This window comes from Carcharhinus amblyrhynchos, chromosome 31 (genome assembly GCF_965287045.1).
Source record: "Carcharhinus amblyrhynchos chromosome 31, sCarAmb.v2.hapA, whole genome shotgun sequence".
Lineage (NCBI taxonomy): Eukaryota > Metazoa > Chordata > Chondrichthyes > Carcharhiniformes > Carcharhinidae > Carcharhinus > Carcharhinus amblyrhynchos.
In genome coordinates this window covers 18,904,909-18,962,834 of record NC_137354.1, presented here as the reverse complement: position 1 = coordinate 18,962,834, position 57,926 = coordinate 18,904,909, and the positions used below count along the sequence as shown (strand labels likewise).

The following is a 57,926-nucleotide window of genomic DNA, read 5'->3' as shown; positions in this document are numbered from 1 at the left end:
CCTTAAGACAGGCCATAACTCCTTGTGAACCTGCTCCTGGGCCAGGCAAAACGCAACATAGTAAGAAGTCTCACAACACCAGGTTAAAGTCCAACCAGTTTATTTGATAGTAAACCCACAAGCTTTCGGAAACGCTGTTCCTTCGTCAGGTGTGTGGAAGGTTCTGATCAGAGAAGGACGTATAGAGGCACACACAGTTTACAGAATACTGATTAGAATGTGAGTCTTTACAGCTAATCTGCTATTCAAGTCTTAAAGATGCAGACAATGTGAGTGGAGATAGCATTAGCATAGGTTAAAGAGATGTGTATTGTCTCCAGACAGGACAGTAAGCAAGGTGTTGCAAGCCCAGGCAAGTCATGGGGGTTACAGATAGTGCGACATGAACCCAAGATCCTGGTTGATTCTGTCCTCATGTGTGCGGAACTTGGCTATCAGTCTCTGCTCAGCGACTCTGCGCTGTCGTGTTGTGAAGGCCGCCTTGGAGAACGCTTACCCAAAGATCAGAGACTGAATGCCCATGACCACTGAAGTGTTCGTCAACAGGGAGGGAACAGTCTTGCCTGGTGTTTGTCGAGCGATGTTCATTCATCCGTTGTCGTAGCGTCTGCATGGTCTCCCCAATGTACCGTGCTTCGGGACATCCTTTCCTGCAGCGTATTAGGTAGACAATGCAACATTAACAGGTCTAGGTGGCGGACAACCGAGGGGGTTGTCCGGTCCAACTGTCTGCCCTTCTACCTCGGCTATATTCATTGGGTGTACCTGGAGAGGGAACACAGGGTGTCCGAGGGCACTGTGGGGGCCTTCCGTGCTGGTTGGTCACCGAAGATGCTGGGGTTTTATTATTGACCCCTTTAACCATGTTTTGGTTTGAGATTTTAAGTTTCCTTTCTGATTTGTTTTTAGTTTTGGGTGGTAACCTTCTTTTCGGGGGCTGCCCCTTTCTAATTTGTCCCTCAATTAACTTGATTTAATTTATTTTTGTCTAGTCAAAAAGATTGGCAGAAGGGTTAAGAAGGAAGTTGAGGCGAAATCTTATTGCCCAGTTTGTAGGGACCTGGAGCTCACCACCTGAAAGAGAGATAGAAGCTGAAACTCTCGTCGCAGTTAGAAAAATCTTGCAATTGATAGAATCCCTTCAGTGCAGAAGGAGGCCATTCAGCCCATCGAGTCTGCATTGGCTGTCTGACAGAGCACTGGCTCACCCCCTTAACCCTGTGTATTTACCCACTAATTCTCCTAACCTATATATCTTGTGACACTAAGAGGCAATTTACGATGGCCAGTCTGCTTAACCTGCACATCTGAAGTGGCCACAATGTTATGGACCAAGAGCCAGTACATAATGGGCTAAATGGCCTTCATCAGGGCTCAAATGTCTATGTTTCTATGCGATTCCAGTATCGCTGGGTTAGATTTTCCAGTCACACTTTCCCCGAGACTGGAAATTCCCATCAGAGGTCGATGGACCTTTAAATGATCCACCAAATTTTCCGTCCTGCCCGCATGGATTCCTGCTGGAAATTTCCCTCCTGAGAGAAAACAATTCCTAATTCCTACCCAATAACCCCAGTGGAAGGAGCATCAGCTACCAAGGAGAGTGTGCATTGCTATGGTGATCTCTATGGTTAGATACCCATTTGGAACTCCCCCTCCTAACAGCACTGTGGATGTACCTACACCTCAGGGTCTGCGGCGGTTCAGGAAGGCAGCTCATCACTGCCTTCTCAAGGGGGCAATTAGGGATGAGCAACAAAACTAGCATAGACACATCCCATGACTGAATAAAGAACAAGAAGACTGGGCTGTTTACTTGGTTGAAGTGATGAAGGAGCTGTGGCACTGGATCAGTGCTTTCAGGAAAGAAAGGGAGATGAGGGAGAGAAGAAACAGAAGTGAGGAAGGTCTGGTAAATTAAAAGATTAAATCTGAGTGAGTGAAGTGAGCAGAAGAATCGGCAATCTTTGTTTATTTGGGGCACACGAAACGTCTCGGATTGAGTGCAAAGAATGAAGAAAAGTACAGCACAGGAACAAGCCTTCAGCCCGTGCCTGTGCCCTAACTAACCTAAAGGAAAAAAACCTTAGTCCGTATCCCTCTATTCCCTCCCTATTCCTGTATCCATCCAAATGCTACTTTAGTGTTGCTAATGTACCTGCTTCCACTTCTGGCAGCGCTCTCCAGGCACCCACCAGTCCTCAGCATCCCTCCAACATCTTCCTCAAACCTGCCCCCTCTCACCTTGACCCTTCCACCCTGACACTCCACCCTGTCCCCTCATCATTCTGAGAATGTGTGAGAAGTGTAAATAAATATTCAAAGCAGGTTCTTCCGGTTAAAGAGGGAGCAGGTACACCAAGGGGCATTTTAAACAGAGCAGGTGGCTGAGACGTTTGACCTTGGGGAGGTGGTTAAGCACACACTGGAAGGATAGTTGGAAAAATGCTCCCGCTGGATATTAAACATGGAGAATAAGTGCCAACTGTAGTACCTCAGCAATTCATGGAATCTAGCCTGAGGCTTCACTCCAGCATAGCTGGGATGCTCGACAAGCAATTATTGTTAGCAATACTATAGAAATTAATGAGATGGGAAACTTTATTGATGCAAATTAAATACATTGAGCAAAAATGTGATCACTTCACCTTTGTACATATTTGATTTGATTTATTATTGTCAGATGTATACAGTGAAAAGTATGGTTTATTGCACGCTATACAGACAAGGCATACCATTCATAGAGAGGGAACAGCAAGAGTTCTCACAGCATCAGGTTAAAGTCCAACAGTCTTATTCGGAATCATGAGCTTTTGGAGCGGTCAGGTGAGTGAAGGAGCAGCACTCCGAAAGTTCGTGATTCTAAATAAACCTGTTGGACTTTAACCTGGTGTTGTGAGACTTCTTACAGTGCCCACCCCAGTCCGACGCTGGCATCTCCACATCATAGAGAAGGAAAGGAGAGAGTGCAGAATGTAATGTTACAGTCATAGCTAGGGTGTAGAAAAAGAGCAATTTAATATTTGATTTGATTTTTTTATTGTCACATGTATTGGGACACGGTGAAAAATATTCTTTCTTGCTTGCTGTACATACAAAGCATACCGTTCCTAGAGTACATGGGGAGAAAGAAAGGAGAAGGTACAGAATATACTATTCCAGTCATAGCTAGGATGTAGAGAAAGATCAGATTAATATGAAGTAGGTCTATTAAGAAGTCTGATGGCAACAGGGAAGAAGATGTTCTTGGATCGGTTGGTATGTGATCTCAGACCATTGTATCTTTTCCCCAATGGAAAAAGTTGGAAGAAAGATTGTGTGGGGTCCTGGATTATGCTGGCTGCTTTACCAAGGCAGTGGGAAGTATAGATTGAGTCACTGGATGGGAGGCTGGTGTGATGGACTGGCTACGTTCACGAGCAGGAGCCATACCAAACCACATATCATGTCTCTGACACGGGCTGGAATTTTACCATTCAGCCTGCACGTGAATCGGAGCAGGCGAGGAGTAAAATCCTGCCCACTGTGTCCCAAAATTTCAGCACTGGACTCTTTATCTCCCTGTATATTTGTTAAATATTTTGGATCCACCTTTTTAACTTCTGATCATTATAGGTAGACATTTAAATAATTTACTGCAAGCTGTATTGACCAAATAAAGTAAAACTACTAAAGGACAGACTGATAACGTGAGTTTAATGTGTTAGAGAATGGTGAACTGAGTAAAGGTAATTGCCTCTGATTGGTACAAATCTATACTCTCTTGTTTCCTTCTCTATGAATGGTATGCTTTGTCTGTATAGCGCGCAAGAAACAATACATTTCACTATGTTAATACATGTGACAATAATAAATCAAATCTTTCTCTAGACCCTAGCTATGACTGTAACGCTACATTCTGCACTCTCTCCTATAAACGGTATGCTTTTGTCTGTTTAGCGCGCAAGAAACGATACTTTTCACTGTATACTAATACATGTGACAATAATAAATCAAATAGGTGCAGTGTTAGTCAGGAGATCTGAGGGCAGTGCACAAATCCCGGTGCAGCTGGAGAGAAAGTGCAGTCCATGCTTTGCTTCTCGCTGAAGACTGATGTAATGTTTGAACCTGTGCCACAATGCAGAAACTATCTGCTTCTTTTACTCAGAGTGCTACACAGCGCCTTTCAAACCTCGGCTAAAGATCGGGGAAAAATAAAGTTACGGCAGTGAGAGCCCCAAGAAAACTCACCCAGAACTGAATGAAATGGTGGCGGGATTATCCACCGTATTAAAATGAGTATCACTGTATAAAAGCACAGACAACTTGTGTTTATATAATCCTTCAGAATGGTTAAAAGTCTCAAGGAGAATTATCAGATAAAAGTTGACACTGAGGCGCATACAGGGATTTGTAAAGATTGAGTCAAGGGGTGTGGGCGTCACTGGCTAGGCCAGCGTTTCTTGTCCAACCCTAATTACCCGTAAAGGTGGTGATGAGCTGCCTTAGAATCATAGAATGCCCCCAATGCAGAAGGAGGCCATTCGGCCCATTGCATATGCACTGACTCAAAAAAGGAGCATCTTATCCAGACTCCATGTATTTATCCCTCTAATCCCCCCCAACCCACACATTTTGAGACACTAAAGGACAAGTTAGCATGGCCAATTCAACCTTGGGAGGAAACCCACGCAGACACAGGGAGAACGTGCAAACTCCACACAGTCATCCAAGTCAGGGATCGAACCCAGGTCCCTGGCACTGTGAGGCAGCAGTGCTAACCACTGTGCCACCATGCTGCCTTCTTGAACCACTGCAATCCATGTAGTGTAGGTACACCCACCGTGCTGTTAGGAGGGAGCTCCAGGATTTTGACCCAGTGAAGAAATGCCGATATTGTTCCACATCAGGATGTGCATTTGGCAGAGAGATTGAATGTTTACGGTGATGGATGGGGTACCAATCAAATGGATTACTTGGCCCTGGATAGTGTCGAGCCCCTTGAGTGTTTCTGGGAGCTGCACTCATCCAGGCAAGTGGAGGGTTTTCCATCACACTCCTGACTTGTGCAACAGGCTTTGGAGATGAAATAATCCGTGCAGACTTCCCATCCTGCTGTTGTAATCATCCTGTTAAACTTTTGGTTAATGGTAACCCCCAGAGGGTGGAGAGTTCAGCAATGATAACACTACTGAATACCGGGGGGGTTATATTCTCTCTCGTCGGAATGTGGAAATTCTTTGTATAAATGTTACCAGCCCAAGTCTGAATGTGTTCCAGATCCTGTGTAGACTGACACAAATAGCTTCCCTATCGGAGTAGTTGTGAATGGAACAGAATGTGTGTGAACATCCCTAATCCTGACCTTGTGGTGGAAGGAAAGTTATTGATGAAACAGCAGAAGATGGCATCAACCACATTAGCCATCACCTCGATGAGGATCAAGAGTAGGCCAATGGGGCAGTAACTGGCTGGGTTGGAGTTGTCCTGTTTTTGAGGACGGAACATATCCAGGTGATTTTTCACGTTGTTAGGTGTTGTTACTTCAGTGCACTTTCACGTATACTTTCACGCTCACTGAAGCATGTTATTCAATGCTGGGTCCACCTTGTGGGTCTGGTGTTAACATTGAGTACTCCTCTAAACAAATATTTTACTCTTTCCATGCTTAGCTAATGAACTGAGCAGTAAATCAACATGCAGATAAATGACATGAATGTAATTATTTTTAACAGTGCTAGCTTGTAAGCTTTGCCAACTCCCTGCATTGGAGAATAGATTAAGTTATTCACAACTAATTGTAGAGTAGAATTATAGAATCCCTACAGTACAGAAGGAGGCCATTCGACCCATTGAATCTGTACCAACCACAATCCCACCAGGCCCTATTCCCGTAATCCCGCACATTTACCCTGTTAATCCCCCTGACACTAGGGTCAATTTAGCATGGCCAGTCAACCTAACCCGTACCTCTTTGAACTATGAGAGGACACTGGAGCAGAGGAAACCCACACAGACACAGGGAGAAGGTGTAAACACCACACAGACAGTGACCTGAGGCTGGAATCGAACCCAGGTCCTTGGCACTGTGAGGCAGCAGTGCTAGCCACTGTGCCACCTTGCTATCCTGTAGTTGTGATTAGTTTCACATTTCTTATCAGTCAAAGAAGCTATTTAACTTAACTGATTCTATTTGCATGGTTCTGGATAGACTGTGTCAATAAAGGATGCAGACTAAGGGACAATAAGTGCCACAGTGGTTAGCACTGCTGCCTCACAGTGCCAGGGATACGGGTTTAATTCCTGGCCTTGGGTCACTGTCTGCGTGGAGTCTGCACGTTCTCCTCATGTCTGCATGGGTTTCCCCTGGGTACTCCGGTTTCCTCCCACAGTCCAAAAGAGGCGTTGGTTAGGTGCATTGGCCGTGCTAAATTCTCCCTCTGTGTACCCAAACAGGTGCTGGATTGTAGTGACTAGGAAATTTTCACAGTAACTTCATTGCAGTGTTAATGTAAGCTTACTTGATTTATTATTGTCACATGTAGTAGCATACAGTGAAAAGTGTTATTTCTTGCACGCTATACAGACAAAGCATACCATTCATAGAGAACTGTTCACACTAATAAACTTTAAAAATTTTTGAAAAACTCATTCCTTTGAGCCTTCCGCAGTATAAAAAAATCTCAAAATATTTGCTGGGACTTCATTGAATTTTAAAAAAGACCAGAAACTCCTTGTGGTTTCATCGTTCAGTTCAAAATCCTATTTGAGCATATCGCCTGGAAAATTTAGGTTGATTTTTGTGGTGTGGCTCTAAATTGTATGAAGATCCTCATGGTTTGAGATGTCTTCACTCCTGTGAGTGAAGCTGGATTTCTACATCAGTACGACACAAATAAAAGTCAATGCCAACTTAAAATATTTACAGAAATATTCATGGAAAAAATCTCAGTTACCTTCTAGCTATCTCTTCAATAATGGCATTGGCCTTCAGAAGACCTTGCCCTCTTCGTCAAGGTATGAAGCAAAGTAGGATTAGATCTAAAAATGTTGAGAAAAACTAAGAAAGTGATGAGGAGAAATTTTGGTTGGAATTCTCCAGTCAGGCGGCATGGTGGCACAATGCTACCTCATAGTGCCAGGGATCTGGGTTCAATCCCTGGCTTGGGTCACTATCTGTGTGGAGTCTGCACATTCTCCCTGTGCCTGCGTGGGTTTTCTCCGGATGCTCCAATTTCCTCCCACAGTCGGAAAGACGTGCTGGTTAGGTGCATTGGCTATGCTAAATTCACCCTCAACGTACCCGAACAAGTGCCAGAACGTGGCAACTAGGGGATTTCACTTCAACACTTCATTGTAGTGTTAATGTAAGCCTACTTGTCACTAATAAATTAACTTTAATCGTTCAAGCCCTGTCACAAGGAAGGAGAACTTAGCGCTCAGCCAAATCTCCATTCACTGCAGCCGTGCCAGAGAATCCTGCTGCTGTGAATGGACGGAAAATTCTGGCCTTTACTTCTCAGAGAGTGGTAAGTATCTGGAAATCTCTTCCTCAAAAGGCAGTGGAAGCAGAGTCTTTGAATGTTTTCAAGGCAGAGCTGGATAGATTTTTGATTAACAAGGAGGTGAAAGGTTTTTGGGGGGTCAGCAGGAATGTGGGGTTGAGTCAAATTAGCCATGATCAGCAGATTCATGGAACTAAGAAGCCAACTCCTGCTCCTAATTCGTATGTATGTAAAATTAAATGGGGTTGCGGGACAAAGGACTTTGGTTACAAACTGACCTTTTACATAAAGAAATTTCCTTTCTCCAAGGGCTGTCTGTCACAGGTCAGGGCTTCCCCCCAGAAGGCTAATGGCAGCTTCTAACACAGATTATGATGCCCTAATAATTAAAACCTATTTATTTGGGTTTCAATTATTAGGCACGGTGGCACAGTGGTTAGCACTGCTGCCTCACAGCGGCAGGGACCCGGGTTCAATTCCAGCCTTGGGTGACTGTCTGTGTGGAGTTTGCACGTTCTCCCCATGTCTGCGTGGGTTTCCTCCAGGTGCTCCGGTTTCCTCCCACAGTCCAAAAATGTAAGCATTAGGTGGTTGACCATGCTAAATTGCCCCAGGATATGTGGGTTAGAGGGTTTAGTGGGGTAAATATGTGAGGTTACAGGGATAGGGCCTGGGTAGGTTGCTCTGTTGAAGGGTCAATACATACTTTATGGGCTAAATGGCCTCCTTCTGCACTGTCGGGATTCTATGACGATCTGTACATGCCTTTCGGAAAAGGAGGAAGAGAACATGTTATTAGGTGAATGCAAATGGACTAAATCTACCTGGTCAGGGTCCTTCAGAACTAAGTTTAAAAGTTAATCCTACAATGGGCTGTTTGGTTATCTTACAGTAAGAGTAAGCTTCCAACTGCATTGCTGAGGTTGTTCTTCATTGAGAGAAGAATAATAGTACAGTCCTGAGGGGAATATTTTTCATTTAAACATTACCCCTTTACACAAGTGAAACCCCCCCCAAAAATATCCTGTTGTATCAACCCTACTTAGAGAAAGTGGAGAAAGGTCAACCTAATGATGTTCAGTATTCCAAGGAAATTCAGTGACAATGGACAATACAGACTCACACCTCTAGATATGAAGACAACTCCCCTGGGAGTGCAAGGAAAATGGCTTGATTGATTGGTAAGGCTTCAGACCAGCAGGCTATACCCTGAAGCTATCCATGATTCATGATCTCCTCTTTGCTCCCCCTACCCCAAATCCCATGTTGTTCACAGACCCACTGCAATTTTCTCTCACCTCCCCCCCCCCACCCCGAGTCAATGATATCCTTCCCTCCGACTCTTCCACCTGCCCCGCTCCCCCCAACCCCAGCCTTCCTAGGCACTTCTTGGATCCAGCCTGGAGACAAATTTAAAGATCAGACCCCCACCGTTTAAGTTCATCATAGAAAAATTCTGAAGTGTTTCTCGTCCACAGAACAATTCAAGTTTCAACAGAGCTAAGGTGGGATTTGAAGTGCGGGGGGTTGGGGGGGGGGGGGGGGGGGGGGCGTGGTATAGTGGTAATATCACTACACTAATAATCTAGTAATCCCGAAATCCAGGCTAATGCTGCGAGGATATGGGTTCAAATCCCCCCATGACACTGGTGGAATTTGAATTCAAAATTAAAAACTAATCAGTGACCTTACCCACATATTTTAAAAAAGCAAATTCTAGCCCCTGTGCCTTTAATGAAAAGATGGAGTGAAAATGTTGGCTCAGCGGGTTGACATACCAATGTGCTAATTGGCTTAAGATGGCGTAAAATCCACAGTGCCCAGAAGGTTCTTTTGCACAGCTTTATTATTCTGGATGACCAGTCAGTCGAAGATGGCCTCATCGCTATCGGGGAAAATGGGGATGAGCGGGCAAGATAAAATTAATCTCCAACTAGGTGAAGAAGCCCAGAGCCTATAAGTGGCTTAAAATACACACCGCAGGAAAGAGAAGAAATTGAGAAGGAAAATGACCCATAATGGTATTCAAGAAAGTCAAAGGGGACGCGGTGAAAACTGCTGGAAGTTATCAGGAATTTTATTTTTAAAATATAGGCCAAGATTTTCAACTCACAGTCTTGTGGTACCTATAATATTAAACACTACATTAGAATGTAAAACCCTTAACCAAACATTTAATACCAACATGCTGTGCACAGAAGAGGATTGCTACTCCAAACAAACATGAAACACTAACTCAGAAATGAGAGAGAGTTCCATTTATTACAGTTTTCAATGCTCGGCATACTAAATATAATTTAGCTGCTGCCAAATCGGTTTAGGACACTAATCTCTTGTATAAAGTAGATTCTTGTTTAGACAGAGTTGGAAATGTACTGTTTATCTGGAGTTTACGGAAACACTGATTCAGACACAACATTCGCTGGCAAACAACCTATCGATTTCAGGATCAAACCTCTAATATACAGAATACAAGTGAACGGTGGTGAACAAGACTGTGGAGATATGCATTTCACATCTGAAGTCACAAATTCATGGCCTTTTTAGTAAATGCGCTTCATTCTTCTTCGTCATCCATTCCGCAGAGTCGAAGCAAGGATTTGCGATAATCTCCTCCTACATCATCCTGTTTAACAAAAAGGGCCATATTAATATCAGTCATTCCAGCCGGGCTTTTCCTTGCGCTTGTCCCATTGTCAGCTGCAGTATGTTGGACACCCAAGCTGTTAGAACGCCCCCCCCCCCACCACACCAAACCTCCCTTGGGCCTCTACTGTAGGACCATGTGGGAGGCCATTCGGCCCATTAAGAATGCACTGACTCGACTCTCTGAAACAGCATCCACCACAGTAGCCACTGCACCATCAATGATTTAAAAAAAAAACTGAAGGGAAATGGAGAGGGGGATTGGCAGAATGGAGAACAGAGACACCCATCTCCCAAATGCCATGTGAGAAATCAAATACCTGAGCTACCCGAAACAAGCTACTAGACAAATAGCAGGCTGGAACAATTGGCTGTAGAATCCTCAAATGTGCTGACATGCACCGGTATGATTGATGAATACAGTAAGGGTACTGTAACCTATTATACCCCAGGGCTTACTAGGCCCCAACTTTGATGTAAGTGAGGCAGTCACCCTGTAATGAGAACATTGCACCAGCAGAGATCTGCCAGGTCAGTATAAACCCCAACGCAGTCTGCCTTATGGAACTACATTTAAAATAATACAGGTAACCCTAAACCCCACCCGCTACTCTCTTTCTCTTCCCGTTTCCCCCCCCCCACCACCAGTTTGTCTTTTTCCACCATGCCAGACAATTATTCAGCGCACAGTTGGCATCCAATAGCCCTTTGCGAACTCTTGCAGAGCAACACACAATACTTGTGGGACTCCTGCAGAATGCCAGAGTGGAAACAAGTTGTTTTGATGCAGTGAGGCGTCACGATTCCTGAGCTCGGCATCCTGACCCCGTACTCCTTGTCCAGGTGAAGGTTAAAACTACTTGAACAGGTACACAAAAAAGGATTTCTTGTGGAGCCACATGTCATGTTTAGAATAAATTAAATCGTCATACAAGAAGTAAATTACACAAAATATTCTCAGCCTTAACCACAAACTTGTTTTCCCTTTCATATCTGCTAAAAAAAAATGTTTATTTGTTTTCTTGCCCCATCTGACCCAAGGGAACTGTGCCATCACTTCAGTCTCTCCTGCCTTCCACCCTATCACACACCTTCTATTCATCCTTGTCCTGCCCAAGCCTTCCCGAAGCATCTTTAACATTTCCTGATTCTGATGAAAGATCACAGAGCTGAAACATTAATGCTGTTTCTCTCTCTCACTCTACACAGGTGCTGTCGAACCTGCTGAGTTTTTATTGTCCAGCATTTTGTGTTTCTATTTCTGGTCCAGTTATGTCTGTTTCATCGCAGCGTTAAGGTGGATTCCCAGAAGCACCGTCTCACCTCCATTCCCTGGGATTGTAAAGTTAGTAAGTACACCGAGCGGGGCGCCGTTTATTGTAAAAATGTGCAAAGGCAATCTTTCATTTTTGATGAGTCCTGTTGGGTGTGGCACCTTGTTAACTTTCACATTTTGGCAACTTTATTTGTTCCCGGCATTTGCAGGGCACAACTTTCCGTGAGGAAAATGCATTTCAATCAACACAACTCTGAGCTTTAACGTTCCCTTCCCCATTCTCCCTACCCACCCTCCTCCCCACCCTCACCCGCTCCCTCTCACCCTCCTCCCCCCTCACCCGCTCCCTCTCACCCTCCTCCCCCCTCACCCGCTCCCTCTCACCCTCCTCCCCCCTCACCCGCTCCCTCTCACCCTCCTCCCCCTCACCCGCTCCCTCTCACCCTCCTCCCCCTCACCCGCTCCCTCTCACCCTCCTCCCCCCTCACCCGCTCCCTCTCACCCTCCTCCCCCCTCACCCGCTCCCTCTCACCCTCCTCCCCCCTCACCCGCTCCCTCTCACCCTCCTCCCCCTCACCCGCTCCCTCTCACCCTCCTCCCTCTCACCCTCCTCCCCCTCACCCGCTCCCTCTCACCCTCCTCCCCCCGCCCACTCCCTCTCACCCTCCTCCTCTCCCTTTGCCCACTCCCCCTCACCCCCACTCACCCACTCCCCCACACCCTCCTCCCCCTCACCCGCTCCCTCTCACCCTCCTCCCCCTCACCCGCTCCCTCTCACCCTCCTCCCCCCTCACCCGCTCCCTCTCACCCTCCTCCCCCCTCACCCGCTCCCTCTCACCCTCCTCCCCCCTCACCCGCTCCCTCTCACCCTCCTCCCCCCTCACCCGCTCCCTCTCACCCTCCTCCCCCCTCACCTGCTCCCTCTCACCCTCCTCCCCCCCTCACCCTCTCACCCTCCTCCCCCTCACCCGCTCCCTCTCACCCTCCTCCCCCTCACCCGCTCCCTCTCACCCTCCTCCCCCTCACCCGCTCCCTCTCACCCTCCTCCCCCTCACCCGCTCCCTCTCACCCTCCTCCCCCCTCACCCGCTCCCTCTCACCCTCCTCCTCTCCCTTTGCCCACTCCCCCTCACCCCCACTCGCCCACTCCCCCTCACCCTCCCACTCCCCCTCACCCTCCTCCCCCTTCACTCACTCCCCCTCACCCTCCTCCCCCTTCACCCACTCCCTCTCACCCTCCTCCCCCTTTCTCCATCCCCCTCCCCCTCACCCTCCTTCCCCCCTCCCCCACTTTGCCCACTCCATTCCTTCTGCTGTTTGCCAAGCCATGGGGTTGATCCGTGCCGTGTACCTGCTCCTGGGAGGCCACTGTGTCTCCGAGGTGAAGGTTTCTGGAGGGAGAGCAGCCCAGGGGAAAGGGTTAGACTCCAGTTTCCTTCAGCCACCTCGCTGTGTTTTTATTATTCTCCTCCAGCTGCCTCTCTCTCTCTGTCTCTCCCTAATTCTATTTCTCCTGCCCTAGGGTTTCTCTCGTCGGGGAAACCGTTGACAACAGTTTGTTCCAACAACACTGAAACGGGAAAGGGTTTTAAATCAGCAAGTGCCGAGTTTCAGCAGGACCACCAGGGAACAGCTGCAGAGTTTGATCCGAGAGTGAATTTGTGCTGGGTTTCTCAGTAGACCAATGTCATTCATTATGTGTCAACACGAAATGTGCACGAGATGTTTCACCCGCCTCTTTATCCCTTCCTCAGCAATCCTGGAACATCACCTGCCCGGTTTGTCATCCAGAGTTGCTGAGACAAAACACTGAAAAAAAAACAGGGCCATAGCAAATCTGACCAGAAAAGGTTCTAACTAAACCTCAGGCTAACAGTGCCCATGCCCAGCTGTCTGCCACCCAAACACCCCAACCCCTGGCTGGGCCATACGCCACCCGCACCCCAACCCAGCCCGATCCAGCACTGCCTAAAACCCCAACCCGACCCCATCAACCACTACCCGAACCCACCCCCACTCCCTAGCCCAACTGACCACCACTCAAACCCCCCCCCACCCCCATCGACCACCACCCAAAACTTCCACCCACCCCCCACCCAACTGACCACCTCTCAAACCCCCCCCACCCCCATGGACCACCACCCAAAACTTCCACCCACCCCCCACCCGACCACCACTCAAACCCCCCCCCACCCCCATCGACCACCACCCAAAACTTCCACCCACCCCCCACCCGACTGACCACCACTCGAACCCCCCCCACCCCCCAGCTGATCGACCACCACTAGACCTCCCCCAGCCCGATTTGACCACCACTCAACCCCCCCCATCCCGATCAACCACCGCCCAAACCCCCACCCCCCTTAGCCCGATCAACTACCACTAGACTCCCCCCCCACCCCCCAGCCCAAACGACCACTACCCAAAACCCCCCCCCCACTCCCCCAGCCAAAATCGACCACCAACCTCCCCCACCCCAATCGAACGCCATATGACCCCCCCCACCCCCCAGCCCGATCGACCACCACCCAAGACCCCCACCCTGCCCAGCCGATCAACCACCACTAGACCCCCCACCCCCCAGCCCGATTGACCAGCACTCGAACCCCCACCCCCCCCCAGCCCAATTGACCACCACTCGAACCGCACCCTCCCCCACTGGCCCCACCAACTGCTGCCTGACCATTCCACACCCCCCCCCAAGCCCGATGGACTGTCACCCGAACCCACACCCCTTGGCCAGGCCGATCGCCAGCCGAACCACCTCATTCTGCAGCCCAGCCAATCCCAGCTGCAAAAAATGCGCACCTTCCCCATCCCCTCCCTTGAGCCCCGCCCCCATCCTGCTAGCAGCCCCTCCCCTTCGGCCCTGCCCCCCCCTTAGGCCCCACCCACTCGGCACTGCCTCCTGACTCCCGACTCCCAAAGCCTGTCCACAATCAACAAAGCACAAGCCAGAGGTGTGTGTTGGAATACTCTCCACTTGCCTGGATGAATGCAGCTCCAATAACAAGACACTCAACACCATACTAAACAACCCATTTGCTTAGCACCCCATCCATCATCCTCAACTTTCACTCCGACACCATGTAGACTGCAGCCGTTCAAGAGGGCAGCTCACCACTGCTTTCAGGGGCATTAAGGATGGGCAATAAATGCTGGCCTAGCCAGCGACGTCAACATTCATCACGGACAAACAAAACTTGCAAGTTTGTCACGTGTACAGCGACATACCTGAATGAACGAATACAACGACTTTCCGTAGAGTCGTAGAAACTCAGCTTTGATGTCAATCATATCCACTTCACACCGGCTCACTATGATTCGAATGAGGCTTCTGTCATCGGTACCAGCACCCTGACAGGAACAGAACAGTTAAATCCCGCGATTTTGATGGCTCGTGAACGACACAAACTCAGCTGAACAGGTATTTTTCTGGCCCTCCTGATATTTTGGTGTGAAATAGCTTACTATTCACAGGGTGGTGTTTAAATTACCAGTGGGTTGGGGTTGGGTCAAAGGCTACAATTTCTCAAAGCTGACCCGCATCCTTGCGTAATGGGGTGGGCAGCCAGTTTGCTCACAGGAGGACTAATGAATTCATGAATAAGCCTCTTACTTAACCCATTCCTGCTGTTTGCCTGCAGCCTATCAAGTTTTCCAAATCACAAGAATCTCAGCAGCTGAGGGACACGATGACAGCTTTCACTCCTTGTGGGCCAAAACGAATGTTTCATCCGGCCCCTACGCCTCTCACATTCCCCCGCTGTCTCAAATCACCATCCCCCAGAAATATAAAGGCCTTGAGATTAGGGCTGTGTAGTAGTGAGTTTGAACCACCCCACCCCCACCCCCACTCCCAGAAGTTAGGGATCAGGGAGGCTTGCTACGAAGACACCTTGTTTAATTAGAAGCTAAGCTCACCACTCAGGCCGGCTTCCAGGATCCCCATCCAAAACTCCGCAACCCCTGCAATGGTAACCTTCCCTTCTTAGTAGCCGGGCCATCAGTTATGACACAGATACACAGCAAATCTCACCTATTCTGCCCCAAAGCATATGCCTAAGCCTCAGTCTCAGAACAGCAGGCAGTGACGCACATCTGTCACTTTCGCTTTTCCAGGTCAACTCTCCTTTGACCATTTTACCCAAATGCATGACCAACACGGTCCAAACTCATTGCATGCATTACCAGGATAAATCTCCAGCCCATCCGTCTGGGCTGAATTTAAAGCCTTACCTGGTTTCATCCCTGTCGATCCTGGAAAAATCAATTGCCTTACAACTCTGAGAACTCTGTTCTTCTAATTCTGGCCTCTTATGCATTCCAAATTCCTTTATCCCATCTTGAGCTGTCTGGACCCTCAGCTCTGCTACTCCCTCCCTAAAGCTCTCTACCAGCCCACATCCCTCTCCTCCTCTAACAGAATCATTGAAGTACAGAGGAAGGCCAGTTGGCCCATCATATTTTGCACAGCTCTCTGAATGAGCAGTTCTTCTACTGCCATTCTGCCACCTTCTCCCTATAACCCTCCACATTTGTCCTTTTCAGGCAATAGCCTAATGCCCTCTTAAACGCTTCAGTTAAACCAGCCTTCACCACACTCTAATGCAGAACCTAACCCTCGCTGTGTAAAACGTTTCTCCTCACACCACTTTTACTTCTTTCACTAATTACATATTAAGAGATGACTCAAAATCTACTCTTGAATTGGAGAGTCACTACTAATTGTATAGATCAGTGCCAGATTGTTTCTGATTATGCTCCTCTGAAGCTGCTTAGGGTAATTCTGTAAAAACCTGGAATTAAAAGTCTGATCTTTGGAAGCTTTTGTTGTTAAAAACCGATCTGGTTCACGAATGTCCAATAGGGAAGGGAGTCTGTGGTCCTGACCCAGTAACTCATGCGACAATGTGGTTGACACTGAAACTCCCTCTGAAATGGTCTAACAAGCCATTCAGTTCAGAGACAATCAGGGATGGGCGATAAATGATTACCCACCCAACAAATAAACATGCTGAATTAAATAAGTTTTATTTTGTTTGTAATGCGGACAGGCAAATAACAGACCAATGTTACTCATCTAATTTAACCAGTGTTTAACTACGTTGTAAAATCTTGGTGGGTTTGGTTACAAAGTACACCACAGATCCAGACCAAAGAAAAGTCTTCATTGTTCTCCAAGTAGGTGGTGTAACTGATTAAACTGGTAATGGTTACTTTACTGCTTTAATATCCTGCGTTCTGTTTGAAACTCGAGTCTTGTATTAGCTCAAAATATAGGCTGGATACAGCAAGCATTTCCATAAAAACCGACATCTGGATTATACGAATTAGCATGGCACTAATAATGGAATACGTCTTATTTGAACTGGGGAATGGACTGCTTCGTATTTGAAAATTTCCAATCTAGTCACATTTGGCTAGAAGTCACAGGGAATAAAGCAGATAAGAACAGAGTGCCTCTGAAGTTCTGAAAAAATGTGAATAGGAGTGGACTCTATAGCGAAAAGCTTACATTACTAAATGGTAATCGAATTCCATTCAACACCAAGATTGAAAGAGAACAGACGATGAAAACATACGCTCAAGATTTGATCACTAACGTTTTGTTAATGGGCAGCACGGTGGCACAATGGTCAGCACTGCTGCCTCACAGACCCAGGTTGGGTCACTGTCTGTGTGGAGTTTGCACATTCTCCCCCTGTCTGCGAGGGTTTCCTCCCACAGTGCAAAGATGTGCAGGTTAGGCGAATTGGCTGTGGTAAATTGCCCCTTAGTGTCAGGGGGACGAGCAGGGTTAATGCATGGGGTTTACAGAAATAGGGCTTGGGTGGGATTGTTGTCAGTCAGACTCGATGGGCCGAATGTCCTTCTTCTGCACTGTAGAATTGTTTAATAGTTGGCATATATGTTTATGCTTCATCTTTTCCATTTCATGGACAGAAGCTTGTTAACATGGCAGGGATTTTGGCCTGTTGGCTGTAGAACTGACCCAACCCAGGCAATGCAGAGGAATTGGAGAGGGATAGTATGATGAAATGTGTCATAGTCTGCAGAAAGGTCAAGAAATGATGTTTATTTTTGTCATCGTCACGTAGAACATTAATTGTGACTTTGGTAAGAACTGTTCCTGAGGCAGAGTTGGAAACTTGAGAAGAGATTAAAACATAAGAGTTCCAGGAGAGGATCAGGGAGGTGACAACACATTCAAGGGCTGGAGAAGGAAGGGGAGGTGGGAGACCAGACAGTAGCTTGAAAGGATAGGGGTTTGTTTTTTGAGGAGAGAGTTAATAATGGCAGATGTAAAAGAAAGAAACAAACCTTCAGAGAGAGAGAGAAAAAAACACAACCTGTTATCCTGGGGACAGTAACTCTGAAACTGCTGAGACAAAACCCTAATGTTGTTACAACTGTGCATAATCAAGACACATTAATCAGAACAAAGACCTTCTCTGATACTTACCGACATCGCTTCATAAAGCTTTGTTGCAAAAAAGCTAGCTGGGTTCTTTGCATATTGCACTACAGTGAACAAAAGACAAAAAAGTGTAAACACATGTCTATTGAAAAAGACAAATTAATGGACAGAATGAGCCTTTCATGCAAAAGCTTATTGAATAGGTCAAAAAGTCTGTACAAATATAACTTATGTATATTTACAAGGCAGTGGGTGCCAGTGGCACAGCGGTTAGCACTACCGCCTCACAGCGCCAGGGACCCAGGTTTGATTCCTGGTTTGAGTCACTGCCTGTGCAGAGTCTGTAAGTTCTCCTCATGTCTGTGTGGGTTTCCTCCGGGTACTCCGGATTCCTCCCACAGTCTGAAAGACGTGCTGGTTAGATGCATTGGCCATGCTAAATTCTCCCTTAGTGTACCCGAATAGGCGTTGTCAGACTGTGGCTATTAGGGGATTTTCACAGTAACTTCACTACAGTGTTGACGTAAGCCAACTTGAAATAAATACCTTGATGAATAAACTTAAAATTTGAAAGGGAAAGATCAGTAGCTTCATTTAAAACCATTAAAATATGAGGTTGTTTTGCAGCATTGGGAAAGATTTTATAAAACTGCCATGAATCTGATGAAATAAAGCAGTGTAATATTTTCAGTAAAGGATTCCCCATTTATATAAATAGTGGAAAATATTAAACATTCTTTTACTTGTAGAGGTCAGGTTGTCAACCTCTCCAGGTATTGCATCACACAAATGGATTTGGACAAATGTAGATTATGAAATAATAATATTTATTTATACAGAGCCTGATCACACAGCCACATCTTATACTGCGGATTGTTTTTAAAGTTTAGGAACAGTTGGGAGCCACTCCATAGACAAAGTCAGGGGAACAATTTTGGACCATCCAAAAGTTGATCCCAAGGTCACTTGACCATGAAGGATTTTCCTACAAAACACCAGCTGTTGCATTTGTAGGCGCTCTTGAACATCCTGAGAATGAGAAAAGCACTTATTTGTTTGGAACAGGAAGTTAAGAAACTATTTTTTTTTGGATTGTCTTCATATAACAATCACCCCTCAAAATATACATTTTTAGAATGTCATTCTGGAAACTTGCACTGGTCCTCACTGCTGCACCACCACTTACAATCTGAAAGTATCTGAGGAGAGAGAATAGAGCCAACGTTTCCAGTCTGGATGACCCTTCGTCAAAATTAAATTTGGCACAGCTTAATTAAAGAGCAGAGATAGATGATGAGCTGAGGTGGAAATTTCCAGAGCTTAGTGAAGGGGGTGTGGAAGACACAGACAGACTTGTTAACAAGGAACTGAGTTGTAAAATTAATATGTTGCTCAACCAAGGGCTGTACTGGGTCGGATCTCAAACAATGATGAGACAGAGTACAGGAATGAGATAGAGAATCTAGTGAACTGGTGCAGCGACAATAATTTCTCTCTCAATGTCAACAAAACGAAGGAGATTGTCATCAACTTCAGGAAGCATAGAGAACATACCCCTGTCTACATCAATGAGGATGAAGTAGAAAGGGTCGAGAGCTTCAAGATTTTAGGAGTCCAGATCACCAACATGTCTTGATCTACCATAGTTAAGAGAGCCCACCAACGCCTCTACTTTCTCAGAAGACTAAGGAAATTTGGCATGTCAGATACAACTCTCACCAACTTTTACAGATGCATCATAGAAAGCATTCGTTCTGGTTGTATCTTAGCTTGGTATGGCTCCTGCTCTGCCCAAGACCACAAGGAACTACAAAAGGTGGTGAATGTAGCCCAATCCATCACGCAAACCAACAGCCCATCTATTTATTCTGTCTATATTTCCCGTTGCCTCGGAAAAGCAGCCGGCATAATTAAGGATCCCATGCAACCCAGACATTCTCTCTTCCACATTCTTCCTTTAGGAAAAAGAAACAAAAAGTCTGAGGTCACGTATCAACTGATTTTAGAACAGCTTCTTCCCTGCTGCTGTCAGACTTTTTAATGGACTTACCTTGCATTAAGTTGATCTTTCTCTGCACCCTACTTATGGCTGTAACACTACATTCTGCACTCTCTCATTTCCTTCTCTATGAACAGTATGCTTTGTCTGTAGAGCGCGCAAGAAACAATTACTTTTCACTGTATGTTAATACACGTGACAATAATAAATCTAATCAATGTAGGAAGTGAGCTCATGGTTAATGGGGGCAATAAGCACATGGGCAGACTTTTGCATAAACTCAAGTTTATGGTTTATTTATTAGTGTCACAAGTAGGCTTACATTAACACTGCAATGAAGTTACTGTGAAAATCCCCTAGTTGCCACACTCCGGTGCCTGTTCAGTAAACTAAGGGAGAATTCGGCGTAGCCAATGCGTCTAACTGTCACGTCTTTCAGACTGTTGGAGGAACCCTGGGCGCCTGGAGGAAACCCACACAGACATGGGGAGAACATGCAGACTCCTGACAGACAGTGACCCAAGCCAGGAATCGAACTCAGATCCTTGCCGTGAGGCAGCATTATACCTGGCAGCTGCATTGGAGTTCCCTTCAAAACCACCAGGAAGACAGATGGATGATGTCGGGATCCCAACCAGAAAAATGTTTGGAGACTTAATGCTCCCCGCACCCCCAAACCTACCTCCCCAATAGGCTCAGTCTTCCCAATATTCCATGTTGGAAAACATTTGGACATCCAGTTCTGGATGCCAGGGACCTACCTTCCTTCAAAGGCAAAAGGCTTGCAATGCACAATTTTATTTGGGAGTTATCCATTCTACAATTATAGGCCTGGTGTGAAAACAGAAAAATATTCTTACCCAGGGCCAGCATTCCCATTTGGAATGTGCCAGACATTTCATCTTTAATGGTGTCTTCAATATCCTTGTTAGTTATTTGATAATATTCTTCAAACACTACAAAAGAGAGAGAGATAGGAGTCTATATTTAGAGAATTGAAGATAATATCAGTAATCCTTTCACATTATCAAACAATTTTAAACTGATGAGCCAAGAGTTGATTAGACAGAAAGATTTTCTCTGTGATTGAAAATAAAAATTGAAGTTACAAAAAAATTCACTGATAGAGGGCTGGTATTACAAATCGACACTTCCACTAAGTGCCTTGCCTGACGAGGGCATATTGAAGAATCAGGCCAAAGGTAGGTGTGCCTGATTCACAGCACACCCAATTTCCCAAGTCATGAATCAATCATCACAAATCTCAATTCGACACAACTCCATGCCAGGAATGTAATCTCCAAGTATAACCTCATGTTGCTCTCATTCATCTCAACTCACTGACAGACAGTCCAAATTTAGGTCTTTTGCGTTCAGCTTTTCTCTTAGGAATAAGTCACAGTTATTTTCTCATGTAAGCACACAATGCTTTGCGAGGCCATTTGAAAGCGTTGCCTTCAAATCAGCGGGTTACTTGAAGGGGAATTTGAATTCTCAAGGGTAGAGGATTCTTCTGGCTGACATTCCAGCCAGATTTGGTGAGCAGCTTTGATGAATGCAGCAATCTGCAGGAGTGGAGGGAAGGTTATGAGCAAGCAAGGGCAAGATACTGGCCAAAAGAATTAACCTGCTATAGAGCACATCACGCATTCAAAAACGGGGAAAGCTTTCTACAGCGTGTGAAAGCGAATGAAGAAGTGAAAGAGAGCAGCTACGGAGGAGGAGACCTGGGCTGAGCTGAAACGATGTGGAGATGCCAGCATTGGACTGGGGTAAACACAGCAAGAAGTCTCACAACACCAGGTTAAAGTCCAACAGGTTTATTGGTAGTAAACATGTCCTGTCTGGAGATAATACACATCTCTTCAACCTATGCTTAATGCTATCTCCACTCACACTGTCTGCACCTTTAAGACTTAGCCGCAAAGACTCGCGTTCCAATCAGTATTCTGTAAACTGTGTGTGCCTTTATGTGCCCTGTTTGTGATCAGAACTCCCACTCACCTGACAAAGGGGCAAATCCCGAAAACTAGTGGTGTTTACTACCAAATAAACCTGTTGGACTTTAACCTGGTGTTGTGAGACTGCTTACTGAGTTGAAACACCAGCCTGCTGAGCCCATAAAGGCACACTTCATACAAACCTAGATAGACAAGTTACAAGAACCAATTCCATACAAGTTCAAGGCGTAATTCTGATGTCAAATCAAATAAATTAACTGTGTCAGTAAATGAGCACACAGTGAAGTATGAAGCGGCCAAAGTGTTGGAGTACTTCCCTGCATTTAAATCTACCATTATCTGGAAGGAAAGACAGAGTTATATCAAAACACTTGTGCATACTGAAGTGATATTTTAGTGCCTTTAACAGAAGTCAATAGCGAGAGAACAGAGTTTAAGATAGGGATTGAAAACAATGGACTCAGTCTTCCCAAAATTGGTGAGGCAAATCACCCATTTGTTTTTTCAAACCTGAGAATGGTATATGGCGTGATCAGACCTGCCAAGTGGAATGGCAAGAAAATATTAATACAGTGGAGACTGCATATTATGGTCAGCCATGGGAACAAGTTACTATAATTGGTTGACGATTGCAAGCAGTAGCAGGAAAAACAGGTATTTTCCAAGATCAAGGTAGGTGGCGCAGTGGTTAGCACTGCTGCCTCACAGCGTCAGGGACCTAGGTTCGATTCTGCCCTCGGGTCACTGTCTGTGTGTGGACTTCGCACACTCTCCCTGTGTCTGAGTGGATTTCCTCCAGGTACTCCAGTTTCCTCCAAAGATGTGTAGGTTAGATTGATCAACCATGCTAAAATTGACACTAGTGTCAGCGGGGGGGATTAGCAGGATATATATGTGGGTTACCTGGGTGGGATTGTGGTCGAAGCAGACTCACTGGGTCAAATGGCTTTCTTCTGCACCGCAGGGATTCTAGGATTCTCAAATTCCATGAAGCTTGCAATTTAGATGATTTCATAGGATCCCTAGTGTGCAGGAGGCCATTTGGCACATCAAGTCTGCACTGGCTCACTAACAGAACTCCTACCCAGGCCCACCTCTCTGTCCTATCCCCATAACCCCACACATCTATCCCACTAGGCTACACATCTCTGGTTACCAAGGAGCAACTTAGCATGGCCAATCCCGCTAACCTACATATCTTTCGGATTGTGGAAAGAAACTGGAGCAAAACCACACAGACATAGGGTGAACATGCAGACTCCAGATAGACAGTCACCCAAGGGCAGAATTGAATCCGGGTCCCTGGCGCTGCGAGGGAGCAGTGCTGGTCACTGTGCCAACTCTTCTGTAACACTGCATTTTAACAAAGCGAAAGACAGCCAAGCTCGATTCTTCAGAGACTCCTACAAGCCTAAGACAGAGATATCAAACCATGCAGGGAGTTCCACAACTTCCAGCCTGGGCCACTTGAAAATGAAGAAGATCAAGTGATGCTCAAGAGGTCAGGATCATAGGAGTGCAGATCCTGGGAGAATTAAATTCATTTAAAGATTATTTATTAGTCACAAACAGGCTTACATTAACACTGCAATGAAGTTACTGTGAAATTCCCCTAGTCACCACACTCTGGCGCCAGTTCAGGTACACAGAAGGAGAATTTAGCACGGCCAATGCACCTATCCAGCAAGTCTTTCGGACTGTGAGAGGAAACCAGAGCACCCAGGGGAAACCCACGCAGACACGGGGAGAATGTGCAGATGCTGCACAGACAGTGACCCAAGCCGGGAATTGAATCCGAGTCCCTGGCTCTGAGAGGCAGCCCATTAATAGGGCCAGGGTAGGTTAGAGAAACAGGGAGGGCATAGCAGCCATTGAGGGATTTGAAAAACAATGATGATTTTTAAACCCAGATGCCGTTAGACGGGGAACCATCACAGGTCAATGATCAGATGGGTAAACAAACAAGTTGGGATATCAGAGGCAGAATTTCGGATGAGCTCAAGTTTCTAGTCTATTTACAAGTCAGCAAGGTCGACACATGGTCCTGGAAATGTGGATTAGATACCTCTGCTCTGGGAGATAACTCACTAGTTTACATTCATTCCCTGTTGGCTAGGAAGTGCTGACCAATGCACTTTCCAAATATCCAAAAACTATACAATACCAGAGTGAAAAACACTAAAAAAATGTATATATTGGCCAGGTTCCCCACACCCCCCGTGGCAGCTTTTCCAGCCTTTGGCTGCAGGTGGGATCTGATCTTACTGAAGTCAACAGCCATTTGCACTGCTAGCACTGCCATCATGGGAGTTGCCTTTGGTGGGACTGGAAGATCCTGCTGGTGGGAAGGGCTGGAAAATCCCAGCCATTGTCGCAGTCACTTTAGAGAAGTGCATCTTGGTACAGTATTTATGTTCCTGGTGAAGTTTGGAAGGTTGCCATCAGGAAACACAACGCGCTCAGAAATCAGGTGCGGTTTGCTAAATTCAATTTTAAATACAAATTCAGACTGCGTAAAGTTTTGCCAGCACTTCACGGATGGCAATGAAACCACCTTTCATTGCTCTAGAAGTGGACCAACTCCCCATGATATTAAAAAGATTATAAGCCAGGACCTGCAATATCAGAATTGTATGGGAAGCACATTTATTGGCTTTAGTCTACCTGAATATAAAGAGTAAAATATATATCATTTTGTATCAGTCTTTGCATTTTCTGAATAAGTGATCTTGATTTTCCCTTTTGTGAATTTAGAATAAAATGCAGCACAATAGCAGGGTGGCACAGACTCCAGCGCTTTTCAAAGGATGAGTAAACACAAATTAGATTTTACAGGGAGTGTCATCTTACTGGTTAGCAGAGCTCTACACTGCAATTATTACTCTCAGCTAAATTCATTTTAGCAGCTCTGCCCAACACTTAGCCACACTACACTTATACAGCCATTTTAATGAATCCACAATGATAGTGTTTCACAATAGAACACATGCCATGTGTAAAATAGATTTACTCATTCCATTAACTGTTGGATTGCCAGCAGACGCACAAACTCCTGGGACCAGATCAATCTACGCTGAAGAATACTCAAGAAAACTACTCGTCAAAGGAAGGAATTAATAAAGCAGCCAATCAGGCAAGTAAAACTGCTTTTGCAACGCATGAAGGATTAATGCATTATTCCAGGTGCCACACTCACAGTAAGCATCGTGTATCAGAATGTTTAAAACATGTACATTTACAACTGATTAAAAAAGGATCATGGAACTCTGGTTTCCAATATAAAGGACTCTATGGAAACACATTTAATTTGTTTTTTGCAAAAGTTTTCAGAACATCATTGGGAAGTTCATTTTACGACAACTGAACTCGCAACAGTGTTAAATATCATCTACAGCACAAAGCTGCTCCACGTCAGTGTTCATAGATCTCTTTGGCCTTTCTTACTTAAATGAATTAAGGGCAGGTGATGGCCTGGTGGTACTATCGCTAGACTATTAATCCAGAAACTCAGCTAGTGCTCTGAGGACCCGGGTTCGAATCCCGCCACAGCAGATGGTGGAATTTGAATTCAGAAAATCTGGAATTAAGAATCTACAGATGACCATGAAACCATTCCGAATTATCGGAAACTGCATCTGGTTCACTAATGTCCTTTAGGGAAGGAAATCTGCCGTCCTTACCTGGTCTGGCCTACATGTCACTCCACAGCAATGTGATTGATTCTCAAATGCCCTCAGGCAACTAGGGATGGGCAATAAATGCTGGCCCGCCAGTGACACCCACGTCCCACAAATGAATATTAAAAAAAGCTCATCCCATTCTGCCACTGCATTCCTCCTCTCCACCCTTCCTCATTTAAAGGGTGGCTTAACAGACCAATGTTAACTGCTCCAGCCAGTCTATATGGCAGCTTCCATTCTCACCATCCAATGGCCCTTGCGTGGAGGTGAAATATGTTGCAATGAGTCAGCACCATAATTGAATTTTATTTTCAATTGTATATCATTAAGAGTCTTTTCTTGCCCAGCCTCAATTTCTATACTCGTGGGTGCCAGAAACCTTGCGTGGTGTTTGGGTCTCTTAGGAAAATCTATTTCTGCTGCAAAGAAAATGCGTGGCTGAAATAATTTGCATGGTGGAAGATGCCAAGTCCAAGGCCTAATTTCTAGGTAGGAAACACATCCCCTCTGACTCAGAGGCTCGCTGCCATTTTACGCTCTAATGAATGTAAAATGGATTGGCAGCAAGTTGTTCTTCCGTCCTCACAATCAGATTGGCCGACAGCTCTCCAGTCCCTCCAGGCACAGTGCTGCAGTGGCTAGAATAGGTCCTGTAGCAACCTGCCCGGGCCTAAGGGTTGGGATATGGAGGCTAGGCAGATGGCGAGGGGAGTGATTGAGACATTGGTGGAAAGGCCAGGGATAAATAGGATACAGAGATGTCCCCAGTCACAAGGGGGCCCCCTTCAAGTTCCTGCCCTCAATTGAAGATTTTTCAATTCCACTGCCTCTCACCTTGATCTATCGGACACCCACAAACATAGAAATTGAGGCTGGGCAGGAAAAGACTCTTAAATGACCATTATGCAGGCCACTTAAGAGCCTGAACTGAGACAAAGGCTGGCTTCCCCTGAGGTCTTTCCCTCCCCAACATAAAGTTGCTTCCAGGTCAGGGTGGGCAGGATCCCAGAGGGAATCCCACCCATGTAAGTTCACATGCCTCCTCCTCCCCACCAGAGGAGTGTAAAATACAGGGCCAAGGGATATTTTGGAATGTTGCCCAATTTAAATTGGGATGGAACACTGATAGACCCTTTTCTAGGCTGATGAGTTAGGTAGAAGCATTGATAGATTGGATTTTACATAATCCATGGAAGAATGGACTCATGAGCTGAATATATTTCTCATGCTCCATTGGTGTTAGGAGAGACAATAGGGGGATGCTGAAGGCATAACGCTGGTGAATTAAATGCTAATCGCTGTCCCTGCTGGCTTTCCTTCCAAGAAAGTACTTCCAAGAAAGTAGTTCCGATGGCAGGGACCCATGCAAAGATAGTGGCCAGAATTTTCCAACTGTTCACACCAGCGGGATTTTCCCATCCTGCATCCTCTCTCCATCTTTGTGCAGCAGGGAGCGTGGCGTGAATGGGCAGTGAGATCACCCCCAACATTTTCCTGTTCTAGGAAAAGGAGTATCACTCATCACACTTGTGATATGTCCTCTTTTATAAAGGTCTTCTCTAGATGCGACGATAATTAGCAGAATTGCTTTTCAGCCAGTTATTCTGCAAGTAATTCAGTACTTTTCTCTGAAACCAAATGTTGACATTTCTTTTCCACACACTGCTGCCAGTGAGAATGAGGAGGTCAGGATATCCTCCACTGAGCTCTCAGATATTTTATTGCCCAGTCCTTATACTTTTTTGTGTGTTGATTTGCAATTCCAGGTTTGCTATTTAAATATACAGTGATTATAGGCCCTTGTATATCAAATGTGCAGAAATAGTAAACAAGCAAAGGAGCCAGCAATTAATAAATGACCAATTTGCTTTTGTACGTGTGTATGATGTTGATTGAGGAAATGTTAGCGAGGACATCAGGAGAACCTCCTGCTTTTTGCCAAACAACAACACACACACACACACACACACACACACACACACACACACAATCTATAATATTAGAATGAGTTTGAGGATTTAACGACTGCTCTAAATAAACCAATGTTTGAATTAAACATTGGGTAGGATTTTACAGCCTCGCTTGTCCCAAAAATCCCACCCAAGTTCAACAGACCTTCCCACACTCTGAACCCTTACCCGCTCCGATTCCTGTGCTGGGCAAGCTGGTAGAATTCCAGCCATTATCTCTTGAACCAAGTTTCAAATCTGAATCTTAAGGCTAAATCGAGGTTAATAAATTTGTCACCCGAACAAAATATTTTGCCAGAAGATCTGAATTTATCTCGTTGTGCTCTGTTTTGAAGTGATTTGTTTAAAAAAAAAACTTTCCCTAAGGTATCGCTGAGTCTTACAATACCATTCTGTTATCAAGGCAGTCAGATCTCATGATATGAACACAAGAAAGCGAGAAAAAAAACAAGAAAAATAGAAGTCCGTCCAACTTTCAACAGATCGTGAACAATCCATACATTGTGGACCCAAACCAACCCATTTCATCTCAAGGAAAATCGTTCATAATATGTCCAGGAGTCAGCTGTAAAGGAACTGTGCTTTACTGCACAAAATAAAGTAAAGCAAAACCAAAAGACAAGACTTGAATGCAAATAGGTCCCAACTGGGACAATACAGTTCTGGACCTGCTCAGGGACGTGTTTTACAAAGAGCTTGGTATACGAGCTCTACCTGGTGAGTTAATTATCAATCCCCAGGGAGCTCATATCCTACAGGGAGGTCAGTGATTCCACCCATGCAAGTCCTGGGGTTATCACACTGCCAAAATTTGCAACTTTGAAAACAAGTAAAACCCAATATATTCTATATGTACAGCCTATATTAGGGAGGTTGATAACGGGATCTGTGAGCACTGCAAATGTGAATACCACAGTGAGTAACTCACCTCCTAACTCTCCAAAGCCTATCCAACATCTACAAGGCACAAGTCAGGAGTGTGATGGAATACTCCCCTGGATGGATACGGCTTCAACACCACTCAGAAGCACAACACCATCCAGGACAAAGCAACTCTCTTATTTAGCACCATATCTGCAAACATTCACTCCCTCCAGCACCGACGCTCAGTAGCAGCAGTGTGTACTATTGACAAGATGCACTGCAACAATTCATTAACGATCCTTAAACAGCACCTTCTAAACTCACTACGACTTCCATCTAAAAAGGACCAGGGCACAGATACATGGGAACACCAGCAAGGTTGCAAGTTCCCTTCCAACCCACTCACTGTCCTGACTTGTTATTATATCACTGTTCCTTTGCAGTCGTTGGGTCAAAATCCTGGAATTCCCTCCCTAACGGCATTGTGGGTCAACCCACAGCACGTGGACTGCAGCGATTCAAGAAGGCAGCTCACCCCCACCTTCTCAAGGGGCAACTAGGGATGGGTAATAAATGCTGGCCCAGCCAGCAACACCCATGTCCCACAAATGAATAAAAAAAAGCAGCAATGTTCCCCAGTGTATCCATGCATAAAATATGCTAACCTTAGCTTGCTTGCGTACTTTTCCTCTGGGCACATTATTCCTGGAATTTTGGGATGTGCGAATGGCCTATTTGTCAGGCACCAGCAGACAGTAAGGGGGAAACTAATTCAATGAAAATAATTGAAGCAGGGAACACTATGGAAGTGCTGGAGCACGTGGATAACATTCTAGAAAACCGCACACTTCTCACTATACCTCTTCGCAGATGAGCAAAGCTCCGTCTGCAAAAGACCTTAATGAACGTTGTCTCATCAGTTCCCCACTTGTCTTCTCCTGCAGCGAACAACCCCTGAAATGAAAGAAAAATATTAAGCTGGTACCAGAAATGTAAATCAATGTAAAAGCGATATCAAGAAAAACAATATTATTGCCTTAGAAAGGTTTGAGGCCCTCATTTACTGTCAGTGCGGTTGTGAACAGCTAGAAAAGTCCAGCCTACATTTGCCATGAATGGAGTTGCCCCTTCAGTCAATGTATAACCCCCTCTAAAACGCTGATGTATAGGATGCCACACTTACTTTAGCATCTTGATTTGCAAGGCTTTCATCCACACGGTAACTTTCATCCCGCTTTCCCTAGAAAGAAAGCACAACTATTTGAATTTGAACCTTACTGCCTAAAGTCACAAATCCAGTATCCAATCACAATGCTCAAAATGCACTTATTAAAATCTGTTTTGATTGAACCTTGTTCTCACAGTAATTTTGCCCCTCCTAACGAGATGGGTGCACGCAGGGTAGCAGCCCTGCAAGTATTGACACAGGATTTTAGATAATGAATGGGAGTAGTTTACTGAACTAGAAATGGAATCACAAGGCCATACCTGTGCTTGCTGACAACCCTTATTCCACTGGAGCCATCAAATAGCAAACAAGAGCAGCAGAGAAAGATGGTGGCCAATTATAAAGCCTTACTATACCTTAGTGTGATTGGCTAGGCTAACCTAGCTTTACCACAACGTAGGCATACAGCAAAGGATCGTCCAGTCTTGCGTCAGATAATTGTGGGGAGGAACTCACAGGCCTGACCTTTTCACCTGTCGGGGACACACACACACACCATTGACATACTAGGCCGCAGTCGATCCCAGATTTGCAATTTCCCATTGGCTGGCCAATTACCGGGCAGCCAATGCGTGACAAGTTCTGTGAAAGGTGGAGCACCACCAGGGAGGGCAGGAAGAGAGCGGCATGGCAGCACAGTGGTTGGCACTGTTGTCTCACAGTGTCAAGGACTCGGCTTCAATTTCCGGCTTGGACCACTGCTTGTGTGGAGTCTGCACATTCTCCCCGTGTCTGCGTGGGTTTCCTCCCACAGTCCAAAGATGTGCAAGTTAGGTGGATTGGCCGTGCTAAATTAGTGTCAGGGAGCTAGCTAGGGTAAATGCATGGGGTTAGGGCCAGGATGAGATTGTGGTCTGTGCGGACTTGATGGGCCGAATGGCCTCCTTTTGCACTGTAGGGATTCTATGACTCGAGAGAGTTGGGGGGTTGGCTTTTCCCATGCGTTTGCTCAGGGGGACAGCCGCTAGGTGCTGTCTCAGAGAGTTGCTGACCCATGAACAGTAAATATCAGTGTTAAAACTATATTACAAGTGTCCAAGCAGCACCGACATACACAGACACCAGTCCCCAAACATATTTGTTAATTTGATTTCAGCCCTAACCTTCCACCCCGACCTGGATGCAGGTTGGAATTGAAATGTAAAGGCTGCCTTTGGTTCATTCGCCAACCATAAAAGCAGACAGGCCATGGAAAATTGTGTTCAATTGGCCCCTCTGACTCACACTCACACCCACCAACCAAAATATTGCACAAATGTGTACCAACGTCATGGCACATGCCCAATGCCTTCTCACATGATTCCACACGCGTGTGGGTCAGACACATACTGCACAAGCAATGTCAAATTCTGGTCAAACTCTCCATTATTTTATGAAAGAATTTCCCCAAAATTCAGTATTTCCTTGACGCAGATAGCTCTGCACCTTTAGGCATAATGAGTTCACAAAACATCAAATGAAATTTACAGTTCCACTGGACGGAACGGCATGGATACGAAGCACACCCACCTTCAGCAGGGACACCAAGAGTTCTTCAAAGTCACCAGAGTTCTCACACTTCAGAGCTTCCTTTAAATTCGAAGCATTCTCTATTGGAGAAAAATGACAAACAACGTTAACTCAGTCTCTCACAGAAAGGTGGGATTCTCCGAAAAATACTCTAAGTGCCAAATTCGCGTAAAAACCTGGAGTAAACCATGCTGGTTTGTTCAACGGGATTTTCAAGGTAAGTCTCCCATACTGTGCACTGCCCTACTGTGAATCATGATAAAAATCAGGCCTATTCCTGCTGGAGAGGCTGGCAGCATAGCGCTGAGTGTGCCACTGCGCACGTGCTGATCTCTCATAGCAGAGATCGCTGGCCAGATCTGCGATCCCGCAACGCTGGTCACACGAACCTCCACCACTGATCACTGGCCTCCTGAGCGTTGGCCCTGCCCTGACCATCCCGACAGCCAGCCCTGCCTTCCCTCTGTCACCCATCCCATGTCCAGAGTGGCAGCAGGACTCCTCACCCCCCACCGATCTCCACCCCCCCAATGGCCCCGTTGCAATAGATCCCATCCCCTCTGGCCCCAACCCAATGCCTGGTGGGGTAGTGCCAAAGTGCCCTGGGGTACTGCCAGGGAGCAGGCTGGCAATGCCCAGGGGTCACCCCCTTACCCCTGATCTCCTGGGGAGCCTCCAGGATCCCCTTTACTCCAGTGGGATCAGACCGCCAGTTCCGCACTAATGGAGTGCTTTGTAAACCCTGCTGGAGTGAAACACTCCTAGTGTGTGTGTGTGTGTGTGTGTGTGTGTGTGTGTTGGGGGAGCGAGCAAACCAGGAGTCTTCAATCCCAGGCTCACTAATGATATTAAAATTTGAATTTACAAATCTTAATTAGCTCCACACCAATTTCTGACATGGAGCTGGTGACACTGGAATTCCAGTGGCAGAGGCTACCTGCTAAATGGCTTTCGTTGATGTCTAGAGCAGTGCAGCAGGTTGGGACAATCGCCCCCTGTATTTTTTATTTGCCATTCTGAAAATAGTTTCAAACATATAAAAATCAAAGTACAAAATAAATGTATCACACCAACATGTATGAACATCTACGTGTATGAACCAAATCTGCAAACGTTTAAAATGGGGGGTCATCAGGGATGTGTTTCCCACCAACTCTCCAGATGGCGGAATCCAAGCACTCGCCATCCAAAAAAACTCAGGCCACGATGTTGTGTCTAAAGAAGAAACAGTTCAGTTTGGGGAGGGGTGAGAGGCACTGGCATAATGATACTGTCACAGGAGAGTAATCCAGAGACCCAGGGTTATCCTCCAAGGACCCGGACTTGAATCCTGTCCACAGCAGATGGTAAAATTTGAATTCCATTAAAATCTGATGGGCGTGAAACCATTGTTGTAAAACTCATCTGGTTTACTAATAAACTATACATGTGATTCCAGACCCAAAGCAACGTGGCTGACTCTTAAATTGCCATCTAAGATTCTTAAAACTGCCGAGCAAGCCATCCACAATAAGGGATGTTCAATAAACATTGGTCCAGCCAGCAGTACCCACTTTCCACAAATGAAGCTTTTGTATTAGTTATGCACTCAGACAAGACCAGATACTAGTTTTTTTGACATGACAAGTACAACAGTCAAGGATGTTTTTAGTACAAATAGAACATTAAAAGAGTTACATGTGGAGAAATCCAATAGTTAGGGGGAAGGCCGTGGCATAAAGGTTTTGTTACTGGAGAGTAACCTAGAGACCGAGGGCTATCCTCTGAGGACCAGGGTTCAAATCACATCCACGGCAGATGGTGAAATGTGGATTTTTAATGACAATTCTTACGTCAGTCTGCATAATCTGGTTTTGTAACATTCTTAGTGAGTGAAAATGTTGTCCTTTGGCCTAGGAAGCTACAAAAATAAAAAGATGGTTAAAAGTACTTGCAATGGAAACCCTGGCTCTTGTAGAAGCAATGGATAAGAGGTAACCATAGGGCAAATTCTTTGGTGAAAATTCTACACAAGGGCAATAGCTTGCCATCGAAAATCATGTAGATAATATTTCTCGATGGGATAACGTACATCTGACAAAAAGAATGACGGAATGAAGATTAAGGATTGCTTTTGCTAGAGTAAAATAGATGCTTAAAAGAAAATAAATATTCAAAACAATATATTCTCAGCTCCAATATTGAAAGCAAAATACTAGATGCTGGGGATCTGATGTGTATTTTTTTAAAAGTGGTTCAGAACTCAGGAGAATCATATAGAACTCAAAACCTCAGTTCCTCTCTCCACCGATGCTGCCAGACCTGCTGAGCTTTTCCAACACTTCTTGTTTTTATTTTGTTCTCTACTCCCTAGATCATTTTCTGGAATTGTACAAACACTTCCCTTTCCTCCTGATAACATGCTGGGCTTTTGCCCAGCCTTTCGCATTTATTTTGAGAAGTATACAGCAACAGGAAAGAAAGGTTTCCTGTCAACTTCCTCTAAATCTACAACATAGTTTGCATCAGTGGAATCCGTGAATACTAAGAGGAAAATGTTCTACAAAAGAAAATCTTAAAATGGGAGTCTACAAAACGTACCAGCTAACACAGTGTCATTTTTCCATTCATGTCCAATCAATCCTTATAATGTGAATTGCTTTATCAAATCAGATCCAAAATTGTACAGCTGGCTCACACGAGGAGGAACTAGATTGAGAACTTACAATGAGCAAATTCATTTCTCCAATAATGGGCAGTATTTTCTGCATGCTGCTGGGATTACCCGCTCCTATCTAAAGTCAATAGATGTTTGGCTGGCCCGCCACACTCCCATGGGTGGTCCTGCCAGGGCGGGGCTGGAAAATCCCAGACAACCTTACTAATACAATGCCAACTTTGATTTAACTCGAGCTGAGTTCACATACTGGTCTCAAAGATCAAAATTTAAGTTAGACATAGATTCATAGCATACAATCCCAACAGGGCAGAAGGAGGTCATTCAGCCTATCGAGTCTGCACCCACTCTCTGACAGAGTATCTTACACACCTCCTCTCCCCCACCTTATCCCCATAACCCTACATGTTTACTGTTGCAAATAATTCTAACCTACACACCTTGAGACACTAAGAGGCAATGGCCTCCAAGAGGCCATGACTGTTCCACCTACCCTGCACATCTCTGGACTGTAGGAGGAAACTGGAGCACCCAGAGGACACGGGGAGAATGTACAAACTCCACACAGACATTCACCCAAGGCTGGAACCAAACCCGGTCTCTGGTGTTGCGAGGGCAACTTAGCATGGCCAATGCACCTAACCCGCGCATCTTTGGACTGTGGGAGAAATCCAGAGCACCCGGAGGAAACCCACGCAGACATGGGGAGAACTGAGGACTCTGCACAGACAGTGACTCAAGCTGGGAATTGAACCTAGATCCCTGGCGCTGAGAGGTGGCAGTGCTAACCACTGTGCCACCATGCCACCCATCATGTTGGCTACGATATTTTAATAGGCTCCTGCAGGCATTGGAGGGACAAAACTGAAAGTGAGGAGCTACATATGGGCAGATCTGAATAAGGTAAGAAAAATAAAAGCAGACATTTACTGGCAGATGTGGGAGGTGGGAGGAAAAGTATCAATTCTGAGATGGGCACTCTTCAGCAAGCTCAGTTATGATGACAGATCCTGTCAATATTTCAGACATTACAAAATAAATATATTACCTGATTGATAAGCTTCAATAACGTCCCAAATTTGTTTGTTAGTCCTTGATACAAGAATCTCTATTAGTACGTGCTCATCTGTTCCAGCACCCTATTAAACCAGACAGGATACAAAGTACAGACTTGACATTAATCATCAAAGAATGTTTACACCATCCTAAAATGATTACACAAGAAAGAGTAAATATATTTGACCATTTTGCCTGCTACTTCTTGCCAAAATAAATCCATATTCCTGTAACACTCAGGCAATAATAATACCAGCAGCCCATTAGTGTGGCTCACTATTACCTGTACAAGGTCATTATCTGTAAATAAAGGAAATGTAAGACTTGTTTTACACTTGCTATCCCACAGGCAATGACCAAGATAGGGTCCACTGAGGAGGCTAAAGAGAGCCAACCTGCCCCCCCAAGCTTCTATCGGTGCACAACAGAGGGCACCTTATCGAACTGCAGTACAGCAGTTGCTCCATTTCTGACTGGAAAGCTCTGCAGCGGGTACTCAAAACTGCCCAATATATCATCGGCACCCAGCTACCAGCCATGCAGGATATGTATCACAAACACAGTCTGCGGAGATCTCTCAGCATCACCAAAGAACCCATCCCATCCCAAGCACTGACTGTTTACCTCCCCTGCTGTCTGGGAAGCGCTACAGATGATTTTGAGCCTGTAAGACCAGGTTTTGGAATGTTTCTTCCCCAGAGTTGTTACTTCACCCTTATAACATATTCCCAGGCGATGGCCATTGTGCAATATACATGGATACATTTTATTTTATACTGACCACTTCATTTGCTTTTTTCCTCTCTGTACCTTGGGAGCCTGCAAGCTCACTTTTCGTTGTATTTGTACATTATACAATGACAATAAAGTTGAATTGAATTGAACTCTTACACAATGTATTTCTACTGGCTTAAACAAGGGCTGGTGGTGAGAACGGTCCTCCTGGTCAGATCCCTCCTACAAGCCCAGAGTCTCCCCCCATCCACATGTTGCGCCCAAGGTGACTTGAGTGGGGAACAGGTTGTTGTCCACTTTATGGGCTGTGTCTTTGCAAAGAGGGTCTGGAGAGAGTTGTCAAGGTTCACCCTGTGATGCAGGTCTCTGTGCTCCAGGGGTTGTTCCCAGGAACACTCACCAAGTCAAATATCAGCTTGTTTATCTATTCAGTGAAGGACACTCTTTGGCCTGCCTGAAACGTGTTGGTTTTCCAGGGCTAAAGGTTGTCCTCAACCCAGCGTTGCACATCCCAAAGCCCAGGACTGCGTGCTGAGGGATGCACTACAGCTTGGGGCAGCCACCACAGAGGCGCACTGGGGGAAAGTCATTGTCTAAGACCTTTTGGCCATAATGAACTGAGGGGAGCGGAATTATATAGAATCTCCTTGGGTTGAATGACTCACATTGATTGTACATAATGGACATTACACATTATCACAAGTGTGGAAGCAGCTTAATCTATGAAGACAACTTAAATCCCTTTGCATCATTTGTAATGACCATTTAATAATGTTTCTTTGACTGTACTGTAGCACCTCAGGAGTGTCACCTGATGTATGTAGAAAACTGCACTTTGTGATGGCCAATTTGAAATGTGTGTGATGTTCTTTCAGGTATTTGATTAATAATGTCTATTTTTGTAAAACAAAATGATTTCCCCCACAATCGGGACAGAAGACAGATATTTCCAGGTTCCAGATCTACCCAGGGGAGATGGGAAGCAGTCACTCTTTGGGATTTTTATTGGGAAATCTGCTTCTTTGGCACAGAACCAGGTGTGCTGTCAAATTATGGGCAACCAATGATCTTCCAGCTTGACAGGAGTAGCAGATTGCTATAGAGGAAGTAGAGTGAAGGTTCACCAGGCTGATTCCTGGGTTGACAGCTCTGTCATATCAGCAGAGACTAAGTCAGTTAGGATTATAGTCACTGGAGTTTAGAGGAGGGGGGAGGGGTGAAATCTCATAGAAACTTATACAATTCTAACAGGGTAGATTCAGAAAGAATGTTCCCAATGATAAGGGGAGTCCAGAACCAGGGATCATAGCTTGAGGATAAACTCAGCTCTTAGGACGGAGATGGGGAGAAATTTCTTCACCCAGAGGGTGGTGAATGTGTGGAATTCACTACCACAGGAGAGTAGCTGAAGTCAAATCATTGTCTGATTTAGAACATAAGAACATAAGAACATAAGAAATAGGAGCAGGAGTAGGCCATCTAGCCCTTCGAGCCTGCCCCGCCATTCAATAAGATCATGGCTGATCTGTCGTGGCTCAGTTCCACTTTCCCGCCCTCTCCCCATAACCCTTAATCCCTTCTCTTATCAAAAACCCATCAACCCGCTTCTTAAAAATATTTAGCGAGGCAGCCTCCACCACTTCAACGGGCAGAGAATTCCAGAGATTCACCACCCTTTGAGTGAAGAAGTTCCTCCTCAACTCCGTTCTAAACCGCCTCCCCTTTATCTTGAGGCTGTGCCCCCTAGTCCTACTGTCTTTTTTGAGCGGGAAGAGTCTCTCCACCTCTATCCTATCCATCCCGTTCATCATCTTATACGTCTCAATGAGATCTCCCCTCATTCTTCTAAACTCTAACGAGTACAAGCCTAGTTTATTCAGCCTCTCCTCATAGCTCAATCCCCTCAACTCCGGTATCAGCCTAGTAAACCTCCTCTGCACTCCCTCCAGGGCCAAAATATCCTTGCGCAGGTGCGGCGCCCAAAACTGCACACAGTACTCCAGCTGCGGCCTCACCAATGCCCTATACAGCTGCAGCAAGACCTCCCTACTTTTATATTCAATCCCCCTCAGGACGGCACAGTAGCACAGTGGTTAGCACTGCTGCTTCATAGCTCCAGGGACTCCGGTTCGATTCCCGGCTTGGGACACTGTGCAGACTCCGCACAGACATTCTCTCTGTGTCTGTGTGGGTTTCCTCCAGGTGCGCTGGCCCAAAATAACGCCCCCCCCACCCCACAACCACCCTCACCTCCAGGTGTGCTGGTTTCCTCCCACAGTCTGAAAGACGTGCTGATTAGGTGTATTGACCTGAACAGGCGCCGGAGTGTGACAACTAGGGGAATTACAGTGTTAATGTAAGCCTTACTTGTGACTAATAAATAAACTTTACTTTCGTAGTTCTTGGGGCTGACGGGATCAAGGGAAATGGGAGGAAGGAGGGAGATCAGGATATTGAATTCGATGACCAGCCATGATCAAGGTGAATGGTGGAACAGGCTCAAAGGGCCGAATCCAGTGTCTAGTTTCTATGGAAGGTTAGCAACGCAAGGGCGCTTCAACATTAAAAACTCCCTCACGTCAACTTATTATTTTGTAATTCATGAAAATACATTCAGCAGCTGGGTCGCCATTGTCGGGTTGGGCCGGGTGGAGCGGGCTCTGCAGGCTGCCTTCTGATTGCTCTTGCACCCAGGAAGGTAGGGAGACCCTCTAGGCCTGGAGGGATTGCCGGCCCATTGGCCTGCTGGGTCTCCTCATCCTAAACTGACCCAGCCCATACGGGAATCTGGAGGCCAGCTTTGAAAATTCAAATTTGCCTCCTTTCTATGGACTTAAATGATCCTGTACCCAGTGTGAAGAAAAATGGCCCAGAATCAGGATGGAGCTTGGGAATTTACACCAAATCCTGAGATGCGTAGGTTAGAGGGATTAGTAGGTAAATATGTGGGAATATGGGGATAGAGGCTGGGTGGGATTGTGATCGGTGCAGACCCTATGGGCTGGGTGGCCTCTTTCTGCGCTGTAGGGTTTCTATGAAATCAACAGGAGGGGCGATGTCTAATGTGTGGCCACGTTCAGGCGCGAGTAATCCAAGATGTTGACTCCAGCTGTTCTATTGGGCTGATTTTCCTGGTGACAGAGCTGCCACATACCACCGCACTCTGGGGATCTCAAACAAGAGCAAAGGCCCAAGCTTCATAAAATTGGCAGAGAATGTCTTCTGTTTGTCTGTCCCAATACACTGGGAGGTGCTGCTGTTCTGGTTGACAGGCCTGCCACGTTTTAAGGCCTTAAAAGGAATCATGTGGTTTAATTTTAGGCCACAGAGTCTTACTTGCAAACACAGGATCAAAACAGAAAAGATGGAGAAGTGTGACTAACCTCCATTGCGTGTGAGAGTTCCTTTGCATCAAATTGTCCTGGAGTTAGCATCAATCCCTCAATCACAGATTCGAAGTGCCCTCCGAGCTCTGATTTCAGTTCTTCAATTAGGCTCTATCACAATTTGGTAAGACATTAAAATGTAAAACTGTTGTTGAATAATCAGTAAAACAATAAAGTAGAGAATGCTCCTCCAAAGCATGTTTTGGGCTGCTTCTGACTGAGAGTTATAAAGTATGTAGTGGAGAGGCAGAACTTCAAGTTGAAAGTATTGACACAATTATTTTAGTGATCACAGAATCCCTACAGAGCAGAAGGAGGCCATTCGGCCTACTAAGCTTGCACCAATAACAATCCCACCCAGGCCCTATCACCGTAATCCTATGTATTTACCCTTCTAATCCCACTAACACTAAAGGACAACTTAGCTTGGCTACTCAACCTAACCTGCACATCTTTGGACTGTGGGAGAAAACCGGAACCTGCACAAAACCCACACAGACACGTGATAGCTAGCTACAACTATCAACATCCTGTCTTTGCAATCCTGGGATGAGACACCATTCCTTTATATTTAAAAGTAGAATCTGTGAAGGCATTTTTCCAAGCCTTGGTGTGGATAAGTGTTTGAATACATATGTAGCACTGGCATTGCTAAGATTGTTTGCTTCTGTCACCATAACATTCCCAGATTCTCTGTCTGCCTCAGCTAATCTGCTGCTAAATCTTTCTCACCTTTGTTCCCTTTAGATTGCACAATGCGCTCCTGGTTGATCTCCCACATTCTAATTTCTGTCACTCTGCTGTCCATGTCCCTTGCCAAGTCCCATTCATTCATCACCCCTGTACCTGCTGGACTACACTGGCTCTCAACTAAATAATGTCTCAAAGTCTTATCCTTGTTTTTAAACCTCTCCAAGACCTGAGTGGGTCTGAATCGTTCAATGGTTTCAAGAAGGAGATAGACGCATTTCTAAATTTAAAAAGGGATAAGAGGATATGGGGAACAAGTGGGGGAGGTGGATTTGAGATCAGGGAGAGATCAGCCACGATCTGACTGAATGGTGGAGCAGGGCTGAATTTGCCTACTTCTGCTCCTAAATGGTATGTGTTCTACCCCGGTCCTACCCTAAATCTGTTAGCTTTTTAAAATATATGATTTTTTCCCCACCCAAAAGCATATCAAACTTCAGCTACTTTTGCACTGAGTAATGCAAAGTATTTTTATGCTCTCCTTACAATAAAGTACAACTAACTGTTTGTCTAACTTACAAAGAAACCCTAATGCAAAAGAAACACAGAGTGCACATTATGTTACTTAAACACATATCTATTATTATCAGCAGGGGAATAATCCCAAAAAGAATTATATACAGGACATAATGGCATCTTTTCCACCAACAGTAGTTTCCAAATCTGAGCTCATTGGGGGAAAAGGTTCAATTGATTTTTCTGTTGATATAGTGACATTCAAGTGCGTGAAAAGTTAAGCAAAGGCGTGTTCGTTACCTGATCGTAACTTGATTTAAATGCTTCAATGATTTGCTGTCGTTGAAAACTGCTTCGACTTGTCAAAATATCGATAATTTCGTCTTCATTCGTTCCTGATGAATTAACAAAGAGATTAGCATCTGATTAAAATACTAATTAGATAACTGGCTTAGAAATAAAATATTACAGGGAAAGAAAGAGTCATACTGGACCTGAAACATCTGTTTCTCTCTCTCCACAGTGTGAGCTTTGAGTATTTTGCCATTTTTATTTCACATCTCTAACATCCGCATAGTTCTTTGCTTTATAACAGCAGCAGACGTGTAATTGGAGACCTGAGTTTGACACCCAACCTTCAGCATTGAACACACGCTGGAACTTTCCAGCTGTTCAAGTTGGCAGGATCTCCTGGTCCCCCTGCCAGTGTGGGGAAAGGGAAATGGGAAATCCCATTGACAGCAGAGGGATCCAGAAGATCCTGCCACTGGTCAATGGCATGCCACCTCCCACTGCAAGGAGCACACCACAGGGAGACCAGAGAATCTCACCCTTGGGGGGCAGAGGGAGGGGAGTGAACTTACCAACTCAACTGGAGTGACGATCGACAAGTAAGTAGGATCAGGTGAAGGGCGAGAAATGGAGTTCCCGTCCTGTTCTTCGCCTCTTGCAATGTTACCGGCGCTGCTTTGCCAGTGAAAATCAGATTTGCAACCTTTCAATAGCTAATTTAAATATAATTACTGAGTCCCGGATGCAATCATCCAGGTTCACTTGTCCTTACCTGCTCGTTGGTCGAGATCCTCACCGGCGAGGATCATATACGGTCCCCACCAACCGGGGGGCCAGAGGCCTCTTAAGCCCCTGAGCAACTGGGGGCAGGGCTGGGCAGTACCCCTTGAATCGTGCCACCGTGGCACTCTGCCAGTGCCAAGGGGGCAAAGAGTGCTTGCTTCAAGGAAGGAGGTGAAGTAGGAGTGACAGATCTCCCAGTGTACGCACTAGAACACAGCAGCCAGCTTCCTGGAGAGAATAGGTTCCGTCCACTCCTTCTGGTGGCAAGACTCACGTCTTTCTTTCCAAGTACCACGATTACATCTGGGAGCCCACCCAAAAAACAAAAATGAATGTGATTCTCTCCCATTTTAGCGCTTGTTCGGCACTTAGAATTTTTTTTGGTAAGATCACCCTCTTGGTCTTTCTGCAAGGTTACTTTGCCTGCTCTAAGTGTTCTTGGTGCTCAGTAGACTTTCAAAAGAAAATTGACAGCATCCATCGAGAGAAATACTGACTGAACGTGTTTGAGATAGCTAGAAAATGGAAGGAGAAAAGAAGATGGCTGCACACATGAACAGTAACTTGTTCTAAGATGTACAAAGAATTATGCTTTCATTTCTTTAAAAAAAGACAAAGCCAAGGGATGTCCTAATAGACTTCTACTCAGAAGCTTCCCAAGTCTAGAAGCACATGGAGGCAGACAGTCTATGTGCATACGGCAGTTCCAAAACTCATTTGGGTGGCATGGTGGCACAGTGGTTAGCACTGCTGCTTCACAGCTCCAGGGACCTGGGTTCAATTCCCGGCTTGGGTCACTGTCTGTGTGGAGTTTGCACATTCTCGTCGTGTGTGCGTGGGTTTCCTCCGGTTTCCTCCCACAGTCCAAAGATATGAGGGGTTAGGTTGATTGGCCATGCTAAGAAATTGTCCCTTAGTGTCCAGGGATGCGTAGGTTAGAGGGATTAGTGGGTACAATATGTAGGGATATGGGGGTAGGGCCTGGGTGAGACTGTGTTCGGTGCAGATTCACCGGGCTGAAGGGCCTCTTTCTGTACTGTAGGGCTCTATGATTCTATGATTTCCTGTACAGTTTGTGAGCCTGAAGCCAGAGGCTATAGCTTGAGAAGCACAATTCCATGTCAAGCGTGGCTGAACAGGAGACACTTCTGCTCTTGCTGTAAGTGTATTGGAAGAAGTTGTAAGTTGATAATCAACCTGTTTGGTGATCAAAGTTTCCATGTCCATCAAGTCCTGGGATGGGATTTCATCCTTAAAAAACGTAGGGCACGATCTTACGGCTTCTTCCTGCCTGGCTTTCAGCAAGGCAAGGTGATAAGATCAGAAAGGGCGTGAAGCCAATTTAAAATTTGGTAAATACGTCTATCGTTGGGGCTCATTTACCAACTTGTCGAGTTGAGGTTCACCTCAGCAAGAATCACAGATGGTCTCCACCGGCAGAGACCAGACACGATGGCTTCATCAGGGGTTGGGAGAGGAGAAGAATCGGAGGACATTGAAGCCCCCAGGTGGTCAGGGGCAGTGCCAGCCCAGCAGTGCCCACCTGGCACCACCGATGTGCTAGGGACAGTGCCAAAGGGGTGGGGCCTGAGTGGGGGCAGAACCTGTGGGGATGGAGGGAAGAGAACTCTGCTGGGATGACTGGTGGCAATAAGGGGGAAACTCTGCAGCTGGGGGAGATCAGCATGAGATGGATGGGGGAAGGCAGCAGGAAACCTCTGGGAGATCAGGGTGCCTGCGCAATGGCACCCCCTAGAGCTAAGCAGCCGGCTTCCCTGGAGAACGCTGGCTCGACCCAATGCTCCCCCAACTAATGGTGAGAATCACATTTTTTTTTGCACTTACTTGCCATAAGGTTGCAACTCGCAGCTTACCCAAAAAGAACGGTGTGATTTTCTCCTGTTTCCTTGTTCAGCACTTAGGATATTTTTCATAAGATTGCTCTTGTATCACTATTGTAATGCAGGAAACAGCCAATTTGTGCACAGCAACCTCCACCAAACAGTAATGTAATAAGGGCAGAGCATGTATTTTTAATGACACACTTGTTTGAGTGATAAATATTGGCCAGAGCACCAGTACAGCTCTTCTTCAAAACAGGGGGAAGATGGGGCATGGTGTTAATGGCTCTTCTGAAAGATGGCACCTTCAACAGCCTGGTATTGGATGGCACGGTGGTGGCACAGTTGTTAGCATTGCTGTCTCACAGGGCCAGGAACCCGGGTTCAATTCCGGCCTCAGGTGACTGTCTATGAGGAGTTTGTACATTCTCCCCATCTATGAGTGGGTTTCCTCAGGGTGCTCCGGTTTCAGTGCGGTTTAGGTGGATTGACCGTAGTTAATTGCCTGTTAGTGTCAGGGGGTTTAGTGGGGTTAATACAGGGGAATAAGGCCTGGGTAGGATGGTTGTCAGTGCAGGCTCGATGGACAGAATTGTCTCCTCCTATACTGTAGGAGTTCAATGATATTCTCGCAGTGCATCACTCAAGAGGCAAGAGTATTACTAATTCATAGAATTATAGAATCCTGACAGTGCAGAAGGAGGCCATTTGGCCCATCGAGTTTGCACCGATCACAATCCCACCCAGGCCCTGTTTCTGTAACCCCACATGTTTACCCTGCTAATCCCCCTGACACTACGGTCAATTTACTACGACTAATCAACCTAGCCAGCACATCTTTGAACTGTGGGAAGAAACTGGAGCACCCAGAGGAAAACCTTGTAGACACAGGTAGAATGTGCAAACTCCACACAGACAGTGACCCGAGGCTGGAATTGAACCCGGGTCCCTGGCACTGTGAGGCAGAAGTGCTAATCACCGTCCCACCCCAAATTAATTAATTAAGCCACAGCTGACATAATAAAGGGAAGCTTGCAGGGTACATCAAAGCATAATACTTTTTAGGAGTTAATTCTGGATGAAATCCATAAATTAGCACAGTTGTTTAATTTGCAGTCTGGGAACTGAGTAAAGTGCTAATCGATTGATGGTGGAAGCAGGAGCTTTATTTGCACACTTTAGACTGACGGGATTAATGAGGGAGTATGATTTCTAAACAACCTGTCTCGTATCAAAGGTCATAGTGCAGCAACTTCAGAATGGTTTGTAAGGAATGGAGAATAGAAACAGAAATTCAACCAAAAATTTACTTGAAAAATATAGCTGAAGATTTACATACTTGTGAAAAGTGTATTTGTGAAAAATACAGCATTTTAAATTAAGCTGCAGGTTTACACATCCTCAAACTCCACTGTGGTTCAAATCTTGAAAAAATTCAAACAAAATACAGGGTGCGATTTTACCACCTCGCCACGCCTGGTGGTCAGCACGGTGAGCCGGGGGAATAACGTGCAAAGCTAAAAATCTGATTCACACCTGGCGCCAAATATTCGCACCTTGGGTGGCACAGTGGTTTGCACTGCTGCTTCACAGCTCCAGGGACCTGGGTTCGATTCCCGGCCTGGGTCACTGTCTGTGTGGAGTTTGCACGTTCTCCTCCTGTCTGCGTGGGTTTCCTCCGGGTGCTCCAGTTTCCTCCCACAGTCCAAAGATTGGGTTGATTGGCCATGTTAAAATTGCCCCTTAGCGTCCCAGGATGTGTAGGTTAGAGGGATTAGTGGGTAAGATATCTAGAGATATGGGGGTAGGGCCTAGGTGGGGCTGTGGTCAGGGCAGACTTGATGGGCCAAAGGGTCTCTTTCTGTGCTATAGGGTGCTATGATTCTATGAAATAGTGTGCGATCTTCCCGGCTCCTCTCCAACAGCACCAACCATCTCATGCCCAGAGAGCTTATTAGCATAAGGTTGACTGAATTTTGACACCATTAGTGAGTTCAGCACGCATACTTCCCACCTCCTCCCACCCCCTAATACTTTCCACCTCTCCAGTGGGACATCACACTGGTGCCAGTTAGTATAGGTCTTTCAAATTGGTCACCGCTGGCTCGGGGCCCATGTTGCGCACATTCACCCTAATTCTGAATGAGGGGCCGCATGGTGGCACAGTGAGTTAGCACTGATGCCTCAGTGCCTCAATTCCTGTCTTGCATCACTGTCTGTGCAGAGCTTGCACATTCTCCCCATGTCTGCATGGGTTTCCTCCGGGTGCTCCAGTTCCCTCCCACAGAGCAGAAGACATACTGGTTAGGGTGCATTGGCCATGCTAAATTCTCCCTCAGTGCTTCCGAACAGGAGTGTGGCGACTAGGGGACTTTCACAATAACCTCATTACAGTGTTAATGCAAGGCCAATTGTGACTAATAAATAAATAAACTCATAAATAAGGTAAAAATATGAGGTTGCATCCCAATCCCACTAATGCCGCTATGGTCACCCTGTCATCTCTCTGCTGGGCGGGCTGTGTGTCTGACTGCTGACACACGCCCCACTAACAGTAACAAGAATCAGGGCTAGCGGCCGTTGCCCCAGACAAGGGAGCTTGGTAGGGGTTAACACGGCTCCTCCACCTGCATGGACTCTGCAGTGTTCTCAACAGTGTGCATCCATCACAGAAACATACCGAGGATGCTTCTGCACCTTCTGTCTGAACTGCAAGCCATTCCTGGAAGCCCAGACACACTCACTCAGGTCCATGGCTCAAGGTTTTCTGATGGGGAGCTCCGCACAGTCACTCTTATGCTCCCTTTGCCCACCATGGTGAGGATGTGGCAATGGTCAGGAACCCATTGAGGTAGCCAATGATATGAGGGTGCCAGTGTCCACTCTCATGGGGATACTGGGAGGGGGCGAGGGGCCCACAATGGCCCTATCCCAGAGCAACAATGGATTCTGCATTAAAGTCAGAGAGCTGGAAGGCATACTCCTGGCTGCTGTGGTGATTGAGGGAGATGGCCTTGGGTGGCAAGGCCAACCCAGACTAGAGGCCACAATGGGACGGGGGCTGCCAGTTAGGGCTGCCCATCGGCTTGAGGATGGCAGAGACGGAAACCCAGGCTCTACAGGACCCACAAGTCATTCGTTGGACACTGTGTGCGCCGCAGACTGCATCTCCGGGAGACAGTGTGGCACCTTGTGCCATGTCCTCACAGACTTGGCACCTCGTGGGACAGGAAGACACCCACTCCCAATGGCAGTGAAGGTCACAGCGACAACATCTATGCCAGCAGGTCCTTCCAGGCCTCCAGAAGAGATCTCTGCACCTGTGAGATCACGGATGCCCTGTTTGCCTGAGCAGGCAACTACTTCCACACGGAGCAGGCCCAACTGCAAGTCGGGACTGCAGGCATTGCCGCCATGACCCGAAGCCCCACGTACAAGGGGCTACTGATGGCACACATGTCACCCTGTGGGCCCCATGGGTAATTGGAAGGGATTCCACTCCTTTACCGTCCAGATAGCCAGTGATCAGTGGCTGAACATCATGTAGGAATCTGAGGAACTCCCCAGGCTGCTATGACGGCTGAGATCATGGCTAATGATCCCAGTGCAGAGGCCTGAGACTGAGGCGGAGACCCGTTATAGTGGGGCCCATGCTGCCACCTGGCGTCGATCGGTGCATCAGGCTCTTGAAGATGTGGTTCCCCTGCATGCACCGCTCTGGCAGTTCCCTCTAGTACAGCACCACCCCCCCGACAGTCTCCTGCATCGTGTTGCTCTGCAGTGTGCACCATTCATGGTGCGGCCGCAGAGAGACATCCTGGAGGAGGAAGAGGGGGAACCAAGCAGATGACCATGAGGTGGAGGCAAACCAGGAGAATGAGGAGGAGCCGGAGGATGGAGGACGGGCAGTGGCTAGAGCCCAGCAAGGCAGAACGGTGAAGGAAACCCTCATCATCACAAGGTTCTCCCACTCGGAGGCGTGGTGTCCCGAAAAAAGTGACCCCAAAGCCTCACCGCTAAAATGTCCCACCGAGGTGACTGCATCATCGTTGGCAGGTGGTGCCCTTGCCGACTGGTCAGAGTTCTCCGTGGAACTTTCCTCGGAACTTTCCTCCGAATATTCCTCGGAGCTTTCCTCAGAGGTGTCAATGGGGCTCTCCTCTCGGGTCTCCTCGGGGGCTTTGGGGGTCTCCTCCAGGGTCTCGACGGGGACTCCGGAGTGCCCAGCTTTACCAGGTTTGCCCCCTGCAAAAGAAGACTCACGGTTCAGAGCAAGAGAGGGACAAGCGTCTGGGCGGATTGCGACTTACTTGAGACAGGTTTTGTGGCACGTGCTGACGCTGTCTCCACTGACAACTCCATGGCATGTTCCTCAAAGGGAGTCAGGAGACACAGCTCGGAGAGCCCCCCCGCCCAGCCCCTGTGGATTATGGGCTGTCTTGTCCTATGGGCACAAGAGGGGGGACTGAAAGCCTGATGGCTGGAAGTGTGTGGTGTGTCGGGGGGGTCAGGTGGCATATTTTAGTACCGTGCTTCAGCAGACAGGGATTGTGAGGGGGATGCCAGAGGGGTTGGAGGCAGATGCTCAGAGATTGGGTGCTAGACTCCCCCGGCCTTCATGAGGCGCGTTGATGTGGACACTGCAGGCGCACGGATGGTGCTGATGCCAGGGCGGGACAGACACTCATCTGAATGAAGTCACTCATTTTCTCAGGGCACTGGCAGTCGGTCCTCCATGTCAGTGTTTGGGCACAGACAGATGCTGCCACCACTTCCCAGCTCGACCCTCCGAGGGGACAAGCTGGCCCTCCTCTCCTCTACAGCGTCCGGCAGCCATCCAAGCTCTCCGTTGGTGAAGCCTGGAGATGTTGTAAAGGTGCCATGACGTGACTGAGTGTGGATCCAGTGGGAGTGTGTAGAGGCGGCAGCAGTGTCTAAATACAGCCACCCCAGCTTAATGGCTTATAGCCCTGGCTGGTTCCTGTACCTGGAGATTCTATAACGGCACGATTCTCAAGTGTTGGAGGATTCTGATGTGGAACGTGCCTGAGATTTAAGTGCAGATCACTCCATTTTCCCCACCATTATGACTGGTTCATTGCACCCAGTAAGATTATGTGAGAGGTGAAAAATTGGGTTCACATCCAGTTTCTTGCTTCACGCAAATCATACCGGCTGTTTTGCCGGCAAGTTTGGCTTCGCACTCAAAGGGCACAAAGCCATTTAGATATTAATGGCATGTTGTATCTGCCATCAGAGTCATAGAACACTCCAGCACAAACAGGCCCTTCGGCCCACAAGTTGCGCTGAAAGTCCTGGATGGCAACCTCCGGCCTCATTTGCACTTACCTCCTCGCCGATCAGACCCCTTCACCCCAATGGCGAAAATCACAGCCGGTCTCCACCATTGAAACTCTCGGGTGATTGGGGGGGCATGACCGGACAGTGTCCATGGGGCAATGCCAGCCTGACACTGCCCACTATAAATGTCCTGGGGCCTCTTGCATCCAAGAGGATGAGGCCATGAAAGGGTGGAGCTCTGTGGAGGGAAGGGGATGGGGAAGTTCTGCAAGGGGGGGGGGTAGGCAGGGGAGGGTTGTGGAGCAGGAAGGGGGCTCTGCTAGGGGTGGAGGGGAGCTCATTCGGTATTTCAAATTGATCTCCCCCCCAGGAGATCTCTTGGGAAAATTTTGCCCAAAGCGTTGACTGGAATGATACATCTCTTCCAGTCTTCTGCTACGCTAAGGAGTTTTGCTTCATATGTGCCAACCTAGAACACTAAAAATAAACTGATCAACAGTTTAAAACACACACAGTCCTGAATATTGGCTCAATATGTTAGCAATATGGAAAGTGCTGTGGGATAACAGACTGTTAACCTAAGCAGCAAGAATCCAACGTTTAATTAGTTTACTGTAGGGAAGGGAATCACACACAAAAATGGAGTGATGGTTGATTTGGAAACCACAGGAGGAGGATTTGAATGTTACACACCCATGAGATATTCTCCACAGGATAGACAGAACATTCTGATTCACGGCATTTCATTTGATTTGTCTGGAATTCCGAAAAGCCTGCTTTCCTTTATCTGTCAAGCAAAACAATTTCTCCTGGAGGAACTTCAGGCATTTTAAAGATTAAAATGCTGGCGAGATGTATTGGCTCCAATTGAATTCTGAAGTGATCGGTTTAACGTACTCCAGGTGCATCATGCTGATTTGCAAACCAAAGTCTTTACAAGTTACACCTACAATCCAACTAGCCATATATCTGGCATTCACAAAAAAATTTGCCTTCTCGATGTATTCTTGTCCCGGAACCCATCACAACCCAGTGGTAGATAGCAATTACCCAGATTGAGAATATTCTTTTATTCGATTATTTTAAGTAGCTTCAATGTTATTGAGAAGTAGGATCACCCTCTCTTTAGGTGCTGATCAAACAGATCTCCATCTCATCAACTTCTTATATAGAACCTTTAGTGCAGTAAACCACTCCTGCTTTACAGGAGTATCAGACGAAATTTCGACAGAACCGAAAAGGGCAACTTGGTCGCGGAGGCAAGTTTTAAGGAGAATCTTAAGAGAAGGGAAGGGTATTCAGCTGGCGAGAGGTATGGGGTCAGAATTCCAGAGCTTAGGCTGCGTCCACTGCAGGGCAGACAAAGAAAGTAGGGGCACACAAGAAGCCCAAGTTGGGACATTGCCTATTTCTTTCTGGAAGTTTAATACATGAAGCTAGAAAGTACTGTTGGGGCTAACAGAAGATGATCGTTTTAACATGTCAAATATTCTTCTATCCATTATTTTTGAAATATCATATGAAATTAACAGATTAATAATGTCAAAATTATGGGCAGCAGAATGTTTATGTACTCATTAAGCATTCATTTGTTATCAGTAAAAGTAATTTCAAGCTTATATTTTCAAAGACTGGAAATTAATTCATTATATATTACAATCTTTGAAAAGGGAAAACCAGCATGAAAGGGGGGTGTAACAAGACAAGCTTTGGAACCTGGATTCTGTATTCTCAAATGTATCAGTCTGACAGCCTCCAGTCTGATTACTAGTGCCACATCTCATGCTTGACCTGTGGCTGTTATCTGTCCAAAATGGAAGTGCAGATTACCTTCCCAATTTTTGTACCATTCTTCCATATCGAAGCAACCAAATGGAATTTTCAGAATGTCAGAGGATAAATGAATGCTGCAGTCATGTGCAAATTGCACTATGGGAGACTCCTAATTGTGAAAATATTAGTATAATACTGAACAAGATCTTTCAACATTTTCATTCCAAATTTGACAACTGCAGTGTGAGAAATGCTAACACACAGCAGATATTGACCAGGACAATGCCTCGATTTCAAGAAAACAGGTGCAACTAGTTTTGAAGTAAATAGACTTCACAAAAGACAATAAATAGGCACTCCTGCCACAAAACTTTTATTGAAAAGGCAAACAGAAAACATTCAAAAAGGTATATTTTAACAGCTTGCTGTGTTTGACTTCTTGGGGATAAGCACTAAATAAATCTGCCTGTAACTTAAGCTGTCATTTTAATGTTTTAGTTCCTCAAAGTTACATGCAACCAATTAGTGGGAGACAGCAACATTTGGTTATTATTGAACTTGCCCTCCAAGCTATCTGCTTTGTTAATTATGGTCATTTTTCTTTGCTTAATGTATACAAGCTGGTGACACAGAGAAGTTGATTCTCTGAGCGTTGGCATACGTGTTACCATGCCTCATCTACTTTGGCTTAAGCCAGCTTTTTTATTTAACCCACTTTCACTAATCGCTAACGATTATCTCATCTTAAAAAGTAATCGCCGTTTTAACATCTTACTCTGGAGCTAACGATCATTAGCACTACTGCCTCACAATGCCAGAGACCCGGGTTCGATTCCTGCCTTGGGTCACTACCTGTGCGGAGTCTGCATGGGTTTCCTCCGGGTGCTCCAGTTTCCTCCCACAATCCAAAGATGTGCTGATTGGAGTGCATTGGCCGTGCTAAATTCTCCTTCAGGCACCAGAGTATGGCAACCAGGGGATTTTCACAGTAACTTCATTGCAGTGTTAATATAAGCTTACTTGTGACACAAATAAATAAACTTTGAACTCCTCTGTAGAAGGGGTTTGCTATTGAACCTGCACAGCAAATTCTGCAACAACAGCATGACCTGAATTGTGCCAATCAAGAAAATTCTTAATAGTGAATCAAGGGCCTTTGAGTAAATCAGTGTAGACTGGAGGATAACAAGGATACGTCTAGTAAACAGTCACTTTAGCAATATTGTTTTCCCTCAACCACTGAAGAAGATTGATCAGAACTTCTCCAACATACTGCCACTGAACACTGCCCACTGAGTTTGCAGGTTAAAGAGGTTCGTCACATGTGCAAAGGTGCCTGTGGGCAATAGTGATGGCTTGTCTGCCTTAAGCAACCAGAAACACAGACCACCTGGCTGCCATGGGGAAGGGACTGAAAAAGGAGGCCCCACTCCACCCACACCCAGTGGCCCAATGCAGTCGTCTCTCCTCAAATCACACAGTTAAACAGGAAAACGTATCGAAAACTTCATTTACCTAGTCCTTTCATAGCACCGCGAAGATTCTCTGCATCGTGATAAGCGTTAAAGCCTGGACTTGGTCTGACTGTACCCCTATTCTGTATAAGTAGGGGAAAGAAAACACAACCATAAAATTTTAAATCAACCATTTCATTCAAAAATTTAAAATGTTTTAAGTGGAACTATTTTAACAGAGATTAAAATTAAGCAATGAATCATTCTCTACAAGTTGCACAAGCGTTGTGCGTTGTGCGTTTTTCTGAGCTTGTGATTCACAAATTGGATTTACAGTTCAGAATTTCTCTCTCCAACATTGTGCTGCCATATTTATACCACAGTATTCAAAAATAGAGCAAGACTCTTAAAAATTGAAATTTGTCTCTTTATTCACCACTATATATATATGGGCATGCCCAAGTTTAATTTTACTTTAATTGGGAGGGCACAATGGGTGGCATGGTTAGACCCTGTTTCCTTGCTGGATTGCTCTAATTCACTCCCAAACCTTGGATACATCGCTCAGCAGAAAATACACGGGAAGCTCACCAAGCTCTTCCATCACCTCAGATGACGATAGATAACATGGCCAATCCAATGATACAGACAATTGGTCTGATCTATTTATTGGTTAAATTCCTAACAGAAATAAGATTTTAATACAGTCAATATGTATATAAATAGAGAGAACACAAGAAAAAAAAAGCATTTCAAATGACTCGCCAACTTTAAGGGCATTCAAATGGTCATTGGATAGACATATGGATAATATTGGAATAGTTTAGGTTAGAGGGTCATTAGGTTGGTTCCATTGGTCGGCGCAACATCAAGGGTCAAAGGGCCTGTACTGTGCTGTAATGTTCTATGTTCTAAATCCTTAAGTGTCTCTCAGCAAAAACTTTAAAAAAAAACCTTTGAATAGAAGATTATATACAGAATTCCTCTTGCATTTCCTCACAGCTCTTTTTAACACCAACCAAATAAACTAACTCAAATTAAATTAGGGTCAAATTAAAAGGTGCAGCTCCCCAAAAAGGAAGGGGACAGCCCAAACAAAAAAACAAAGTTGAAAGGAAACTTAAAACATTAAATCAAAATGTGAGCATTTCCTCACAGCAAAGTATAAAGGGAATGGGCAGTCTCAAGAAGAGTCTAAGACTCTACAGTATTTTTACTTTGAAAATGGAGTCCTGCCTTGGGTCACTACCCAAAATCTGTCAGAGAAACCCAAGAAATTGTGATATTTTTCTGTTGGTAATATTACAACCATTGCTATTTATCACCATCAAAAATATGTACTACTAAAAGCGTTCAAAAGTTTACCAAATAAACAAGGTAGTCAATGATGTTCATTTTGGTTTGCTTTAGCAAAAAGCAAACACACACAAAATGGATTTTTTGCTAACTGGTATGGCTCCATGACACAAGTGTTCATGGTGGCACTGCTGCGTCACAGTGCCAGGGACTGTGCTTTGGGTGACTGTGTGGAGTTTACAGGTTCTCCCCGTGGGTTTCCTCTGGGTGCTCCGATTTCCTCCCACAGTCCAAAGATGTGCAGGTTAAGTGTATTGGTTATGGTAAATGTGTGGGGTTATATGGAAAGGGCAAGGGGAGAGGGCCTGCTTAAGATGCTCTGTCAGAGAGTCTATGCAGACTCGATAGGCTGAATGGTCTTCTTCTGCTCTGTAGGGATTCTATGAAGAATTGGAAAGAGAAAAATGAACAAGTTACAGCCTTAGTTAGATAAATTAAGGAACTAGGCCCATGTGGTAAATACTGTTCAATATGGTTAAGTGCATTTTTGCTCAGGAAAAAGTCAGGTATGCTTATACAATGCAGGGGTATGCATTAAAAGGTTTTAATGAGACTGATAGCTGATTAAATAACAATCCAAAACTAGTATGATGGGACTATAATGAAGGTATAAATGATTTTAGGTTGTACTGTTGGGACAATACCAGATAAGCAATGCCATGCTTAGACTATGCAAGGCTTTAAGTATGGCTGTACTAAGAGATTGTGTCCCATTTTGGTTCTGACACTTGTGGGTGGGGGAGTGGGAAGGGAGAGATGTTGGAGTCTCTCCCATCACCACCCATTGTTCCAGTTTACAACATACATGCAAAGGTCATGTTGCCACAGCAACTCTCTCTCCAACACACCTCCGCCCCTATAAAACTAAGATCAAGCTTGTTAGCCATCTGCCCTAACATCTCAGGCTCAGTTCCAAGTTTCACTTGACAAGGTTCCTGACAAGTACCTTGGAATGTGTCCATTTGTTAAAAGCAAATGCTCAATTTGGGTGGCAGTCTCAGGTGACTGTGTGGAGTTTGTACATTCTCCCCATGCCTGCATGGGTTTCCTCTGACAGTCCAAAAAGATGTGTGGATTAGGTGAACTGGCCATGCTGATGTGCCCCTTAGTATCAGGGGGACGAGCAGGATAAATACGAGGGGGTATGGGAGTAGGGCCTGGGTGGGATTGTTGTCGGTGCAGGATCGATGGGCTGAATGGCTTCCTACTATACTGTAAGGATTCTATGATGATCTATGATAAAATACAAGTTTCTATTTTAGGGTGAATAAGTTGCTTGTATCATTATAGGCTCCCAGAGGTGGGGATAGAAAATAATTAGATTCTGTCTATTTGGGTAGATTTAGATGGGCAAGAATAATAGATCTGATACTGTTGCATCGTCCTCCGATGACAAATCAAGTGACCACACCTTAAAATGTTGAACCACTGTAGGAAAGGACGGGGAGGGTTGCATTTAAAGAGCATTTCAGCATTTCTTCAACATCCTTAACATGGATCTTACATTTGGAAACCGAAATACAAAATACTCTGTAAAATTCACCAACATCGTACCAAAATTACACATGATTATATGGATATGAAGGCTTGCATCTGCGCAGTGGTGGGCAATGATTACAACCTGGAATTATGCACCAGCGTAAAAATCTGCCTCTGGAAACTGGGTGTGACAGAATCAACAGTTGCTCAATAAAAAGGTAGCTCTCCCGATTATTTCAGAGACACGTTGTTAAGAAAATGTAGCTACATGCCCAGCATGGCGAACTATCCTGCTGTGTTACTGTAGCACAGAAAAACATCTTCCTGATATGAGAAAGGTTCCTGTTTCTCAGTGACAGGGGAAAAAAAACACAAAATTGAAAGCCTTAACAAGTCTTGCTTCCCCATTTCTGATCGATTTTTAATCACGTACAAGAAAGCAATGTGACCGATCACAGGTTTCTCTGAAAGTGCAAATTCGCCTTACAATAACAAATGGTTAGGGTTACACATTACAGAGGCTTTAGTCTCATTACAAAGGGTTTACTCTTATTAGTGGATGTTTAGTTTAATTAGCTTGTACCATGGTTGACAGCAAATTGGGGAACTCCCCAAATAAATGAACATTGCTGTACTGTTTCCCCAACCTCAGCATGCCGACACTCAAAACCATATTCATGTCCTGTACAGTCCACCTGGTGAGAAAGTTGTCAATTTATCGCCCCTCAAGATCACGCCTTGGTTGATAGAAGGAAATGGGTTACGGCTGGGAGAAATGAACAGACCTCAGATCGCCTCCACCTTTTAAGTAATCTGAACAATTCATATACACTGAATTTATAAAGCGCCCGAGAAACATAATATACTATCTGCTACTTACATTGTATCTGCCTTTATCAGCCATTCTCTGGGAATCAGATGAATGAATTTACAGATGAGCTGCACAGACAAGCGAATGCAGAGAACTGCCTACTATGTGCTTTGCCTTCTAGCTGAAGAAGGAACACTCTCTGGTTTGATGATATTTCTTCTCAATGAGAGCTATTGAATAGATATAGGTGTGTCCCAGTTACTCAATTTGTCCATGCAGGATTTGATTTGTAAGAGAGGCGTTCCGGTAGCCACCAGTCCCATTTGGCAACATCTGCCCAGTCACCAATAGCAGACTGATAGCATCCGTCCTCATCATATTACACCCTGCCCTGGAAAGAGTCTCTTTCTCGCCAGCCTCCCAGGTATTGCTTCTGTACAAAACAGTGCAAAAGATTCACTCTCTCATTATGTTGCTGAACTGCTACTCAATCCAATGTTGAGTCATTGCAGCCTCTGCTTACCATACGGGGTGTGTAGTCTCGAGTGTTAAGTACCTCCTAGCGGTGGTTTCTTGGTATGAGTAACAGGAGCTTGAGAGACAGGTTGTCGGATTTTCTCAACTGATGGGGAGAGTTTAAAGTTTATTTATTAGTGTTAGAATTAGGCTTACATTAACGCTACAATGAAGCTACTGTGAAAATTCCCCAGTTGCCACACTCTGGCGCCTATTTGGGTACACTGAGGGAGAATTTAGCACGGCCAATGTACCCTAACCAGCACATCTTTCGGACTGTGGGAGGAAACCTGAGCACCTGGAGGAAACCCACGCAGACACGGGGAGAATGTACAGGCTCCGCACAGACAGTGACCCAAGACGGGAATCGAACCCGGGTCCCTGGCACTATGAGGCCATGATGTGGGGATGCCGGCGTTGGATTGGGGTAAGCACAGTAAGAAGCCTCACAACACCAGGTTAAAGTCCAGGAGCACAAGCTTTCGGAGTGTCGCTCCTTCTTCAGGTGAGGCAGCAGTGCTAACCATCGTGACATGTGTGTTTCTGGAGGAAGAAGTGAGAAAGAGATATGAAGGGGTGGAAGGAGGAAAGTTGAGAAGCCAATGGAGATGAGGGAAATAATTTCCAGATATGGCAGCAGCATAAGCAATGGAGGTTCAGATAATCTATTCTTTCTGTCCAGATACCTTGGCAAATGGAATTGGAAAATGGGTGCAGGAACATGCAATATCCTCTAGTTTGCATGTTGGGATTATGTTGTACAGAAGGTAGGAGCTACTAGAGCTGAAGTTTCAGCTTGTTAATTATATAGATTCACACATACATTTATATTTAAATGAAGCCTCATTATGCCCTCCCCAACACAAGACTTACTGGTTAAGAACAAATGGCAGTTACAATTTCTTCAGCAATAACAATAGAAATTTTGCAGAAATTTCAAATTCGGAAAACAACTTTAGCTCAACATGAGAATCCTGTGCCATTGGGACTGCAATTTGGTTTCAGGATGTGGATGCACTTTATCTTGACAATTGGCCTTTAGTCCCAACTCTCCACATGGACCAGAGGGAAGTATCAGAATGGTTTCTAGGTATCTGAAGAAAACAGTGATGATCCTAGTGAAGGTGCCTCATGATGAGATGGAGGGAAGATATAAATGGGTTGCTGTGACATGGCTAAATCATAGAAAAGATTAGACAGATCCTGCAGGTTTGCTTCTGCTGCTTGGGCAAATCTAGTTGTGCTCTCCAGTATTCTGACTGCTGCGTTATTGTGCCCTGGAATTATGCCCTCAGCTATCTACAGACTAAACACTGGATTTTTTCCCTATATCTTTCCATCTCTCTTTCCTTTTAGAATGTTCCTTAACAACTACCTCTTTGACTAGGCTTTTGGTCATGTGGTCCATGTGTCTGAACGTCTAACTTTGTTCCATAATTCTTATGTGAAGTGCCTGGGGAAATTTATTATGTTAAGCGTACTATATTAAGGTAACTCGTTGTTGGAAAGTGATGTCTGGTTGTAAGAGGATGCACTAGCTGTTCAGGCATATGAGCAGGAGCTTGAAGGAGACAATGAACTTTAACAGCAGGAGGAGCTTGTGGCAACATCTAGAAAGAAATCATAGAAACCCTCCAGTGCAGAAGAGGCCATTCGGCCCATCGGGGCTGTACTGACAACAATCCCACCCAGCCCTATCCTCATAACCCACATAATCTCTCTGATACTAAAGGGGGAATCCCACCCAGAGGTGTTCCCTGTAACCTCAAGTATTTATCTCTCTATGCTACACATCCTGGGACAGTAAGGAGCAATTTATCATGGCCAGTCAACCTAACCTGATCATCTTTAGACTGTGGGAGGAAACCGGAGGAAACGCATGTCGACACAGGGAGAACGTGCAGACTCTGCACAGACAGTGACCCAAGGCTGGGATCAAAAGGGTTCTGAAAGAAATGGCGGAGGTGATAGTGGATGCCTTGGTGGTTATTTTCCAAATGTCGCTGGATTCCGGGGAAGTGCCGGAAGATTGGAAAGCGGTTAATGTTACGCCGTTGTTTAAGAAGGGTGCCAGGCAAAAGGTGGGGAATTATAGGCCAGTTAGTTTAACGTCTGTTGTAGGTAAAATGTTAGAATCTGTCATCAAGGAGGAAATAGCGAGGCATCTTGAGGGGAATTGCTTGATAGAGCAGACGCAGCACGGTTTCGTTAAGGGGAAGTCGTGTCTGACAAATTTACTGGA

At 45.6% G+C, this 57,926-nt stretch overlaps 1 protein-coding gene across 1 annotated transcript; it reads right to left on the bottom strand.

Moving 5' to 3' along the window:
• Positions 1-9,546: 9,546 nt before the first annotated feature.
• LOC145360434 (annexin A4-like) lies at positions 9,547-55,574 on the bottom strand. Its single transcript, XM_080215646.1, has 12 exons — positions 55,238-55,574; positions 51,584-51,665; positions 40,380-40,474; positions 38,871-38,984; positions 34,745-34,835; positions 31,041-31,120; positions 29,487-29,543; positions 29,164-29,257; positions 20,689-20,784; positions 17,875-17,933; positions 14,643-14,765; positions 9,547-10,113 (listed from the first exon to the last, which is right to left on the bottom strand). Exons 1-12 carry the CDS (start codon positions 55,259-55,261, stop codon positions 10,045-10,047), a joined length of 984 nt encoding a protein of 327 aa, XP_080071772.1. The 5' UTR covers positions 55,262-55,574; the 3' UTR covers positions 9,547-10,044.
• Between the last annotated feature and the right edge of the window lie 2,352 nt (positions 55,575-57,926).

Coding starts and splice junctions, on each gene's coding strand:
- LOC145360434 (XM_080215646.1), bottom strand. CDS start 55,261: ATGGCTGATAAAGGCAGATACAAT. Junction 38,985..40,379: donor TTAAATCAAGTTACGATCAG/GTAACGAACACG, acceptor AAATTGTGATAG/AGCCTAATTGAAGAACTGAA. Junction 20,785..29,163: donor CTTTGCTCATCTGCGAAGAG/GTATAGTGAGAA, acceptor TCTCTTTTGTAG/TGTTTGAAGAATATTATCAA.